This window comes from Sprattus sprattus (genome assembly GCF_963457725.1).
Source record: "Sprattus sprattus genome assembly, chromosome: 5".
NCBI lineage: Eukaryota > Metazoa > Chordata > Actinopteri > Clupeiformes > Clupeidae > Sprattus > Sprattus sprattus.
The window spans coordinates 12,155,214-12,227,302 of NC_137924.1; the positions used below are offsets into that span (position 1 = coordinate 12,155,214).

Here is a 72,089-nt window from a genome sequence, read left to right on the forward strand (position 1 = left end):
CCTATTGCATAACTTTGCATTTGTGTTTGCAGTTATCTTGCTTTAACAGAGAAAGTGATGGAAAATATATCTGCATGTCTAACTATGAAATATGTTGATAAGAAATTATGTTCGTGATTACCGATGTAACGTCAAGAGAAAACATTCGCACGCGCTCGCGCGCGCACACACACACACATACATAGAGAGAGATATACACACACACAGAGAGAGACAGAAAAAACTCTTTAATTGCAACAGTCTCTGTTTACAACAGCCTCTTTCCTCACACAGAGTTAGGGTGTTGACTCGGAGCCAGATGCTAAAATGTTTGGAGTTCCGCTGTAGATGCATTGAAGAAAAAAAGCAAGATGAAAAGAGAGTGCCGTGCATTTGTTTCAGGTGTATTTATTTAGAGCGTTAATCGTGTTTTCAAGTAGAATTGTAGATTACACATTTGTTCTCAAACCTACCTCAAACAATTGCAACTAAACACAGGATACAGTAATAACAAAAAATTAACAAAAAAAAAACATTGACTTTATTAGTGCAAACAAATATGTAAATTACTTAACGTGCACGGCCATGCAAAATCTATTAAAATGCAGAAAAATATGTGCATTTTAAACTTGAACGTGCTCTGGCTCGAGTCCAGAACACATCAGAAACAAACCAAGGGCTGTATACTTTATGTTTACGTGTGCACTTCTCCTTTCGCCTGCATGAACAGTATACGTTTGAAATTCACGTTCAGTGTTCCTCTTCAAAGCCCAGTCCTGCAGACAGTGTCAGTAGCATGCTTGTTGATCTGTTATAAGCATCACATAACACACACGCAAGTGCGCCAGGTAGAAGGCAGGATTTCACGCTGTAAATGTTGAATGTCACAAACTATTTCCTTGATTTTCATTTAACTTAATCTCTTAATGGGCCTTATGCGAATGATATGTCATCACGTTGGTCTATTTCAAGCAGGCACGCTCAAGTGTTTAAGCTTAGCTGTAACTGAGCTGCAGTGCAGAAGCTGCCTAAAATCAAATACAATTTTTACAGAATAAAGTCTTATCCACAAAATGGTTCTTTACTTTTTTATTTTTGTAAAATCTTATAAACACGTCAGGATGTTATAGAATAATGTCGAGGAATGCACCGACCTGACAAATGATTTCCAATATGTTTAAGAGAAAAAAAAATAGGCCTATATGTAATGGTTCAGAGCTGGAAGGTAAAAACGCATTAACTCATGAAATTATAGAAAACGTTGATGACATGCAGAATGAAACGATATGGAGAAGTTAACGTAAAATGTAATGAATGCATCCTATCACCCTTTCCAAAATACTTCTTTAAATCAGCTGGAATCCGCTGGAATTATAAACTCTCACATGGCCCTCGCTTTAAACTAGAAAGCGTTTCTAAGATAATTTATATTTATCTGAAGCTCAATATTAGGTCTACTTCATTATCTCTGTCGGGTTGGATGCAAAATACTTCAGACAGGAATAATTCCACTAATTTCTTTCCATCTTGAACTTGAAATGACCCAACAAGCTTGTAGATAGGCACTTTCTATAGCAATTGCATATTTCCTCTCATTCTTTCCTGCATTTCAGGTTGTTGTGAGTCCGATGAAGATTTAGTTTTTTTTTTTTATCCTAGTTTATGCGTCAAGCAAAAGGGAGTGTTAAATACTGTGTCTTTTGTCCTGGCTTAGAATCAATTTCAAGTCCGTGTTCTAGATGTCGCTGTTGACCACGTCTGCAGATCCGAATCATGTGTCAAGGAGTCCACGTGACAGGGAAGGAGGCTGCGTCTCAAGGCCATTTTCAAATTTCATTGGTGAGATTGTCATGTGGTGGTGGAGAGGCACCCAGAGTTACGCGGGGGATTGTTTTGCTAGATATGTCAGCTTACAAAGGACACCTCTCTGCTCTTTAAAAAAATCCTCTCCAAAATGTCATTTCCTAATAGCTCTCCCGTTGCTAATACGTTTTTGGTTGATTCGTTGATTGGGGCTTGCAGAACAGACAGTTTTTATTCTAGCAGCAACATGTACATGCCATCCAGTGCTGAAATGGGAACTTATGGAATGCAAACCTGTGGACTCCTGCCGTCCTTCGGCAAAAGAAGTGAAGTTAACCACCAAAATATGGGCATGAATGTCCATTCCTACATACCTCAACTTGATAACTGGGCAGATCCGAGTAGGTCTTGCAGAATAGAACAACCATCCAGCCAGATGCCCAATTGTACGTTTTCACAAAACATAAAAGAAGAAAGTAACTGCTGTATGTACGACAAGAGGGCAAAGGACAGTTCGTCTGAGATTCCCGGGTATTCGAATATGATTCCAGAGTCCTGCTCCGTTGAAGGTCCAGAAATCCCTGTGCCTGGCTATTTTAGACTGAGCCAAACTTATGCGTCTGGAAAAAGACAGGAATACTGCCATGAGACGACGAGCCCGAACACTACACTGGTGCAATTAAACAGAGTGATTCCAAAATCGCAAGCAACGTCTTTTGTGGACATTGAGAAGAAAATCCCCGAAACTCCACACGACCGGGAGACCAGGCGGACACCTACCCCAGTGCAGAGCCCCGATCCAAAGTCACAGGAGGAGAAGAATTGCTCTACTGAAGCCTCTGCCTCCAGCCCAGAATTGCCACAGAAGGAAGCGAAAGGTGGGTACAATAAAAGGATTAATCGCGTCGCGGTGTAATACGAACGCTCCAGCATCATAAAAACCAATATAAAACACAAACAACCCGAAAGTCGTAATGTTTAATGAGAGCCTTACTCAGGTTGCAGTAAAACGCTTTACAGGAAACTGTTTTCCACCGGACCGTGTTAGCATAAATATCTTTTGTTACCAGTACCTTTTAGAGATGTTTTTTCCTTAATTTATAGTATTCAAATGCTAATAATACAAGCGTGTGCTGAAGCAAACACTGACTTCGGTAGGTTTCATTATATGATATTTGTATTCTTGAAAGCGCATTATTTGAGATATTGTGTCTTGATACATGGCTTTGTTATTAGTGTGAAGCTTCTCATTACCAAAATCCTTCATATTTTGCTGCTCATGTGTCTGTCCTGAATAGGCAGCGTTAGAATTATAGACTGTACTACCACGTTTCTGATAATCATTATATTCCTTTATACATCTACCGTGGTAAGGCGATGATGTTCTTGTCAGTAGGCACGGCCAATAAACAATGATCGCATGCATTGCTTTATTTTCAAACTTAACTCGACGCATAAATATCTAATAATTCAATAAACTGCACGGATCTGCTTTTAGGAACATGCATGCACTCTGGTGCAGCAATGGGGAGATGTACGTTGCAGCAATGTCTTTGGTATGCTGTTTTCACCCGACTGCCCCTCATGTGAAATTAATAGATTCTGTGTTTATACCGTTTCAGACTGCAAAACTGACCAACCACACAGCAATTGGCTGACGGCAAAAAGTGGACGGAAAAAGAGATGTCCTTACACGAAGCATCAAACCTTGGAATTAGAAAAGGAGTTTTTATTCAACATGTACCTGACTCGAGAGCGCCGCCTAGAGATCAGTAAAGGTGTCAACCTTACTGATAGACAAGTCAAGATCTGGTTCCAGAACCGCAGGATGAAGCTGAAGAAGATGAGCAGGGAAAACCGAATTCGAGAACTTACCTCAAACCTAACTTTCTCTTGAGCATGTAGACGAATGTATATTTCAGAAAGTTTTTCTGGTATTTCCAGAAAAGGATTGTCTGGAGACCATTGGACATTGTTTCTAGTTTTATTTTCCACTTTGCGATACTGTGATTGTTGCTACTTCATTTTAATTGTATTTTTGGTGGTATTCTAAACGTGAAGCATTGTGTAATTTAAATATATTTCACAGGGTAACATTAATGTGGTTTAGATCGTAAATTATATAAAGTGACATAAATAAATCTGCGGAGTGTTTGTTTTGATATGGTCAGATCGTCGCACGTAACTTGCTTTTGAACCCCATCTACATTGGTTTCGAACATGAAAGCACATCTACTGTTTGTAAGTAAATAGTACACCTCATTTCTCCAAAAATTGAATATATATAGGCCTACATTTCTTCTTACCACAACACTGTAAAAGTTCCTGTATAAAGTGTGGTAGCCTATCCAATGTTAGAATGTGCGTGTAACTCCAAATGCATGTTTGTGGCATGTTTCTAGTAATAAATTGATTCTGTCAAAATATTTATCATTTGTTGTAGTGTCAAATACGTTACAGTTCTTATCCGCACTATACCAGTAAATGTGCAATCACTATAACCGCAATGAGGCCCAGACCCATAATATATTTACTGTAATCAATTCTCGAAAACAGATACTCTCTAGGATTTAACGCAGTGATGACACACAGGGATGAACAATAAACACCGTAGCCCATATTGAAGTTCATTATTAAGAAAATGGGCTCTCTTTTAATTCTTCCTGGGCTACAAATATGGAGACCGTTAAGGTTGTTCGTCTTTGAAATGGTATCAAAATACTTGATTTTGGATATGTAGAGAAATTGTAACATTCAAGCGTTCGGCAGATGTATTTAACATATTTGTGTCTGATTGTAAGAAGTAGGCCCTAGCCTTCGATGTTTCGAGGTTCATGGCTAGCTCAGGCCTACGATCAGGCCACAAGAACATTTTATAAACATATGTATAATTTCTTTCTCTCAATATGTTCATATTTAAATACTTTAACATTCCTGATTCTTAGAAATGCAGAAAGTAGTCGCTGCATGACAGTATTGTTAATTATGCCGCATTAGTTAGAAATGCACTAGTAGTAGTCTGTGTCCGAACAATTCTATATATGGTTAGAAAATGCTCATATAATGGACATGATATGTCGAGGTAGACAGACAGCCACCAATGCTTTGAGTGTAGTATACTGTATGAACAACCTATAAAGGTCGGACAAAAACACACAATTTGTCGCAATTGCTCAGATTCACATTTCTTCCACTCTTTTTCAATCCTACATCCATTGACCTGGTGTGCATAGCGGGCGCAGACACAACATTCTGTCTTCCTCTCTGGGAAGCGCGCGCGCACACACACACACACACAGACAAGTGCTAGGCCAATTTGTAATGAATTTGAAGTTGGTTGAAAGACGTACAAGGCGTGTTTGAAGAGAACAATAATTCAGGAACACTCAAATGTAGCCCAGTTCATACTTTTCTTACATATGTTTATTTCTCATTCTTTCTGTTTTTCTTTCTTTCTTTTCGTTTTCCTTGAAAAAAAAACATGATTAAGAAAAAATAGTAGCTATTTCGACGAATTAAATCTCGCATAAATCGCTCTGTGGCGTTTGATACTGACGTCTAGCGGAATAGAGAATGACACAAAATGTGAAATTGGAGTTGTATCGTCCATCAACAATATAGATATATCCACCTTAAACATCGACTATGAGCAAAAAGTAGGCCTTGGAGGCCAAAGAGAAGCCCACCGTATAGCTAGCCAGGGCAAAAGACAGGAAAAAAAGTTTTTTTGTAGTGTCAGATCTACCCACAGGCACACATATTCGCTTTTTTTTAACGCCAAGAGTCCGTTTTATTAAGGACACATTAATGTATAATCAAATGCACCTCATAAAAGTTTTATTGATGGACATAAAAACATTATGACCTGCTTCTTAATAAATACAATCAGTACACAAATATTACATCCTGTGTCAAACTTACAATATCATGTTCACAAATGAAAGCTCCTTTTCATCGAAAGATTTCTCGAAGAATATAAAGTAGCCTATAAGATTCGGCTCTGAAACGTGGCTTCGTTATTTTACAGCATGTTATTACATTTATTTTACGAGGACTTACAAGTCAGTAGTCTATAAAATACTTTACAAGGGTCGAGTATATGACATACCTCATGACGATATCTTGTAAGATTTTACACTCAGCTGAAATTATTTGCAGAGACATCAACGATGAGCGTTGGCTTTGTAATAAATGGGTGTATTAATCTATGTTAAAAAATAGTCCGTCACCGTCTAAAAGCACTAACGCATTTCAAACATCAAATTTCACCAAAGAGCTTGAAGATTCAAGTTTAACTTCTCGTATAATTTAAGCACTCGTCATATGTTTACTAAAACTACGAAATCGAACTGATCTGCAGATCAGCGGATTGATTTACTCACTGTATTGGTAAATATGATCACGTGATTCATGTAACCAATCGCTGAAGATGAAGCCAGCAAAAATACTATGATTGTTCAGAGGGAAGGTTTCCGTAACAGTGTAACCTTTTATATGACTGCGAAGGGATCCAAATATGTCGTCGAGTACAGCTCTTAGTAACTATTACGTGGACTCTATTATGGGACATGAATCTGAGGATGTTTACGGAGCGCGATATGTCCAGAACTCCCACACTAGCGCCTCCAGGCCATCAGGTGTCGGGGGAGAAAATGCTGAATTTTCCTCCTGCAGCTTTGCACCCAAGTCAGCCGTGTTCTCCACGTCCTGGTCCTCGGTTCACCCCCAGTCTACCGCTGCAGTGTCTGGGATATACCACCCTTACGTTCACCAGTCCCACATCGCAGGAACAGACAACAGATATGTGCGCTCCTGGATAGACCCAATCTCAAGTCATGTCTCTTTTTCCGGTTTCCATGCGAACAGTCGGCCGTACAGCGCTAAGCCTGAAAATGTGCCATCGAAAAGGACCGAGCCATCCACGTTTGAAGCCGAGAGCCCGGGCGCCCCCGAATTCACATGTGGAACAGTGTCAGAAGGCGCGGATAAAGCCACCAAAGATCCCTCTGGCAGTGATGTTTCCAGTCCTAGCGAGCCCAAAGAGGAGAAGCAACAACAACTTGACCCAAGTAAGTGAAAGAAATTGCCCCCTGATTTACAGCCCTCAGAACTGTACGAGCAGGGTGTGTAAAACTGGAGTTTTACTAACCTATAAAAGTGTCTGGGCTCTTTCCATGGGCTGAGAAAGTGTCCACGGCACTAAATTGGTATTTACTATGAAACTGATAATAGGCTAACTGTATAAACTCTTCGAAGCAACCGCGCATGAACATAATATAGCATGATTGCTTTGTAAACAGGAGTGATCGCTATCTTTTGTTGATCCAGTAGGCTATGGTGCAGCTTAAAAACAGGAGTATTGAAGTCGTTGATTTCATTTAGCCAACATTCATCCATTTCTCTCTATATCTCTCCCTTATAGGTAACCCAGCAGCTAACTGGATTCACGCACGTTCAACAAGGAAAAAACGATGTCCTTACACAAAATATCAGACTCTAGAACTGGAGAAGGAATTCCTATATAATATGTATTTGACACGAGATCGCCGCTATGAAGTGGCTCGAATTCTCAATTTAACTGAAAGGCAGGTCAAAATTTGGTTCCAGAACAGAAGAATGAAAATGAAAAAGATGAACAGAGAAAGGGGCAGCAAAGATCAACACTGACAAATCCCAGGCGGCCGGAAAAAAATGTTTCGTCCTTCTTTTATGTATGTGTTATCACTTTTTGTGTTTAGAATAAAACGCTGTTAGGGACATGTTGTTTAAGTTCTTTGTTCTGCCATTCTTAAAAGCTAAATGGGCTTGACTTGACGTGCAACTTTGCTCTGCATGCTACGTTAACAACCCAAATAGTTTCATATTGGAAACCAATATGGATTCGTATTCTGTATAACTGAACAAGGATGTTTTCCCTGGAGCCTGACGGCTGACAATGTGTTCCATGCTAGTTCATTTTGAATACTTTTCCGGCATTGTTGGCTTTTAAATGCGGTAAAATGTAAATTTAGAGTTATATAGACTATTCTGACAGCGCAATGTTAAGACGCATGTGGCAACCCTATGTTGGATATAGGCTAAATTAAAACCACAGTAGCATGCTGTGTAGATTGAGCCAATAAAGAGTTTCTTTAAAAATAGTCTGTCGAATTGGACCTTCGTAAGATTTTGTAAATGTATTTATCACTCAGTGCTTCTGTAAATAACACCACATACCAATTCGCACGACCAATGAAAACTACAGGCCTATCCTTTCAAAAATTCTGTATAGGCTCATCAATACATTCTGTAAGGAATCCTGATATCCCAATATCACTCCTAGCCTAAATGCTGGTAGAATTTTGTTTGCAAATGCACAATCAATTCTAGAAGCGGCCACATAGAATTAACTACCAAAATAAAACTGGTCCCTTTCCAGGCTAGAGCGAGCATTTGAAGCAGTCGTCATTTTTATTTTTTTAATTAACACAATGTTGTTTTCTTACGACAGTATGTTTTTAATCTGGTTATTTTGATCATGGTTTTTGTCGTTGTTGTAGACTTAGTTGGCCAATAATGGTGTATTATTAATGCTAGAGCTGCTTTAAAAGAGTGTTATCTAAATTGGGAATAGGCTTAGGAAACGAAGGATGTGGGACGAGGTTACACTGTTGATGGGTATCGGTAATAAAGTGTTTGTGATTGGGAAAGGTGTTGCATAGTCGTCATCCCCCCACCCAATTTATTGTCAAACCTGTACCTATAATTGCTTTAAAACAGGAAGAAACGTGGTCCAATAAAGTCATAGAGATGGCTAGACGTCTGGTCTAAATGAGTTTATGAGCCAGGGCTGTAATTGCACTTCTTTGAAACCGTCTTACTTGGGTGTTTGTGTCTGTTACTGACAAACAAAAATGCAGACACGTTTGCTACAGGGTGTCTGGTCGATAAATTGTCTGTCATTGAGACTGAAAAAGAAATCGCCACCAATACAGAGAAAGTCACGTTTATTCACCAACAGCATTTCCTTTGGCGAGAGGCACAACTTCACATTGACTGTCCTTCAAAATGCCTTTTAGTTGCCCGTCAATTGACAATTATAGGCTACTATCAAAATGCAAAATTCATGCAATGGAAAAGAGAATTTGTTGTACTTCATAAATACATAATATGTAAATTATTTATTATTTGGATGTACCACCTTATGAGCATTACGCTGGAGAGTTAGCCTGAGCATACCCTATTCCCTGTCTAGAGTAATTGGCCTCTGTATTGTGCCTTACAGACTCAAAAGACTAGAATAGTCCTGAAAACGAGGTCTGTCTTAACTCCTGTTCTTGAGAGGAATGTAGGAGTAATTTATTAATGTTCAGGGAATCTTTTCCACTAGAGGGCAATGTGACTCTATATTGAATAGAAGACCTCTGCCAAGCTGGCGCAAATCTACCAACGAACTGCATAATTCTACAGATGGTAGTTTGTTTGTTTTGTTTCCTTTTGGGTTAAAATCATGCTACATGTATTTTTTGAGTATGTTAAGGAAGTGTATAATTTTAACAAATAATAATTTCTTTACATATATTTTGTAAATAGCCAATTACCTTCCGAAATTAGTTGCACATTCCAAATTCAGCGTGAGAAGGCAGCGACTTTTACATTTAATGGCAAAATCTGTCCTGAAGACAGTGAAGAATATATTCATCAATCGAAATAATATTATCAGTCCAGTCGATCAGTTGCTACTTCACAGGTCTGTCGGCATTCGATTAAGAAGGCGGTCTGGGTTCAATCAGGTAAACTATACCATCTAAGGAAGATGATATGGCATGTGCTAAATATTAAAACATGTTTGCAATACATAAAACAATCTGAACCTGAAAACCTGAACTTGGTTTGGATATTGTTCTCTGTAAGACTACACCCTAAACCAGGTCTACACCGCTTTCCCTTGGAATAATCTACTTCCTCTGTGCCCCTGTTTCATGTATTTTGATACACTATGTCACTTCAATACATCACAGCTGGGCAATTTGTTATTACTCACATGCGTTGAAAATATTGTCAGCATTGGGCACAATAGGGAAATGGAAAATTGAACATGACTTTTCTGTAGCTTTCAGTTTTGTGAACACTGTGACTTGGTGTCCCCAAGCGAATAGGCCACAGAGAAGACAGGATTCACAGTTTTGTAGCTGAGAGATTAAATGTATTATATTATTTTGCTCTATAGCCTATAATAAAACACCCAAAGGCCGCTATTCTATACCGACGAGGTGTTGGCCTGTGTTTGTGTGTGTGTGTGTGTGTGTGTGTGAGAGAGAGAGAGAGAGAACGAGATAAAGTGAGAGAACGAGAGAGTTTACATTAAACATTTCAGTTAATATCCCCTTGTTGAATGTAAGGCAACATTACACTCTAGGCCTATGAGTAGATTAAAAATAAAGTCTGCAGCCAGTACATTTTGGAAACATTTGGAACATTTTGGAAAAAAAACAACAACAACGATACTTTTATGAGTAAGGCGTAAAACAAGTAAAAATGTATCATATGTTAAAGTTGTCCACAAACTCTATCAATATCGCCCCCCCCCCCCCCCCCCCTTTCAGAAAGAATACCTCGTGACCCCACTAGGTAGGAATTGCTAAAAGATCAGCTAACATTAAACTGAACAAAGCATTGTCTCACCATCCGACTGATACAAAATAGATAGCAAATGTGTCTTGAGGTGTGTATGAGGTATGGAGCTTCGCTCACATTATTCACCGACCTCTGTATGTGGGAAATCACACACACGAGAAGGGCCTTGCAAACAGACTAACATATAGCAGACATGTTCAATCCAGTGACACTAAAAACGGTGAACTGACAGTGTTCTGGGTTGTCAGACTGGGCTCTTTTCACACCTCGATCTGGGCGAGGCATTTCCTCTCCACATTTAGCTTATAGTCGTCAATACGGGATGTGGGGTCGGAACATGTATGCCATGTAGTGTGGCAACGGCATCGGTTTCCAGCAGCCTGCACAGGTCCAGGAATGTTATCATCATGGGAACGTAGCAATACCGAGCGCAAGTTATCAACCGAATCCTTGTGGAATTACGTGTCACAGCGAGCGCTCTAAATTTTACGGATCCGATAACTTACAAAGACAGCAGCTCTTTACGACACTGCAAGAGGCCGAGCTGCTACAATCCCACCGACTGTAAATCGTGCGGTAGTAATACTGGCGAAACACCAGAACGCCTGAATCAGGGCGCGTCTCCTTCTCAGATGTTCCCCCGGATGAGACCTCAAGGTTGGCTGTCGTAAAATTGGCTTTCACATCACGTACAGGCTTCTTACAGCTCTCCTTTTTCTCTTTAGAATGCAGGCTTTCCCAGGCTTGGCCTGCGTACTGTTTTCCTAGTTGCTTTCTATTTTGTCTTGAAATTTAATGTAGCCTAATATTAGGCTACCAAGATAGGAAGCTTAATTGAACGATTATATATATATTTAATATATGGCAAAGTGCTGCCCCTAATATACCCATGCAACGTATACTAATGGCGTGAATTTGATATGACAAATGGGTGGGTTAAATTGCTGCATGGAAAATGCTGGAAAATGGAAATGGAAGTCGAGGTTCAAGGACGTGCCTTCATCAAATGCACTTGCTATGTTGATAAGAGAAGATTTGCCAATTTCACGACCAGTGTAACAGATCATATCAAATAAATCTGCATACAAAGTAATATTCCACCTCAAAACATCTAATTCCATTAAATATTCACTTAGTGGTCAACACAGATGGAGATCCTATTCAGTTAGCTATCGAAGGTAAACGTGTCTATTATTCGAAACCTACATTTCAAAAAATATAACTCATTGATGTACAACCTCATTGCATATGTGTAATACATAATTTGTATCAATATAGGGATACAAATATATGGGATATCCCCAAAAGGTCACGAGAATAAGACTATTTCAATAAGTTATTTCACTAAAATTAAATTAAATTAAATATTACAGATCCATAAAGTGCACCCACAAACCCTACACATCTTAATGAAGAAAGATAAAAGAATAATAAGTACATTCAGTACTGTGCTTTGGTTATCTGTATAGTTAGACGTGATTGCTTACATTCTTTTATCTTTTTTCCTGCTTTATTTAATTGACAATACATTCAGATTGACCTGCAGAATAACATTACCATAATATCTCTCATAGACGAACAAACATGTCGTGGTTATCATATAGGCAATAATGCTACACGCTGTTTTGCATTAAGCTATACTTATGTATAATAATTGCGTCAGTTCTAACTAGGGTATTTCTGGTCCAAACATAGGATCTTCTGTTGTATTCTTATTTCCACTGACGGACTCTAAGCTCTTAACATATAGGGTTAACTCTGAAACAAGGGTCGAGACAGGGGACATTTACCTTACCTGCATTCTTATTCTGTATCAATTTAAATATTTTTGCAAGACCTCAAGCAGACACAATCTCATCTGAGGACGCGCGTGCGCCCTCGCGCGCACACACAAACACACAAACACACAGACATACAGCTAGATAGACAGATGGATAGATAGATAGATAGAGAAATGATGAAGAGAAAAAGGGAGAGACAGAGAAAGTACATTTTAAATATATGTATTAATTCTTGATTACAAAGCCATTTTATTTCCCATCTGTAACTCCAACATAGTGCAATCTAAAGAATGCTGCGCAATTTTGCACAAGGGTCCTGTTGTTCAAGTGAAAGTCATGGCAAAACTCATTGACCAAAAATGGAGGAATGGCTTCGGCCATTATGCGCAAAAAAAGAGAGGAACTGCAGCAGCCCGAAATTCCTTTTTGTTAGGAGACAATTTACAACTTGGTAATAGACCTTTTTATGAGCCTATATCGCCTGTCATTGGATGCCACTGGTCATGTGCATGAGGCAAACGTCTTCATGGCCCTTTTCCTGATTTCTCAAGCGGTTTTTTCATAGTATTCTGCAGCCAAAGCGACCCAAACTAAACGCTCTGTATGCACCCTTCAAAAGTCAGTATTTTGTTATTAGTGACTTTGAACAGTCATATCTGTAAAACACCCCAGGGGTTTGTAACTGTAAACATCTGTTATACTGACCGTGTTGGGCGCCGCTATTTCCAATCTGTGCAAGACACGCTACCAGCAGAAATGTGTCCTGATAGTTGTGCAAAGCGAGACATAGAAGACATGGATTACCCAACAACTAATGGTAAGTGTGCATCAAAATTTTTTATTTTTCACTTCGAAATAGGAACTTTCTGTTCAATTCAGGGAATAGTTTGTAACTGAGAGTACACCGGCATTATACGTTTAGATATAGAGATAGCAGTATATGCTAATAGGTGGAGAAATATCTTCTGTAGTAAAGTGCATGCAATATTTGTTTTATATCTTCTCCAATGTACGAGGTAGATTGTTACTTTTACAACAATACGATTACTATTTCACTATCTTCAACATTGGAATGTTATTAGAGGACAAGTGTCGACCCAAAGTTATGTACTGAATGTTAACTCCACGTACGTTTTCAAGCATTTTTTATTTTCGCAAAGTTATATATGCATTCTCATTTATTTATGAGTGTGGTTATATGGTCCTTGAAAATCTTAAGCTTGAAAAAAAAAGATAGGATTGAACCTTTTTAACCCAAGACGAGGTCTATGTTATCTGTATTTCTAAGAGTTATATTCCTGTTGTGAATATAGTAGGCCTTAATATCATGGTGCACACGAATAATAGTAGAACCATTATCGTCATTATTGTTGTCAATTGAAGCTGTCTAAAACATTAGTGTAATAGTTATCATATCTTAAGCGCAGAAAAAAATGGTTTGTATTTACAGTATATGGATTATTTCACAAAATGTCCTAACTTCGATCCGTACTTGCATATTTTACATTTGATCATTGAGATGTCAATATGCAATGTTTCTTAGAATACCTTAAATTGTTTTTAAGCATTGTGCGTGTGTTGAAATTAGATAAACCTTATACCCTAACACCGTCATATTGTGGTTTTCAATGTTTCGATGTTTTGATTTTTGCCGTTATATCGTATGTTAAAGAAAGTGATAAGAAAGCAAGAATGGGCTCTTCTCAGCCCTGGGGCTTTCGTTTGTACCTTGCATACATTTCGGCCACATCGGTAATAGTGTTAATAGCTTTGAGGAAGTCGTCGTCATAAAAGAAGAAATCATTGTGTTTCCCTTTACTTACACAAACAAATTTGTGAGAAGGCTATAGCTCTCTTGGTAAAGCTTTTCTCGGGAGCCTGGAGACGAGGGCTGCAGAACAAAGACAGTATTTCACCGCTGCCTGACAGGCAGCTGCAAAAGTATTTACAGCCTTACTGCAATGCGGCAAAGAGGGGGACAGGCAACAACCAGCAACTGAATGTGAGGCCTACACAGCCCACACAATCGAGTACACAACAGTGCGGATTTCGTCGTTTAATAAATATATGCAGGTTTCTTTCATTATGAAGCAATGCATACCATATTGACGAGCAAGTAACCAAATCGAAATGTTGTATAAGAAACGATTTCATCAAGGCCATTAATACTTGATAACCCTTAACATTGGTTTTAATTAATAAATACGTCGACGCAGTTGCCTACATGCACTATTTTATTGCCAAGTAGGCTATACATCATTGATGAAACTTGCACACATATTTAATTTACATTTGTTTCTGTCGCTGCCAGGATAACACGACAAGATAGGGATACAACATTTGCATCATAAGCAGCGTAATTGATCGTGCAATTTGAGTGTGTATTGTTCAAGACAGTATGAAACATTTCAATAATTGTCTATCTGACAACGTACAAGTGGTTGATTCATGCGTTGTCTATGTAGCTATGTATCATTTCATCACAATTACCCATAGCCCATTCACATGTTGGATCCAAATAAGTTATTCAACACCTTATCTCTACTCCTTCTCTGATAATTAGTATAATGTAATCTTTCTCAATATTTTGGGGTATTATAAATGAACGGTGATGATTTAATTGTCTGAACGACTTATAAGGAAAAAAGCATGACGTCATGTGAGCGATGCTGAGATGCTAGGAAACATGCATTAACGACTCGTGTCATGCGCCACTCCACTCACAACAGTGTGCCTATCCCCCGGCAGAAGGCGCTGTTGCCCAACATACAGGTTTCCCAATCTCATCGTTCCGCATCGTTTCTCTGGCAGGTCACTGCTGAAGGCAGAGATTGGTTGAGAAAAAACACGTGAGACCTCTTACGCTCTCCCCATTTGTCATAAACTCTGCCTGCAATAATTGTGAAACGAATGAAAGTAACTTACATAATTCTATTTCCATGGTGAGAAATCAAGTAGTGGGGCCTCATAGCATCTTCGTTTAGATGCAACCACTAAAAAGCGTGACACAGACTTTCCATTAGGACTTCCTCCGGTGCTAGACTACATATCATAGGGCAGTGCAGGAATGTACAACTTTAAAGTTTATAGATTAAACCGCGAACTATTAGCTTTCATACTATAGGCTATTTAAAATACACTGTCTACGCTGTCAATCACTGCACTGTAGCTGTCTCTCAATGTCCAGCAATAAACCTGCATTAAGCCATGTTTGTGTTTATGTGACGAATAAAGCGTAGTGTAATGAACAGTGGGTTTAGTTACACCACATCGTGAAGTAAATAATATAAACTAACTTTTTGACACAAACCGTTGTTTGCCAACTGCACAGCAAACGTTCCTGTGTTTTGAAGAGGGTGCCATATGGTGATGTTTTTTGCAGTCGAGGTTCACACGTACATTCTGCTACCCTCCCACCAGGAATCCTGTTTTATGGTTTTATTACCTCCGATTTTATTGGATTTAGGCAGGGAATCTTGTAGAAGTTTACGAGAAGGGGCCACAAAAGGTCATCGTTTGTTTCTACAGAGACATAGTAGCTCGAGCACTGTCTACAAAAATGTTTAATTTTATTTTGCTTATTGTTAAATGAGGACGTGGAACAACGTGTATTTTTGTTATGTATGTGTATGTTTAACCACGCTCCACATGTCTGAAGAAAGCATAGGCCTATTTAGTAATTATTTAATAGGGTTACTTTTGAAAGTATGGAAACAACTATCAATGTGTTTGAAAAGAGCTATTTTAAACATACCAGGCTTATTTCAGTCTTTAAAACATCGAAGGTTAAATGCGTATGCCTTGCCTCTTTTTTTCCGGCGACACCGGTGTAATCGCCATTATTGAATAAGTGCAACTTTGAGGGTTATTTATGGCACCAGTGCGGTGTCTTGAATGGCTGTGGGGAAGCACGTGATGCCATTAAACTTTGTTTTATGGCCAGGGAGTTGACAAGCCAAAATATAATTCACATTGTATATTAGAAAGGACTTGCAGATGGTTTAGAATAGAACCCTGAATTGGTGGAGGCGAGTATTAGACTCTTGATACCTTTGGATCATGGATATACTTATCTCTCAGCATTTTTCCTATCGCGGTGCTGTACGAGGTAAGACTCTTTTACAATACTCGTCACTGAACTTGTCCGAGGTGAGGGAGTTGCCTTTGTGAGGCATCAGGTAGTCTAAATATACTGCCGTTGTTTCTCTGTGTTTAAATAGTCTGAGAGTATATAACTTAACAGAGAAAAAGTAGGAGCTCAGATGCTCGATTGCATAGGCTACTGTAGCGATGAGCTAAAATGACACAATATAATGAAGATGACGTAAATGTTATGCGGTACTCAGGGGTTTGAGGCAAAAGTGGCGCCACGTAAAAAGGCAGTGGAGTCATCGTGTAGACTTTTAGTCGTCCGGCTTGTGTCGCTGTCTTCTTTCTACATGTTTTAGATTTTTACATGGGGAAAATAAGATTATTTTGCTTTTCGACTGATAAAACCATGAAATGTTGCTTTACGCATTTCAATCGAAAAATTACTTTTTGAAAGAGATAAAATGTCTCTTGTAGACGAATTGTGCTTTGGTTTTGTGGTATAGTGTTAGCTGGATAAAGATTACTATTGATTCATATATTATCATATGTTATGGGACAAAATGAGACGAAGGCAAATGTCACATCTTACGTGTAATAGCCACTATTTCAGAGATCCGCTAGGGCAGATAAGTCAACCTGTTGTGTATCGATGGTTTATGTCCTCCTGCTCATAATGTTTGCATTTGTACGAATCCAGATATTCAAACGAGTAAATTGACTTGGAATGATGCCACGAACGAATTCACACTTTTAGAAGTATTATCAGATCATTGCGGGCCTAATGTAAATGCAACGTGCTCTATAGCGCCCCCAGAGCCTTTCCTGTCTTGGTGGTGTGGTTTAAAATATGTTTCGAAAATATATGACCAAAATCTAGTTTATTCGGAAGGCAGCCGAATTGCTGCCATATCATTAAATTAGTAGATGCAGAGTAATACTCAAATTATCCCTTTAATTACGAGAACCCCATAGGTTTCTCTTTAATAATTGTATAGTGCTAGCTGTTAATTCATGTAGCCAGTACAATTTAAATTATACCTTAATGGCTATAGTTTGTGTCTTCTGTATATTGCTGAGGTCTCGATGAAATGTGTATGTGCTATGACCACCTATTCGAAGTTTAGATGACAACAGAATGCTAATGTATGTAAGATTTGCTTTACCGAGCGAAATGTCTTCTGTTCGAACTTAGTGTGTGACTTTATCCTTGCAAAACAATATTTATGATACAAGTTTTCATATATAGAAAGAAACGATTTTAACATTTGAACATACACGCACATATGTATATATTCACACTTTTATTTCAATACCGTAATGAAATAAATGGTCGCACACACCCTAAGCAAACTACTGTAAGACCACATCTAATGTAAAAGATGTTGCAATAGCTGGATATGTTCTCCATTTGTTAAAGTTTAAGCCAAGGGTCAAGACAAGTGATGACATTTTAATTCTTTTGTTCATGAGTAACTCGGCTTTGACCCGTCTGAACAAGTCTCGAGTAAAGGTGAAACTCAGGTCAAGCTGTCTAACAGAAATGAAAATCCAAACTAACCAAGTAATATTCGTATGAATTAACCATATCATGTTTATAACTGCTAAGGCCGTTTCGTAAATAATTTAACAAGACACAACTGAGCCTATAAATTGAATAGCCTAGGCTATTCTGGAACTTTTTCTGTCAACATCCACCCATCCTTTCGTATTAGGGTATAATATTGAATTACAATAAATCATGCAGTAAAATTTTGTTCTGAAATGTATAATCATACGAAAACATCTGAAAAAGTGTTTTTATTTTATATAAATATGGACATCTATCTTTGGGACACGTGGCTGTGACGGTTTCTATAATTAAAAAACTGTAAAACGGCTCAACCAGAATATCAGAAACATCATGCAAACCCTCATCAGTCGAACAAAACGAACGTTTTAAAAAGTCATATTAAGGCAGTTTCTTTCACATGTTACAAATATCGTATCCAGAGGTTTCCCTCTCTGGTACCCAAACTTTGAGCGCTAGACGGAAAAGAGGTGACCACCGGATGGCTCGAACAGGCCTATAACTGATGAACTTTTGTTGCTCCTGCTGTCTGTCCGAACAAAAATTAATGAAACTTTGTGATGGTTGTAAATGATTTAGTTGACCCCTTGCCCTGTAGCCTAGTCTGTGTCTTCTGTGCCTGATACCACATTGGTTAGGACGCCTAGAATGGCCTGGATTGCGTTTTGAACCTTAAGCATCATCTGATACATGTATTTTTTTATTTGGTTATAACAAGGATATCACGGATGTTTTTTATTTTTAAAGAAAATGCCAAGATTGGCATCGTAAACAGGCAACATCGCATCAAAGGGGATATAACGGAATCTAGTCAACTTCTGGTCTCCGTAAGGTGTGGAGTTGTTCCGGACAATGTTGATCTATATTAAAAGCACTGTAATTTAGCATTAATTACGCTATATGACTTGAGAAAGGCAATTGATATCGAATTTGAATTCAGATGTAATGGTTTGGCACTTGCTCTTCTTGATTGATTTGTCTTGGCTAAAAATATAAATGACATGAAGAACAGTTTGTCGCAAAGAGCAGCAATTGGACGCATATATTCCGTCGTCTATATATACCCTGTAGAACCGAATTTGTGTGATTATATCACGGTCACAGATTCGATTCTAGGGGAGTATATGGATGATGCAAAAACATCACTAGAACTCCTCAGTTGCTTTTAATTATGCAAAATATTCGTATTTGTCGCCCACCAAGGTAGAATACTATGTGGTGCTAGTGCGTAAAGGGCCATTGTCTTAACAGGGTCATCGTATTGTGTTAATACATTCTGGTCGCTTAGTGAATCAGAGGACAGTGTAGTAGTGCTGGTATTGCCCACATTTCTTTGAATTGTTTGAGCAAATTCAAAACTCAAGTCTTCAAAAATTCACAAGAACACCATTTCAACATTTGTTGTGACCAAGGGGCCTCTCAGAAGCTTTAATGACAAGTGTTACAATTTCGATATGGTCACACATTTTTACTTCAAATCTCAAACGCAGTGGACTCTTTCTTATGATTTCAGTGTGCTAAAATGGGTAGCTGATTCTTTTATGGTACTTGTTTCTTTAATTTTGATTCCTTTTGTCTAACCATGTTTGATTATTGATTGTCAAAGCGTATTGATGGTTTGCGGGGAGCCCCTTACACGCCTCTGAAAGGACGAGAGCAGATGAAATGATGGGACTCCTGTAACTTTTGGATGACCCCTTCTTGACAAAGACGGTCTCCATCAATTGTCCACTGGTCTTTAGTCCGACTTTTTGTGCCTGGGGTCGTTTTTGTATCTTTTGTTTGTTTATATGTCAAAATCCTTGCCTAGAGTTTGATTAATTCAATCTAAACTAAACCAAAGCACACGATTTACCAAGCTGTAACATAGTGTCATCTCGAATTCTCAGATACCGTAGGTTTGTTACATTATGATCATTTTTTGGTAAGGATGCGGGGACGGCAGCAGCGAATAGTAGTTTCCCGTATTGTTTTTACACCTTATTACCGTATCGACTCAAAATAAGGTTCGAGTCAGCAAGTTCGAAGTCACAGTGAAATGCCCTTTTGTTTGTCCTAATTAAAATATTTTGTGAAATTTGGGTTAGATTGCTGCTAGGTGTGTATACTTATCCGATAATAGACTCCCTTCTTCTCTATTGGCTCATCTGGTCACATGGCCGCCTAACTTTATTCTGTTGACAGCAAGTAGGAGGGCTTTATGGAGGGAGGAAAAAAAGACAACTCGAGAAAAATTAGTATTTTCTACCTTCAGAAATTAATGGCCATGAGTTCGTACATGGTGAACTCCAAGTATGTGGATCCTAAATTTCCTCCTTGTGAGGAATATTCGCAAAACAGCTATATACCTGATCAGGGGCCAGGGTACTACAGTCCATCGCAGGACACTGATTTCCAGCATCCAGGAATCTATCCACGGTCAAACTACTCGGAGCAGCCTTTCAATTGTAACACTGTGCAGGGCTCCACAGTGCAACCGCGGGGTCATGTGCAGGAGCAAGCTAGCCATCCGAGCCCTTTCACCGCCCAGACCGAGCAGTGTCCTTCGGTCCAAGTACCTGGCCCGAGGACTTGTGGGCAGCAAAACACAAAGAACCAAAACGGGATACAAGCCAAGCAGCCAGCAATAGTTTACCCCTGGATGAAGAAAGTGCACATTGCAAATGGTAAGATTCACTTTCTGTGATATCTCTCTCGGACCAGTCCGCGCTGCTATTTAAGCCACACTAAAATCACTCAGTGAAATATTTATGGGTTCTTTTGAAGGGGCCGCCAATTACACCAGCCATAAATTTTTATTGCTTGGGAAATAGGCCGCTAGCTACTTTTGCATGCCTTTCGATGTATTAAAAACTCAGTTCGATTATTAGTTTAACAGAATTTTGATGAACAGAACGGTAGTGCCTTTATTTTTCTGACGTTAAGGATTTAAACATACATTAGCCATGCTTGTACATTTGAGGGAAAGTTCAATTGTTTTGTTGACTGGAGGGTTGTTGGCTAACTTATGTACTTTTACTCTTACCAGTGAATCCGGATTACACAGGACCAGAACCCAAACGATCACGGACAGCCTACACAAGACAGCAGGTTTTAGAACTGGAAAAGGAATTCCATTTTAACAGGTATCTGACCAGACGGCGTCGCATTGAGATTGCTCATACGCTCGTTCTTTCCGAGCGCCAGATAAAAATCTGGTTTCAGAACAGAAGAATGAAATGGAAAAAGGATCACAAACTGCCCAACACAAAAGGAAGATCTGCGTCGGCCTCAAACCAGCATGTACAGCACGTTCAAAAGGACAACCAGACAGATATCACAACTCTATAACTGAAATTGGAATCCGTTTCTTCTTCCTCTGAAGTATAAAGTGAACTATGTATTGTAGACAATGCTGCATTTGACTTTGCATGGTCTCAGAATATGACATTTTTGGGTCATTATAATTTGTGAATGTGAACCAGAGGCGCACATTACAAAATCCTTTGTGAGAGAGCTACGAAGTGTGGACTATGTAGTGATATATCATCAATCTACACCATTGTAACTCTTAGGTGGTTAAGAGGATACGAGTGCATCACCACATTCTTCACGTGCTCCTCTGAGGTACAGTAGATTTCAGAAACCGAAACCGTGTTTTCACAACAAACGCCTCCTGAGCTAGAAGACGTAAATGGTGCACCCAAGTTCTTATATTTGCAGTCTTCTATTCCATGTGTGTTTAAGCTAACCCCTTTTGCCCCAGTCAAGGAGCGAATGAGTTGAAATTGGTACTGTTTAAATGGAGAAATCTGCTCATGTAAAGGTCGATTAGGTGCATCTCATTAAAGTCTGAAATTAGAACCTATTTACGAAAAAGGTGCATCAATTGGACATTGTTTCTATTTTAAACGTGGAATGCCCACTAAAAGGCGGGCAAAATGCTAGTACGTGAGGCTAGGAGTATAATTACTGATAGAAAGTTTATCTGAGAAGAAAAATCTTCATTGAAGTCTCTGACTGCACTAACTCTACACAAAAAAACTTTCTACAAAGGCGTTTGAATTTATTTTGAAGTGAGAAATGCCTATATGTTGATCTGAATTTTTCTTTGGTAGGCTATAAATCTCCCGTGACACGTTTGTAAACAGTGTACAATTAAAGAAGCTGTATATCTGTCTTCCAGATGTCATTTGATAATTCTTTAATTACACTCTTCTTTTTTTATTTCTTTACCTACTTTTACTATTGTAATATACATTTTGGAAGTGAATTCATTGAAATCCTTTATTTATTAAATATCAGAATTGAGAATGCTTAAAGTTTGAGTTTGCGTTTACAATGCTTATGGACCCAGATTATGTCCAAAACATTCCATAAACCTGTTATTGTGTTAATCGAATAAAAGTGCAACATTTTATCTATATTATGTAATATATCTGTATTTTGTTCAGATTTTCTACAAACGCGTTTTGTAGCAAAATGGTAATTTCAAAATCCTGAATACAGGATAGTAACAGCATCACATATTACTCTCTTGAAAAAATATAAACAAGTATATTTTGTTGCAACTGGTCTAGGTTTATAATGCTTAAGTGAGAAGTATTTTATAAACTAAAGGAAGAGTTGGATGCTCGAATTCTAAGCCGATGCATTCACGTAGTCATTAAATATTCCGGTAGCTTCTCTTCTGCAGTCATTGTCTCCTGCACAAAAAGCTAGGATCTCACGCACTGCAAAGATGTCTTCTCTGAAGCCTTTTCGTTGAGAGGATTGAAAAGGTATTTTTACAGAAGCCAGTCAAAGCTCCAGAGGCAGGTTCAACCAGAGGACACATTTTCTATTGCATTAGACGTATTTCAGCCGCAAGGACTGACCCCGAAACCCTTGACCCGCTGGACCCGCGGCCCTTTCTTACGCAGACGGTATTCGCATTCTGTGCTGGTAAATGGGCAACTTTTTAAGTTTAAGGCATTATGCGTCTTTGTACTATGCAGTGCTCTATCTAGAAAACATGTTGGCGTGCTCTTATTTCTTGTTTTTAAATGCACTAAATGTTATGGGCTGTGAGGAGCACATTGCAATTATTCATTATTTCCCTTTTTGTATTTCATTTGAGAATGTTGTGACGTGAACATCAGGATGTCCTCGAAATACCTAATGATCCAATAAAGACTGATATTGATGATCCCTTGTAAAGAACATGCTTATTTACACACCAACACAGTCTACTAAGCTTTTATAGTCCACTAGTATAGTATAGTAGGGAGCAGAGAAATTAGTTGGTGTAGGGTCGTGAACAGTTCGTCACTCAGGTTGGGTGTCATAAGCAATCTTGGAAGTAACATTCTTGTAACTGAGATTGTAAAACGCAGTTAATGAAGAGATAACTTTTGGGTATGGGACAAAATAGCAGCTTCAGTGTTCAGTGAACAAAATAGCAGCTTCAGTCCTATAGTACGTGGACTCAATTGACTAGGTTTACATTAATTTGCTGAAACAAAGCTTTTTTCTGGTGTAAGTCTTTTGTTTCAATGTTAGGCTAATGGTAAATGAAAAAGGAATAAACCCTAGTGGTGCCCAGCTTCCCTGTTAGCATGAGTGTCATGAATTGTGATACTTCATATCCTTTCCTTTTTTAACAGTGTGTGTATGTGAGCGCGCGCGCTTGCGCGGGTTCATGTGTTTATCTGTGTGCGCCTCAGTGTACTGGCACGCGCAGAGTTGCGCGAGCGTGCATGGGCCTCTATTCGTCTATGATTTCGCATGTGTGTGTGTGTGTGTGTGTGTGTGTGTGTGTGTGTGTGTGTGTGTGTGTGTGTGAGTGTGTTTGTTGGTGGCTAAAACAGACCGGGTACAGCACTGAGTACTTGCTTTGCAACTTATCACCACTACATTTGCACGTATAGGCTTGATGCTCATTCCGGCTAAATATATTTTTCATTTAGGGTTTGAAATGACAGTCCGGCAACACATGTAGGAGCCATCTTTTACTACCACATAGAAAAAGGATTAAGGGCAAAGGATTAATGCTGTTTTAAAAGGCACATAACCTTGGTGTGAAATTATTTTATTGTGCAGTCAGACGTTATAAGTGCAGTTACTAAAAAACAGAAAAACCTCAAAATATATCTGGTTGTGTCTACACAATGCCTGATTATTGTAGTCAGGAAACGTTTGTTTACTTGAAATAATCCTCTAAATTAACATGAAATATTGTTTTGTACAACCACGTTGGAGGAAAGTCATTGTCTTCACTGAGTCTATAATGCGTTCTGAGTATTGACCTACATGTCTGAATACAATAAATGGGAGCCATAGGCAGTACCATTTGCAATGACACTGCACCGACGACCATCATCGGGCTCACAATGGCTCTCAAACGGCCATATTTGATTTCCAGCTGTTCGCAGAAAATGTCCTCGCTCTGCAAGACAGCCCCATAAGATATATTAAACTGCGCTGTCGACATCCGAAGATAGAATTCTGGGACTATATGCTTCCTTTCTATATCCCTTTTTCTATTTGACCACGTGATTGTCTAAATAATTAATGCAGCACGTCCCCTAGAAACACGGCGTCGTCATTAATCGCGAGGAGTCTATCAGACTTGAAAACTGAAGAGATCCCAAGAAAATAATATCCAAACGTTCCGTCCGGTACCCTACGCTACTATACCCTGCATCTTTATACAGCATTTGATCCAATGGAAGCTTGGTATGTAAACATTTAAGTTTTTGTTTTGAGTGAGATGCTAAATGAACATAACTGTCAGATTTTTGATAAATAGTGCCCTTTGATGAGTGCGCCGGGGCTTCTTTTCAGACAGCTTGGACTTATAATGGGTAGCAGTGGCTTCTCCCGTTCAGTCGAGTAGACAACCAATAATGCCGCATGAAATGTTCAGGAAGATGTGGATTTTGTTACTACTGCACACGACTGTAGTATTTTACAATGGCATTCCGCTGTCCGAAACTATCTTCAGTTTCTGCATCCATCCTTAAGGGACAATATTCATGCGATCTTTCCCAGTTTGGGTTTGCAGAATCAGTGGAGCTATGTTGGTTTTGCTTTCAAATGGCTTCGTGCAAGGGCCTGTTTCTGGTCATAATTCTTCAAAGGTGCAATTCATCCATTATCTTACCTTTAGGTTTTTACTTGAACGTCTTGATTGCGTTGGGAAGAGATGGGTTGCAAAACATTTAAAGATGGAGAAAACGGGATTTAAGAACTGCAATAGCTACCACAAAAGTGCACATAATTCGAAATCACTCATTTATATTTATATTCAAAACAAAACAATACACCGATATATTCAGGGAGTAAAGAAGCGCACCAGAGTGAAGTAATCAAACTAAAACAATAGCACTAATTCCTTAAGAATGTTAACACCATCGGCTTTCCTCCAATTCGTATTGCCGTTTTGTTAACTGTGATGTATAATGATTTGAAATGTATTTAATAAAAAGTGGTGGTTCTTGGAGGTTGGGTTGACAGTTATCTGCGTCGTGGTAAATCATTCCAGGTAATTCCTGAAAGGGTGCGAGGCTGTTTGGGGGCCGGGCGCAGGCTGTAAATCTTTCACTTTTATTGCCCCATGAACATATGCTGCGATGCGAAGTTCTTGCATCCCTCTCCTCAGAACAAGCTCTCTGTCCGGCAGGGTCCCATTCTGTTCCCTGGCTGTCTATCTCCGTCTTCTTTAGCAGGAGTGGTTTGCTCCCTTGGAGACATTTGGGCATTATTTTCACCACAATTCACAGAAAATACGGGCATGGGACGAACTCACCTCTCCAGAAGAATGACTAGACACCAAAAAGTTGCTAAATTACTTTTAATCATATTATTTCTCAATATTATTCCGTAAGAACAATATCAATTGAAAAGCTAAACGCATTAGCACAGTCATAAACATTCACATGTATATTAACTTTGCAAACACTTCGTCTGTATGTAAGGAACAATGTAACATTAGAGATGATTTTGATGAATCTCCCTAGCTGACGAGGTCATACATTCCTGTCATTGCCAAAGCCATAATCATCAAACAATATTCCAATGGCTTCCTGTAACATAGACGTTTCCTGGCAAATCAAAATAGCTAAAATAGGACCGTGGCCATGATTTCTGTTTTCATGTTTTCTTTTTTTACCTGATGGCCTTTCATGTCACAAAACCAAATTGGCAGATAGTGGTATTGTTCGTTTTTGTCTTATGTGCTTGTAAACTCAAAAGTGTAACCTATATATAGTGATTTTGCATTTCATATTTTTAATATGGAAAATGAAACTGGTTCGGATTGAAAAGCCATACAATGTGCAACCTAACAGAAAATATATCATCATGGCGCTAAAACAAAGCATCTTTAAGCGTAAATACATATGGAATTACAAGCCATTGAATAACAAACCTAATATAAATAGGGAAAAAGTCGTAATGATGATTACAGAGATGCATCATTGCCAATTATAGAGGCCCTGTCTCACCCCAAACATAGCAGAAAAGAAAAAAAAAGAATGAAAAATAAATAGGCTAACATAGGCTGTTTTACTTGAGTGTGTAAAACACTGTAGCAGACGAGGCAAATGGAAACGCTCTTCCCTTTGAAAATGTATTAGTGAGGTTCGGTTGAAGGTGCTGCCTCAATCAGGACAATCTGCTATCCAGATCACGTGAACAAATATGCTTGTATTTTAAGGCTGCGCCTTTATTTGTCATCATAAAGCTTTCCGAAACACCAATATCCCAATGTTAACTGTAACGCAGGTGGCACCCTAATCCTCGTTTTTTTTCCAATGGGCGGTTGATTGCCAGCCATATTTCCTTTTTGGAATAAGGATGCCTGCTTCGTTTTTTATTGGTAGCTGAGAGTGTGTCTTCCATTCTATCGGGAATACTGTCCGCGCTGGTATATGGAAATGTCTGAAAAAGCGCAAGATCAGGTTTAGGACAGTATTGTCTACAGACAAAGGGTGAAGGATATATTCTAGAGACTGCAGGGAAAGAAAATTGAGACTGAGAAGCGCTCCTATATGATAAATTGATTCACAGGTAAGCCATTGCATGGCAAAACGCAACCTTTAACCACGGGTTTACATAATGCGAGCTTGAAAAAATATGATTTATTCCATTCAGAAGAGGTGATCTTTATTAATGTCGCTCACGTCTATAAGTATGCAAGTGCGGTTTGGGGAGAAGAAATGCAATTTAGAAGACAAGTTTATAGTTTTTGAGCAACCACGAGCAATTTCGAAAGGTTAGATTGGACGTTTGTCAGATTCATACTTTGGGATGCTGGTTTTAGCTGATTTTGCGATTTGACGAAAACTAACTACAAAGGGGAAGAGAACTGGGAGAACTTTCAGTAGTGACTCATAGATTGTGAGATCGTAAATCACATTAATTTGTTGTCTTATCGTCACAGTAATGCTAGACATGATGCATGTGGTTTCAAATAGGGTATAGTATTTTGTTAAGAAGTAATGTTACCATTTATTTCAACTGATCCCATTGCTTGAATTTCAATATTTCAGATATTGTCGTAGTTTTGCAGGAAGAACTTCTTAAAGCGTAACACATTTTCCTCCTTAATATTTCAGGTTGGTTATTTGGCACTTGAGTGTAGGCTACTATTTTGAGTAACGTTGGCTCATAACATAACTTGTGAGGAGATTGAAGATAGAGTGCTATGTTGATTCTCACGTCTTAATATTAGTTATTCTCTCAAATCCTCTTTGCAAATACAGTGGGGTTTAATAGTAATTTAGATATTTATTATTATCGGGCTTGTATTATGGTACATTTCTCACTAAAATAAAAACATTTGCACTCAGATAGTCGGATGATTAGACTAGCCTTTAGGAATTATTATACCGTAGCTGTTTATTCCATTGTATTAGCTAGGATGAGTCTAGTAGTGAACCGCATAGAAACCATGGTGGTATTATTTACTCACTTCGTTTTGTTATAAACAAAAAATAAAACTGTCAACATTTGACCTGTTTTTCTGGAAACATGCCTTGGAGGGACTGACTGGCCATTAACCCATCCAGAAAGAATCAAATTACGGCCTTGAGACTTAAGGAACTAAAAAACGCATTACATTTTCAAAAAGCAAGAGTAATCATAGTTATAATTTAATATAGTTTAAAAACACATATAGGTGTTTTGTTATTTGTCGAGCGATGTGTGAGCAATGGCCTACTGAATAGACAATTACCTCTTATCTACAATAACGTGTTGTTTCTACTGGAAAATAGACGATAATAAAACAAATAAAAATTAAACGCAGAAACGCACTTTAGGTCCAAGAATTTCAGGAGTGGTTCAATATGTCGAGACTATTATTTTAACTACCCATTGTCCTATTGTGCATTTCAAACTTACCGTAAAAATGCGTAGGCGAAGAACATCGCTTCAGCCAAAAGAGCATGTCATGATTAACAAGAGAACTGGTTAAATTTATTCCATTAAGGACACTTACAACACGATGAACAACTCTATATTTCCAAAGGCTTCTTTAATGTCACCATTTACCAAATCTTCTTAAATCTTAGCAGAAACCGAGCGCGCCCGATAGCTGTCTACTGTGACATATCTGTGCCATAGTTTTATCCAGGAAGACTACGAAACTACCCTTTTTAAATAAAGTTGTGTCTAAGAGGAAACGTTAGTCGTTCTATCTCCTACGAATGTTTGGTCTTTTAAACCAAGTGAAAACTTCAGTGGCTCAGTGGCTTGTGACTTACTTGAAGCCCTTCCGCTCGTTGTTCATTAATCTTTGAGTTATTGCTAAGCGAGCCAAAGGTCACCCAAAAGGCTTATGACTGCTAAATATTTTGGCCAGCTTCTCTTTGTGTAGAAACGCTTGTCTCAGTTTTCTCTTAAAGTTTCAGTCTGAAGTGAAATCTATGCCAAGGGTTTGTGGTCCGATATTTACTGACCACCCATACTTTAATATTATGTAATAGCCTACTCAACAGTGTCCCTAGAATGTGTGTCAAAATATGTTATTCTGCCAACGGAGGCTATAAAGAATCTAGGTGAAGTACCTTAACCATACATGAAAAAAAGATATATGATGGAAAATTCGAATCTAAAATCTGTGATGTGAAATGTGTGGGCATTCAGAGACATATAATAACCGCCATGTTTTCTTCATCTAGGTGGTGGTACATATGATGCAGTGCGTCTGAGGGAAAACAATACAGAGACCAACACAGACCACGGTAAGCAGTTTTGTCTTTAAATTTACTGTGAGAATAGTAAATAACCAAGAAAATGAAAAATACATCTGTGCACAACAACAACAATAACGTAAAGTCGATGTTTTAGAAGTGCTATAAATAATATTATAATTTATAGAATCATTATTATTATTTGTATTATTATTAAAGACAATGCTATTCAAACCAGTGCTCCAGCGAATACTAAATGTTCAAAGCTGAAGTGAAAAATTCAAACTATAAAAATGAAGTTGAATACGTTAAAAGTATTCAATTAAAGCAGTCTTGGTCATCTCGTTATACGCGCTTGCATGATTTTAGATGCATTTTAGCCTTATTATGCATTTTCCGCTTCCACGTGCTTGAAAAACAAGTCCTTTTTTGTGTCTTATCCTTTTCCCGACTGATTTCCAAGCAGTTTCATTGTCCATGATTAACAGTTAGTATGCCTAAATCCATACACCCAAGCATCGTTTGAACAACCTTTCCTGCGTCTCAAAATATATCGATAATTTCCACATTTGTTTCTGCATATGGAGTCCTCCGAATATGACCAGCCTGTTGGTATGCTTCAAACCACGTTCTAAGAAGACATGGACGCTTTTATAAGGGTCCTATTGCCCTGTTACAGGGGATCATGCGGAGTAGGACATTCTTTTGGCTAGTCTTCCTCCCACGCAAATGATTCAAGTCTTCTTAGGGTAGCAATACTGGAGTGTTTTTCTTTGCAGCGCTCTGCTAGGCCCACACGACCATGGCATCGACAGTCATAAATTTTGTGGCGTCCTCAATGACAGGTGCATTGATATGCACCGCGCAGAGCATCAGGCCTGTTAATAACCCCTGCATGCATTTTGGGCCTATTGCATTTGGTCTGCTTTGGGCCCTTCATATGTGCTTTTGTGAACAGTTACATATCTTACTATGTGTGGCGGAGGACCTGCAAAACCTTAAGGAGTAGGTGTAAAATTCCCGGGCTAGTTTTTACACCCACGCATTTGCTGTGTACGCACATTTGTGAGCCAATTTGCATACTTGGTGACCCACCCATCTCAAGAAAGTAATTCAATGGTAGGGCACAAAGGCAAGAGGCTACATTTTATTTAGCCACATATTGCTAAAAATAATGGATAGGAAATAGTTTGACCTATTTCCATGAGAGAACACTGAAATATAATCATTATAAGAGGACGCCTTGCTGTAGATTCCAAATAAAGGACGCACCAGGAGGGTTGCATGACTGCTGTCTTTATGATTTACAGCCATTTGTGAGGTTCAGACAAAGTTCACACACTCTCACACACACACACGCGGGCTCTCTCTCTCTCTCTCTGTGTCACACATACACACACAGAAGCACGCACAAACACATGCACACACACAAGTTAGAAGTAGTCAACAGATACGATATGAGGTGCCCTTTTTGCTGTACGTACTTATACAGATGTAATAATTATGTGTGCGTGAATAAAATATGGGGGGAGCCTCGTTGCTCATTTAAATCCCAATAACACGATTCTGTCAAGGTTTCCTTTCGATCACTCATAGACTAGAGCAATTTATCAAATTCACACAGCGGATATTAGCTTCAAGGACGGGTAATTATGCCTACATTTGATCACGAAAGAACGATATTTCCATCTATATTTCACAATTTTATTCAGCCTCAACAAAATTACAAAGAAGTCTCTGTAACAATGGTCATGTATGTCCACTGAGCTGGAAAAGAAAGGGACATTGTGTTGACCAAAAATGCTGATTCGCTTGCCAGTCTTAGAATTTGCTCAAAGGGGATCCTTGAGCGCAGGTTAAATTTTAACCCCTTTGTTGCATTTGAGCCTGTGTGGCTCCGAAAGCGAAAGGTTTAGATGGGGAAGAAAAAGCAACCATATGATAAGGCTTGTCAGGAATTGACATAATTCAGAATGAAGAGATTCTCAGGTGAAGGGGGTGGGCTCACTTATAATATTACATCAATAATTTTCCTGACTATAAGAACCTGGATCTTTCTGTGAGCCACATGCAACCTTTAGAGCCCATACGAGCTGTACTTAAGTGTTTAAGTGTAACGATAAGAGATGATGGGCTGTCCATAACCAAATGCAATATTTTGTCTGGCAACTGAGAGATCGATTTTCGTGTTTGTCTAAGCACTTGGAAAAAGGCAACGGGCATTTATGAGCCCAAAGATGTGAACGGAGTATGAAAAACCGTCAGGTCAATTGAGTTGATATTGCCATCACAAGGCTAACTCAACTGCTCATGTATCACTTTTAATTAATCTGAAAATTAACATATGTAAGTGAAGAACTCAAAAATTGTACTATGCATAAGAAAGGTGCAATAAATAAAAGGGCAAGTCGAAGTCGGTGAGCTCAAAGACTGCTCTGACTGGTGGGTTACCTGAGACCCGAACTAAGTATTGAATTCGAGACGAGTGAGTGAAATGAAACTGTCGAGTCATGAAAACCAATCGCATGATCATCGGTGTTTTGATGTGCCATCATATAATGTATCCTAATGTTGATGCGAGTCCAGCTATATATTTAAAGTCTAAGACAATCTAATGTCTCCACAGGTCCGAGGATAACAAACCTGTGGGAAACTCCAATCACGTGACACAGGCGTCCATGCTATTGGACGAAAGTACGCAGGCCCCTTCAGATTGAATCTTCATGATGCAGAAAGCCACGTACTATGACAATACTGGACTGTTTGGAGGCTACTCGTACCCCAAGTCTGACTCCTACAGCTATGGCACATCTCACCAGTCTTACCCCACGTCTAACATGGAAAATGAATACCAGGGTCCCATCTGTCCCCTACAAACATCATCTGCCCGGCCACCTGCCAATAAAACTAGTGATCTAAATGGCAGCTGCATGAGACCAAGTGGCAGTCAGAGCAACAGCCTACCAGAAAGTATTGGTGAACAGCCCCAAGCACCTCCTTTGGCTGCCTCTTCACCCAACTCCAACAGCACTACATCTCAGAAAAAGAAATCTCCCACCAACAATGCCTCCAGCACTGCCAACCCTGTCACTACAAAGCAGATATTTCCATGGATGAAGGAGAGCAGGCAGAACTCGAAGAAGGGCAACAGTGGTTCAACATCAGGTATAAAGGACTGTGTGTATAGTTTACATGTTTCAGGGTATGTGTGTGTTGGTTGGAGGGGTGTTTTACCCGGAATGATACAGACTTTGAATCGTTGTTTAATATCGTGCTGTAGAAGTGCCTCTAGACTAGTATGGGGTCTATCTATCTTATTTATTCAGTCACTCGCTGAATTAAGGAGTGAACGGGACATTTCTCTCTCTCTGTGGTGCACTTCCAGATAAACGTCTTTGATACCAAACATAGGACTGTAAATTGATCATTTTATATTCGGTGTGAAATATGTGGCCATTGTCAAGATTTTAACTGATCACAATGTTTCCATGTGTGTTAAATGCTTTGAGTGGAGGGGATGCTGCAAGGTTTTGTTTGCATGTTAAGTCTCAATGCATGTCATGATAGTGTGAGCGAAATTTCCATCAGTGGGATAGCATTTAGCACGCCGGCACTCATGCTCGAAATCTATTTTGCAGGTGAAACCTGTGATGATAAGAGTCCACCAGGACCAGCCTCCAAACGGGTGCGCACTGCCTACACAAGTGCCCAACTGGTCGAGCTTGAGAAGGAGTTCCATTTCAACCGGTATCTTTGTCGTCCCCGAAGAGTGGAGATGGCTAATTTATTGAATCTAACTGAGCGCCAAATAAAGATCTGGTTTCAAAACAGGAGGATGAAGTACAAAAAGGACCAGAAAGCCAAGGGGATAATGCACTCCCCCATGGGACATTCTCCGGACAGAAGCCCACCGTTAAGTGGCCCGAATCATATTGGATATTCTGGTGTGCTTCCAAATGTAAACAATCTCACCTATGATGCGCCTTCACCTCCGTCATTCGCTAAGCCACAACAAAACATGTACGGCCTGGCTGCGTACACGGCACCATTGGGTGGTTGCATACCCCAACAGAAAAGGTATCCTAGCACAGATTATGAACACCACAGCATGCAAGGCAACGGAAGCTTTGCCAGCGCTAATTTACAAGGCAGTCCAGTGTACGTTGGGGGAAATTTCGTTGATTCCATGCCAGCTTCGGGCCCCATGTTCAACCTCGGCCATCTCCCCCATCCTTCATCCGCCAGTGTGGACTACAGCTGTGCCGCTCAGATTCCAGGCAACCACCACCATGGACCCTGTGACCCCCATCCCACATACACAGACCTCACCTCTCACCATGCGTCTCAGGGAAGGATTCAGGAAGCGCCTAAACTAACGCATTTGTAAGGATTTCATTGGTGTGCCCAAGCGACATTTCGCTCTTTTATTACCTCACTAGTTTTAAAGTAATTTATATAACTACACTCCCAGAGAGTCATACATATTACCCCGTATTACTATTACTGCTATGATTGTAATTATTTTTTAAAAATAGCTGTGGTCCATTTCTATTGACTGTTGATGGTGCGCAGAAGGGATTGCTTACTGTCAGTTGTTCCATTTTGTAAGAGCAATGCGCAATATAAGGAACATTTCATAAGGTATTAGCCTACTTGAAGGTAAGTCCTGTAGATCTGACAGTATTAGACAGCCATCTTTAGAGGATGAAATTTGTAGAATAATATAATTAAAAAAAACATGGACTCAATTGTTAAGTCGTCTGGTTAGGCATCTGTATTCTGAATCTGTTACCGGTTCAATACACCTTTATTTATTTTATTTTCCTGAGAATGTATGGCAAACATGTATTGCGACTGATTGTAATATTTATTATTTAATGTTTTTTTGTATCGCACATTATTTATCATATCATGTAGGCTATTTATATGAACACATGTAGAATTTATGCAGCGTTTATTGGACAAATTCCTTGGATGTCATAACCATCAAACCAGTCCAATTAAGTTGGATTTTTTTTTAAACAATGGTGTTGGCTAGTGTATTTTGGTGTAAAGAGTTCCCAATTGTAAATCTGGTAAAACTGGGCAAGGAGTCATTGCAATCATTAGTTCAAAAGCTGATTCTGTTGGTTATGCACCAACTTGTCATTTCCGTGTCTTTGCCCAAATCACCCAAGATGAATGTTATTTTGTAAGGTGGATGGTCCATACATAAAAAAAATTGACGAAATGTTAATGATATGGAAATGTTATATTTTATTGTGTTACACATTTTGTAAATAAAGTGCTTAAATTAAAATATATGGTTAATGCCTCATTGTTTCTGATGACAATAAAACATGACTTCAGCATTCATATAGGCATTTTGTTCCTCTGTTTTATGGCTTTACGGAATATCAAAGACCACGACGCCATTTTGAAAACAAAATTGATGGTAAACAATGGAGGTGGTCTTAAGCACTCACAACCATTTGCACACAAGCGTGTGCGGCTGCGCTCTCTCATTCAGCAAAACTATTTGAAAAATAAATTCGATTCATGGTGAAAAAGGAATTTATCTGAGAATAATCATGATAAAATCTACCTCTATCACTTACATATAAGGATTTTTGGACTTAATTTGTCATGATATTTATTCCTTTTCTGTGTTGTCATCAAATCACTAGATCATGTCCTATAATGTGATATTTACATACATGCATCGCGATGATTAAGCTAGTCTACTTTATAATGACCAATTCATTCATCAGTCATTTGGAGAACACCTATTGGACTAGACTCAATTCGCCGGTGTAGCATAATCAGGTATGATAGTGTTCAAATTCTGTACGAAATAGAGAAAAGTGCTTCGCAGAAGTATGTACTTTATTTTGTAACGTAACCATCCAAATAGCCTCGAGTTTTGCCACCTACGGTTCTGGATACGATTAAAGCCTATTGGGGCTATCATAAAAATCTAATGTAAAACAGCCAATTTTTCACTCAAACATATTTATTAGACAAATGGTCCACAATATGACTGCACTGTATAAAGATGAGAGCTCTATTTCAAGAGATGCTTGCTCCAAGCAGGGAGAACCATATTGAAAAGTGCGCCGTGCACTCCCTCTTCCCCCTAGCGAGACATTTCAAAGCTCATTAATCAAAAACTCGTCGCTTTCAAACTCGCCACTGATTCCCACTCCTTAGGAACAAAGCTTTTGCATTCTGAACTCTGGAAACACATTTCAAACTGAGAGGCCAAACTTTGCCCAGGGAGCAATGATGACAGCATGCCTTTTGGTGGCTTACATCCATGATTGGGGAAGCTGAGAGATCGTAAAGGCGGGGAACGAAACATTTCGGATGGATCAGACGGTGGGTTCCCTAGAATTAACCATACCTTATCAATATTTAAAATTACTAAATTGTAGTTTGCCTGAGCATATGGCACACGCCACTTATTATAATTTTAACCGAAACGCGCATGCAAACTAACATTTTAGTTCAGTTTGTATTCTTAAATACATTTATCGATGACAGATACGAAACAGAATAAGGTAGTGACTAATTATTTGGTTCGGAGTGGTTTTATTTTCCGAGGGATTTGGCTGATGTTTTGTTACCCACAGCAACGCTGTTTTATGGCAGCCATTTTAACCGTCGGTCATTATGAAGTGGCTATTATGCGAGCCATGCCAAAAAGCTCCACTCCAGATAGAGAAGACGTGCTTAATTGCCTTGGTAGTATTTCGGAATCAAGGGGAGAAGATTCACACTAAATGTCAATGGTGGACGTACATGTCGGGCATCTAACAATAAAGCAGCATCACCATTACGCCGACTGAATGATTCAGCATAGGTGCTATCCATTTGTTCAATAGTGGTTGGTACCAGCTATGGCCGCAGTACACATCAGGAGGGACGTGAGCAATCTCTACATTTTTTTCAAGGTATTGTTGAGTTGCTGATGCTTAGTTGAATGTTACCTCATCTTTGCTTGCAGGGTTCTATTATATCAGTGTGGCTGCAGTTGTAACCGGGGAAATCTCGAGAAATAGCTTGACAGTGATTTGGGAAAATGTGTACTATAATACATTACATGCAAAGTTTGTAGGAACGCCTTTAACATGGACTAAACCATTTCCTTTGGTATTCTATTTTCAGAAAATGTGGATCACTTTTGCCATCATCCATTTGTTTCTTGACCTTGTTAAACATTGAATTAAGATGTAGTGCTTAAAGGTTTCATGTAGTGTGCTTCACTCTAAACATTAAACATTTGCATTTCTCAAAAATCCACTTGTCATTTGTTAATTATTTCATTAGAATATATTTCAATTCTTCAATTCTTTCCTGTCAATGGTGAGGTGGGGATGGCGTAGTGGATACAGTTGAAGCCTCCTCCAAATTGAACTGTTATCCATGTACATGTGCCTCTCAGTAAAAACATTGGCCACTGGCCAAAAATGTTGCCATATTTTCGTGCTTACACGTGTAATGTACAACCTATAAAATGCCTTACTGAGTGGTCTGCTTAAGGGTCAGATAGGATACACATTCTTGAACTAGTTCACAAGTTAACATTGTTATTCATAGCAGAACTATTAGAAAGGGTCAGTACAGCCTTGAAATTGTATCGGTTCTTTGGGGAAACGTGGGCATTGTTGAAGTAGCCAAATGTAAAACTGGAATATATGGTGAAAGAAGATGGTGCCGTGTAAAGGCAGATGATGTGTAATAGTGGGAAAAACTATGAATTCAATTTGTGGCCTCCAGACTTTTTGATGTCCCCACTGTTCATCCAATTTACAAAAAGTTGGGAGGCCACAAATTGAATTCATAGACTTTCCCACTATTTCACATCACCTGCCTTTACCAGGCACCATTTTTTTTTCGCCATAAACTTCAGTTTTATATTTACTTTTTGTTCTGGGTAAAATCAACTGATCCTAGTTTGTAAATACCAAATCATTGCTCAAGCCATACGCCATTACACAAACGTCTAATGAGTGTAATAATCAACACTTTGGGTTAGAGTCCCTTTAGGTTGTGGGTATATTTTCAAGTTTTAAAGAAAATTAGTCTTATATTCTTTTTGTGAGTACAGTTGCCATTATGCTAGCTAATTGCGTGGCTTGGGGTCATCAATCACTGATTGGACACAATTTTCCTAGACAGCAGTTCCTTCTCTTCCGAGAGGGTGAAGCCAGATGGGATGCGTCCATCTCTAGCTCAAAAGAAGGCTGGCTTCTCTGAAAATAGAAAGACACAGTTCAGACAGCAATTGGCTATTAATCAACAGCATTTTTCATGTTTTGGAAAGCGAAAGTCTGGTGGGTCCTTAAGGGAGGTGGAGGTTCTGGGTGTGAGCCTAGTGATATATGAAATAGTCTACTTTAACATGAAAATCTTACTAACAAATCTGGGAGTTCTGGCGATTCTCAACAGTTAATTACATAAAGATTTGGGGTGAACAAAATGGTATCTTTCATATTCAATATGTAGATGTATGTTGAAGCCCCAAAACAAACAAATACACTAAGCGCACAAGCGAATACATGGGCTGTTCTATACTTTTAACCGTTTAGGTCGACACATTGTGGGTAGCGATGAGGGTTAAACAAAAAGTAACACTTACTCAGCAATTAGGGTTAGCTTACAAAAGCACTGCTGTTGTGGAGGGTGAAGTTACTTCACAGTAGGAGGCAAGTGCACGCACAAACAGGATATTCATCTGTTGCCTCTGATTGGGCAGAGTTGGATAAGACCACGCCCTCTGAGTGGTGGGAAATATTTACATGTTGAGCTTAGCAAGTACAGTAAGTAATGAAGACCAGAGACGCCTGCAATCATTCACCTTTGACCAACCATTAAAGGGACATGATGAACTCATTCCTAGATTACTTCTCTGGTAGCGACATGAAGGCATTTACGACTAAATTCTATCACGAGGAGCGCAAGTCTGTGGAATCGCACTTTACAAGGACTCCTGAGAGATACGCGACAGGTATTGTGGATCATTTCAACAACAGCCGGTTGTTATCAGAAGCGAATGAAGATGTGTGTGAAGCTCAATATGATTCCAGTGCAACTCTGTCTGAAGCTGATAACTTTGGCTTCGGGTTGGTTCATGCAGTAGCTCATGGATACAGTAGTAACTCAGGGAACGGCAGGAAGAATGCCCAAGACAGTAACCGCGCAAACTCATGGAACGAGACGTATCTCAGTCATCAAATGGAGAACTACCAAAATGACTCAAACAAATACGAGCAGCAAAACTGCACGTTTTTTCGGGAAGCCTCTCTCAGTTGTCAGAATTTATCGCAAAATCAAGGGATCCGCACACAGGCTGTGACAGCAAATGCGTTCGAGTGGATGAAGATAAAAAGGAATAACCAGAAAACTAGTAAGTGTTTCAAGCTAACGTTGAGTGTTAATTGGTTGACTTGTTCTATGAAAGTTGTTTTAACACTGTCCACGTTTATTTGCAGGCAAAGCGCCAGAGTATGGGCAGGGAAACACCGTAGCAACTGCGCGAACCAATTTCACAACTAAACAGCTTACAGAGCTGGAGAAGGAATTTCATTTCAACAAATATCTCATCAGGTCAAGACGAGTTGAGGTAGCGCATAGCCTGCAGCTTACTGAAACACAAGTGAAAATCTGGTTTCAGAACAGAAGAATGAAACAGAAGAGAAGAGACAAGGAGGGCCTGGCTGTGGTTTCTTCATGTCCAAGCGCGAAATATTCAGAATCATCTTCCTCATCTGAGCTCAACTCTCCTATATCTACACCACCTAGCTCTCCAAGCACCGTCCATTCAACTTAAATGCAGTGTTGAACAATTTTACTCCTTTGTATTGACTTTTTCTTATGTATATTTGGGAATTACCCTTTGCACTAATGTTTGTTATTAATTAAGTTATAAATGTATTCATTTGTTTGTGCCTTGTAAGATGGTGCTGCCTTTCAGAAGTAACAGGATACAACATTTTTGTGCCTTTGCCCGTGTGGGGGATGTTGTTCAAGGAAGTTGCTCAAAGCTGCGTGAAACCAGTTTCAGTATTTACTTAAATGCCTTGATTACCTTAATTTGCCTTTTACTAAGGATTCCAAAGATAGAGATAAAATGCCTTTAATGTAGTGTCTGCTGATTTGTATCATGTCAGGTTGTCCTCAGGAGAGTTCTCACCCTGCTGAAGCATGCACTGAGAGACTCAGGTTCAGAGGTTAACTTGACGTTTGTTCTCCTCCTTTCTACAATACACAAGATTTAAAAAAGGTAACAAACCTACTGCAGAATAGAAGGACATACATGCTTTGTTTAATTTAATGATTTAACACATGTGGATTGTCACAGTACTGTAAAAGCAACCATTCCACAGGAGAATCACGATACGTGGCCTATGTTATATTGATGACTAATCTGATTTTTACTTACATGTCCTATGAAATGTTGCATACTTGTGGAAACTCTATGTGATTGAGTCTGTTTTTGATTTGCACAGACACATTTAAACTCTAGTGACAATATTGCTGCTGGTGGATGTCACGAGTGGATATGAATACTGTTGCCTTTATAAACTGTTTCTGTACCACACTGTGCCGACGTGAGGATTATCACACTGTCTCTAGCAATTATTAGTTTCCATGTGGTAATGTACATTCCGCCTTTTTGCTGAAAAACATCATCGGGATCAAGACAACTTAAGGATGCCCTTCAGACATATACAGACAATTTAACCATATTTACATGTCAACAACAAAAGTCATACCAACACAATATTTACTTGATGAGACTTGAACCAGAACATGTATTCTATGTAATTAAGTTAAAGTCAGGCTGTGAGAAGTGTCAGAAACTGTTGTTCTTTTCCTGTTTATTTTGTTTGACAATTTAATGTGAATATGGGCTCTGATGGTCATTATAACTTGAAAATACTAAATAAACTGAATCAAATGGGGAAAAAACTGAATGCAAATTACTTTGAACCATATCAGCCAATGCTTTTGTAATGCCCTTAAGAACACACACACATTCAATGAAAAAAAGAATATGACAAAATGAGTTAAACTCTTTAGTGGCCACCCATCACATGGATTCACATTAATCCTTGGGAAAAAGCCATGTAATACAACAAACATATCACACCTTGCACCTAGTGAGATGGTCCACTTAGAACAGTTATTTTTCTGCATAGGATCTCAATAATCGAAAATGATGAACGGTTCCCTTATTAGGTGGCATGATGCAATAATGGAAAGGTAAGAGGTCCCTGTTCTACTTCAGCACAGGTGAGTAGAGCAGGCTTGTCACAGATCTAGATCATTCTGAAAACACAGCTTCCATCACACGACAGTAAACATCGATCTAATTGCAAGCTGGTGATTTGTGGGATCCTCTGGGTGCCCTCCATGAAGAGGAAGGCTGGCCTGGGTGCTCTGCTTCACTGTTGACCTGCTGTGGTGGGCAGTGTGGACTGACATAGCAGAGGAGAGGCCTGGTGAATTTACTGCAAAGAGGGCTGATGCAGCAGAACTGTTGATGGTTTGCGGTAATGCACACACTGCCCTTTCCTGTACCTTAACAGAGAGCGAACACACCGTCAACACACACTGCTGTGATTTTGGCTAGTGTTAGCGACTCTTCATATATCATAACATCACATTATGGCCCCCATTTGGGGCTCAGTAGCATGCTACTCTTGTCAAAAGACTGCAAATAATAAAGACTAATAGTCACCCGCCCCAAACTGCTATTGCCAGAATATGTTTTTTTGCCTTTGTCCCCCCCCCATAGCCCCGCAAACTTATCATCTTTCTCCCTCATGGCAGCCTGAAACAAGGTTTACAACATTGGTTTATGGAGATTGCGTACACATCAGTGTCAGCAGGTGAAATCAGCAGCGGTGTTTGTGCAGGAGGGCATTTCAAGGCTCGGCTAATTCATAAATGCATGATGGCTTAACCCCTCTTCATCTCCTTCTCCTCATCCAGCACAGCTGCCCCAAGGTTTACACTGTATGACAGAAGGGCCGGGGTAGCGCCTCACACATGCTCTTCTCCAGATGACCACTCTGGAACAGGCCTCACATCTGTCTGAGGGAATCTCCTCTGGAACTCTGCTGCATTGTGCTAGCATTCGTCTGGAGGAGCACGGTGCGCAGGCTGGATGCTGCTGCTCCTTACAAATGGCGCTGTCAATAAAACAAGGAAATGCCTCAGCCATTTGTTCTGTATCATGATAATGATCAAAAAATGGGCTGCAATTAAGTCATTCCCCCCCAGACACACACACACACACATACATATGTACGCACACGCATGCATGCTCACAGCCACATACACACACACACACACACACACACACACACACACACACACACACACATACACACACACACACACACACACACATACACACACACACACACATACACACACACACACATACACCCACACACACACACACACACACACACACACACACACACACACACACACACACACACACACATGAGGTCAAAAAGATATTTGGTGATTTATACTCGTCATTAAGAAATTTAACCCAGCAACCACAATTTCCAAGTGTTCATTCTCAGGGGCACTTCTCTCCCTCACTAACCTGGCAGACAAACTGATCACACCGGAAGGAGGCCATAAATAATGCCAGGGATGTCTATAATACTTTGGATGGAAATATGTTACAAATACCTGTCCCCTTTACTGATACCCATATAGACATCCTTTATAACACTTTCCACATAAAATTATGACTGAATAAATTGCATCTTCATTTGTCTTCCACAGCCCCAGTGATGACTACGATCTCAGGCTCTCAGCACTTTACTGCACATCATTATATTAGTCTGCTACTACACAGAGAAATGGATTGTTCTAGAAAATGGACTTGGCTTTGCTATAAATTACACCTATGGATTCTGAGAAATGTGTTATTTTGTTTAAAATAGTCCCTAATATAATTAGAGTTCTAATTTATGTAAAGCTACAAGTGTGCCTATTACGGTAACAGGCTTTGGAATTTAATCTGTCTGCAGGATAAAGAATGATCCGGTGTGCTTTTCATTTGTAATCTCAGACACATTATTTCAGTAAAATAGTCTGTGACCATTAGATATGAAAAATGGATTACGGACAGCTTTATTCATGAGTTTTGGTTTTTAAAGTTAACAGGCCTTTCATGAAAGCAAGTTTAAGGATGGGTAATTAAACAACTTATCATACGCCAGCGACGCTCTCAGCATATCAGTATTAGCCTGGTCCTCTGGATAGAGACCTTACCTGTGTGCCGAAAGTAGATCTCTATCATGCTGATTTATCTACGCAGGTGGGCCAGCTGTGCAACCTCCTCCCACGAGAAATAATCACATATATCTTTATGGGGCCTGACGGCCTACTGGGACGCTTAATTTATCTCAGCCGTCGCTTGCCTGGGCTCTTTGTGTAAGACAATTCCGTGCAATAAGTAGGAAATGTTGGGCCAAAAAAAAAGGACAAATGGAATGTGTTACATATTAAGTTGTGTCTTGAAATGCAATTCCTAGTCTCTCTGTGGAAAATTACAGTCTTATAGCGGTGATTCATTACAAAGATGCTCTAGAATGTTGTATTATCAAAGCTTACACTAGTGGGGCGTATACAGCCTCTTCACAGTAGTGAAAACCCTTTCAAATGTTTAAGTTGAATACAGGTTCTATTTATTTTGTGAATGTACCGGTGGGACCACACACACACACACACACAAACACACACACACACACACACACACAGATGTAAATCTACTGCACAACTATTTTTCATATATATTCCACAACTGCAAGCACTGCCTTGTGTCACTGGAGTGAAGATGAGAGTGTTCATGTAGAGAACATGGCGTGCCTGTGGACCACATATGAACCTCACATCCACATCAAAGAGCTCTCCTCTCCCCATCTCCTCCGCCTGTCTTTGTCTGCTCATCTTCAGACCGCGTGTGGTTGCCTCACTGGGGTATCTGGGGTTGCGGAGCTGCTGGTACTTAGTGGCGTTGGGGTGTGCCGTGTCCATTATCACCCATGTTGCACTGGAGCCCCTCTCCACCCAGCTTCTCTGAAGGGGATCCCCAGAGTGGGCTCTGATTGCCTTCATTAGAGAACTCGCTGAGGACCAGTTTTTTTTTTTCCTGCGGCATGAGGACTAAGCTTCGGAGACATGTCATAATGTTGGAAGCCACACTGTTTATCCTCATTAAGCACAAACCATTCCCCAGAAGGGTCTCTGAATGGGAACTCTGGAGCACAGACAAACACAAAGCTTTGGAGGATCACTGGGAGCCCAAGTGTGCCCCCCCCCCCCCCCCCCCCCCCATCTTTCGTTGTTGCAATTTGACTGTTTTTTGTATTTTTAAGCATTTTGGAAATAGGCTGATATAGGCTTAAAAATTATCCACAGTTCACTTCCCTCTTCTCAGCATTCACATGATATAGCAGCGGTGTCCTCCGTGCTTTCTCAGTGCACTGTGTTTTAATCGGAAAGCAGACGTCTGGCAGTGGGGGGGTTAAAATATTCCACTCTGCCCCAGAAGCCATTTGATTTCATTTGTAGTTTGTCGGCTGGCCTGTGGAGGTGAGCTCACCTTTGGCTGCCAGGAGCCCTGCGTGGCGCACATATCTAGTGCACGGAGACACGGAATTGACAAGGCATTTATCTTTGAATAATGCAAATGTCCCGAGACTGTGGTGGCAGCGATCCTCGGTGCGGCCGCCTGAGAGCCCAGGGGCCTGTCAGGCGGCGCGTTGGCTGGCCTCTCGCTCCCAGCAGCGCCCCCGTCGCCAACCCCCCCCCCCAGCAGGACGCTCCAGCGGCCGCCTCTGGCCCCGGCACTGACTCGCACTTCATTTCCACGCTCGGCCCCATGAGGAGACTGGCCCATGCAGAGCGCCCTGCCAGGACCCTCGCTTTCTGTTAAAGGACAAAATGAAAAGGGAACATTATGTCCATTGTGAACTATTGGATTTCAGCAGAGTTAGGGAAGGCAGTGTGTTATTTATCTATATATCTAATAATGGTACATAACATCGTACAATAATATTACATTCATGTGTTGTGGTGTTAGGTCCTGTCTTCACAAAATGGGAAATATTGTCACGGTAACCATGGAAAATGATTTACCCTGGAAAACATCCCAATACAACTAGCTGTCTGCACTCTCATTGAGGCCGGAGGCTTTTATATTGTGTGTAGTCTTTTTATTTTCATTTAAAAGTATTTTGTGTAACACAATCAACACAAATAATACAATAATCAGCACTGAAAGTAATACAGTACAAGAGCTTGTAAAAACATTTTGAATATAATTTTACCATGTTGCATGCATCCCTGTTGGTGTGTGTCAAGTGTTTGTCAACCTAAAGTGCACACAAAGCATATTCAGAGAAGCAGCCAGGTGTATATGTTTTGACTACGTCTGATATTGGTCTGAGGTTTTTTCTTGTGTTATTGTTTTCATTGTCTTGTGGATTGATTCCTCCACAAATATGTTGGTTGAGGCTGAGTGAGCCCAACATGTATGGCTGAAAATGAATGGCTCTTGGCAGCGTGACAGTTCTGTTCAGTGAGCCAAAGTGCCAGTAAATTGTTTGTCTTCTGCTGTGCAATCCTATAATTCTTCTGGGAACCAATGACATTGTGCTTGCCAAAGAGAATAATGATAGATGGGGTAAAATCAAACATGAAGATTTTGGGATGCATCCTGGCCACCAGGCATAATGTGGAAACAGTTTGTCTCCCTAGACACCTAGCCTAGGATTCTTTTTTATTTCTAAGGAAGAAAAAGATGTCTGCCCTGCATGTATCAACAAAACAGTTCTTTGTCTGCGAGATCATAAAAAAAACGTATGTTCACTTCTGATAATAATACAACTGACTATGAATTATTTAGCATCATGTTCTGCATTCTGCGAAACTGCTGTGGTAGCGCTGTTGGACCCTGCAGCCCATTTCCTCTGCCTCGCCTGAAATCTGTGGATGTGCAATCTGCCCGGCTGACAGTCCTGCTGTCCAAACGGCGAGAGCATGTTCCCATCTGTTCCGTCCCTGGAGTGTCATGGCGACACGACTCCACCTTGATACCATCCGACGCTCCCACTGGCCGGAGCAGCACGGGGTTTTCTCGGGGGCCCGTCGAGGCCTTTCTAGGGTTACAGGCATGCTAAACGGGCACCGCGATGTGTGCAGCGCTTCCGGTCCTAAGCCGTTAGTCATTATTTGCAGACGCAGATGTGCAACATAAAAGAGGCAAAAAGCTGATTAATATTTAAATGGTGTCTGTCTTCCGCTGTTGTCTTGTGGGGTGGGGGGGGGGGGGGGGGGGGTGTTACAGAGGAACATGCCATTAAAGAGCACATCTAGCTGTGTCTACTGCGGGGCAGTGAGCTGAGACCGCGGAGGCTGCCTGCAGCTGGAGAAGCCTCAGGGGCCGCTGAGTAAATTAGAAGGCGACGACCGTTTTCCACATTGCTGGAATTGCACACTTTCCAAATTCTTGCTCAAAATAACTAAATCAAAGACTAAACCCACAATAGCAACATTGTCTTTGCACATTATTTATTCAGTGGTGGAAATAAATTGTTTCCCATTGTAAGTACAGACGGAATGGTACTAATATAGAGCCAGATTTGTTAGCATGATATGTGGGTATTTTGGTTGGGATTTAGTTTTTCTTCGTCCAGTCACTCTTGTGGGCTTCTAATATTGTTAACAGGGGAATCGCAGTATTCTTAGTAATTCTAGGGAACTCTTTGCCTTGCCAACAATGTGCTGTTTTCTCTTAATACAACAACAGCAGGCAGCACGATAGGTCAATAGTTTTGCAACATGTTACTGGGGGTAAAACCGCTTCAGATAGAATCTTGCGGCCGACCCTTTATGAGGAAATACTGCACTGCCGTCCTCTAGCCGTACCAGAGTGCAGAAAACACTGCATGCGTGTTTATCACAATCCTAGGGCTGTTTATTTGGACCATGTGTGGGGAGATCCAGGAGAGGCCTGCTTCAAAGCGAGCAGCCCCCTTTTGTAATACGCTTTATCGTGAGGATGCAGATGAGCCCTTTGTTGGAGCCTTGCACCTCATCCATTACCCTGAGGCTGCCAGGAAGATAGTGGAGAGTGAATCCATTCAACAGGGCCATGACAGAACCTGCTGTTCCAGTGAACCCTCAGTGAACCAGGCTCAGCAGCAGGATCTGTGCACCAAAGAAGAATCGAAAGAAAAAAACTAAACAAAAAACAACACACAGAAAGACTCACAAACGGATTCTCCCACTGCTGCCGATGTGAATAAGTCTGGGTCGTGTATCAATCTGTCAATCTTGGCTTGTCTGAGCACTGTATCTGTCCTCGCTGATTCCATCAAAAAATTGGCAGTGAGGAAGTGTAGGATGTCACGACGATCATTGGGTTTTGCACAGCTTAGGCTGAATTGATATAGTACAGTATAGTAGATTTGCAGAGGGAGGGAAAAACAGCAACCCGCCTCAGCTGTACGTTTGAGCCTTCTTTTGTTCCAGTGTCTCTCTCTCTGTGTGTGTGTGTGTGTGTGTGTGTGTGTGTGTGTGTGTGTGTTTGTGTGTGTGTTTGTGTGTGTGTGTGTGCGTGTGTGTGTGTGCGTGTGCGTTTGTGTGTGTGTGTGTGTGTGTGTGTGTGTGTGTGTCTCAGGTGCCTGTGAGCATGGGTCTGTGTGTGGGTTGGAGAGAATGATAATGAGCCTGTGTATGCGGGTGTGTGTTTTGTAAATTCTTCCATCCACTGAGCTCTGCAGTTTGGCATAATCTAGCAGAGGTAATGTTTTTAATGGCGTAGTCAAAATCCAATTACACTGCGATTTAATTTCCTCCAAGGAAGTATGATTATACCGTCTCCCCGTCCCCACCACAAACAGAACGGCCCACTGTTTGCCATGCCTAAGAGAATGTTATTAATTTCAACTCAACTAAAAGTGGATTTGCAGCCTGAGAGACCAGGCTAACTGATTGACTGAGGCAACGTGGAACGCTGGTGCGACGAGCCAATCGCGTCTCAGAGCCGTTGCCTGGTAGCAGCGCTCACTTTCGCACACACCACAAAACTGTCCAGAGAAGCTTCCTGTGAGAGAGAACTACAAAGTATTCCATGGAGCGTCAACATAACTGCTCACATAATCCGAGCCATACATCACCCCACTCAACATGCGCTCAGCCTGGAAGGCTAGCGGGGAGAAGTCTTTTAACTGGCCAGGAATAAATGCTTATGCATATATATGAAATGCGTGATCTATAATCTAATCTTTACAGCTTCGTCGTTACATTCTGAATGTGCAGCTTTATTTCACGGGGGGGCAAACAGAGAGCTGTCTGTGTGTCCCCAGGGTTGTGCAGCAGGAGACCCCGTGGCATCGTGGCCAGACACAGACTTTGTAGTGCTGTACAAGAAGTCTTTGAGGAGCAATTTAATTTCTGTCAGCAGAGAGTCGGTGCCACCACGAGGGATTTCTTTTTTTTTATGCCTCACCTTCTGCCTCCTCCCTGGGCTGCTCAGTGTGCTGCAGCTGCCGACGCTCGCTGCCCCTTGCCCCGAAGAAATCTTTCATTCACACAGAAAATCAAGTCGTAGCCCAACTCGGGCCGCTAGTCCAGTGTACTGAGGCGAGGGTAAGAGACTCACCCCTATCCGAGCAGGCAGCCAAAAAGAGGCCCCCTGCACCAGCACTTCATCAATCTCCCTCTGACACACTGCATGAAGCAAATCGATCTGACGATTTATGTCTAAAAATGTATAATAACTGCTCACGTCCTCCTCCCTGCTGTTCCATTTGCCAGGGAAAAAAAAGAATCCTGAGTAATGTAATGTGTGCTTGAGCTTAAGGCAATTCCCACACCAGAATAATTTCTTATACGCTAACTCTAGCTTCAACTACAACAACATGTATTTAGCATTTGAGGGGAACATAACATTCCGTTGGTAGTTTATAGAAAGAAATATCTCAATTGTTTTTTGTGTAACCGTTGGCGAGAGCAGATGTTATATCAGACACACATGCTTGGTAATACAACAAAGAAGAGCAGGCCCTAGCGTGAGCACCCCAGCCCACACTGGCTGATGTGATTTTAGTTTGATTAAGTGTGGAATAAGGTCATCTCTCCACCTGCCCAAATGTCACTGGCTCCTCTCCTCCACAGCTCATTGTCAGCGAGGAGCGGGGAGTAATCGGATGGGAAGTGTGTGCGCTGCTATTGCATTCATGTTCCTCTCTCCCCTCTCTCCTATCTCCCCTCTTTCCCCTCTCTCCTCTCTCCTCTCTCCCCCCTCTCGCTCCTGGGCTGCAGGGCTGCAGGGCTGCCTCCGCTACAGGGCTGGATGGTGTCCAAAGGACCACGAGGAAGTCTAACATGAAAAATATGCTGCTGACAGCCAAGGCACAGTAACTCTTCAGGTCTGTGTAGCGTGCGCTCCAAATGGCAAGTGATGGAGGGGCTTTTGATATGTCTTTATGGCTGGTCCGTTACTGCTGATTGACACTGTTTTACTTCCACCAGACAGTAAGAGTGTCGGCTGAACCACCCTCTATTCACAAACACTCTCCCACACACACACATATACCCACTAATAGACACACACACACAAATACACACTAATAGACACACTCACACAAACACTCACACACACCACTCCATTTCTTCATGCAAGGGTTGCGTTATGAAAGGCTTGCCTAATCCACAGCTGTTAGAGTGCGATAATACAGGTGCATTTTTGAAAGGAGAAAATCTATCTCCAAAAACATCCACTAATCACTCATAATGATGTACTGTTCACTTTCGCTGTGGAAAAATAATATGAGCGGAGGTGAAATGTGTGTGAGATAGTATCACGTCACAGATAATTCTTCGAAAGTGTCCACATCCATATTTCAGACGTCAGGCAGCATTAAGTAAATGTTAGGGAACGGCGTGTTGTTGCAGCCGCGCTGCCGTAAATCCCGCCGCGGGCTCCCGGTGAGATCCCGCCTGTGCTCAGAGACTACTGTCCTCTCCTTCATTTTTGTTCTTCTCCTCCTTCCCTTCTCCCCCAACTCTGATGCTGTCTCCATATGAGCAAATGATGATGCCTCTCTCTCTCACTCTCTCTCTCTCTCTCTCTCTCTCTCTCTCTCTCTCTCTCTTCTCTCTCTCTCTCTCTCTCTCCTCTTCCCATCCCCCCCTTGTCTTCTCTGTTTCCTGGGCTCCTCTGTGTGCCCTCTGCAGTGTCTGGGTCCAGTGGTGTGATGCAGCTTGTTGTTGTTGGTTAAGGTGGGCACTCTCGCAGCATTTGTCTTAATTAAATTTTAATGAAAAGGGGGCTCTCTTTACCATTGTGTCTTGCGGCTCATAAATGATACAGAGCGCTTTGCGGCATTAGTCATGCGGCATTCATTTGCTGCGGCCACGCTGGCTTCCTGGACCAGCGGTGTGTCACTTCCCCTTACAGCCAGCTTTATTGCCTTCCGGAACACTTGTAACATTCTGCCACGGGGTCCTCTTTAATTTTTCATAATGTGCTTATTCCACTACTGCCTCTAGTCCAGCACTTTGCACATTGTGCATGTACATTGTTTCATATCTATGCTATGCATATTTAGTTTCATATTTTCAGTGATAATGAGAACAAAATGTTAATATTAAATATTTGTTTTGTGCGATTAAAAAAAATAAACATCTAAGGCTGGTGGGTAACCTGGCTGGTTCCCATTCTTTACCTCTTTTTATCCAACCCAAAAGATCCCAACGGTACGCCTGTATGGTATAAAACAAGTGGGGACGGGCTCTGACATAGTTACAGTGTTGGTGTGACCTGTGAGAAGCAGCATGTGTTACTTTAGTTCCCACTGATCACCTCTGAGAGCCCGGGCACAGCGTGAGCTGGGGAGGGGGAGCTGCTGAGGGCAGCCCGGGGCTCTTTGGCTCTGCCTGAAACTTGTGTGAAATTCCAGCACACTCACACGGCAGTGTCTGCTGCTCCTGCCGCTGCTGCTGTTGTGGCTCCCAGGAGGGGCGACTAGCCCAGGTGCTGGCCCGCCATTCCACCGCCTACAAGGACCTGAGCCAGTTCTGTCAGGCTCGGCGGCGGCAGAGAGCAGCTAGTTTCGAGTGTCACCCGAGACAGCGAGTGTATGCAGGAGCAAATCAATCACTCCCACATGACTCAAGGGTTGCCGTGAACGAGGACAACAACCTTGTGTGTGTGTGTACGTAGACGTGGTGACTGCAGCCTACATAAGAACATTAGCCTCAGCGCGCGCTAATATGAATGAAGAGTATCATCTTTCACAATGTGAGACTAAGATGACAAGCACAATTTATGTCAAGCACAACCAACCACACACAAAAGACCACGGCTGAGGTCATGGGTGTCTCAATTTCACACTCGCCCAGGACAAGGTCATCATTCATGTGGCATGCTATGGGCTGGATATTAAAGGAGCCTTAGTTCTCTGTGCACCGGGAGAGAGGCTCGAAGAGAGGACTCCAAAGTCACCTCAGCTGGTTACAGGTCAACGGCGGTCACCCATTGAGGAGGGAGGCCCGGTACTGTAGGTGAACCAAAGGACACGTCTCATCCGACCACCGTCCTTTGATATCTCTGTCATGTCTATTTCCATTTGACGGAGACCAAAGGGACCCTCCAGTCAGGGCCTCCAATCCAGCCCTGTTGGGCCCTTCAGGGGCTGAATAGCCTGGAGAAGATCCCTGGCCGTTTGAAGTGCGGTCGTCTCTCTGTGGAGAAATGCTTTGTTATGCGGGAGCTGAAGAGAAGGCTAGTGGGGCGAGGGGAGGTTCACCACTGCCGGTGGGGTTTGGAAGGTTCTGGTGAGTGGCTGAAGGGCGGGGAGTCACGGCGAGGAAGGGCCAGTGCTCCGCCACCTCCCATTGTCTGAGCGGGCAGGGGCACGAGCGCTGGCACTTTTCTCTGAGACGGAGTGGGCGAAGGGGGAAGTCGTAATTAATCTGTTAATGGCAGTTGGATCTGTCATTAGCTGGGGGAGTGTATAATAAATTGCGGTAATAAAAATTAAGATTGCACGCATCATTGGGGCCTTCCGGGGGTTTGTTTAATGTAGTTACAAAAATGCCAGCAGCTGATGTGGCGTCCACCACGGTGCCCTGAGAACGCTCATTTCTGCATCGTACTTAACCTGCTGCTGCCCACCTAAGGCAGCCGTAGGAAGGGGAGCGGAATTCAACCCCTCTCTCTACTGCCTGACAGCCCACTTCCATGGCTGAAAAGAATGCTCCGATTAGTAACAAACAACAACAAATACCTCATGAGCTGGCAGCAAAAGCTACCAACAACATGCAAGGCGGTAACATGGCTAAGATATCCATTACTATGCTAAGCAGTTGAGGGCGATGAGTGATTGGCTATCATTTCTGGAGTGCTTCACACTCAAGACAAATTGCTGTCTGCTCCAAACGTCATTGAAGAAGGTTAAAGGTGGAGTCGTTCAATTGTCTGATTTTTCCCTTAAAATGGACTTGAAAGATTTCTGAGGAGCTGCAGCTTGCCCAAGTCCCAGTACAGTAGGGGCACACAGGGACCTCCTTCGCTTTGATCTCACACAAAGCCTCCTCTGTAGGCCTGAGCCCTGAGACGAGCCTGCAGAGTGCAGCCCTCGACTCCTGCCCCCGAGGGACAAAAGAGCTTAGCGTTAGCATGACACATTAGTGGATTATCATGTTAGCTGACATAGCCCCAAACTGTAAGGCACCTCTTGCTCTGGAACAAGAACACCCTCAGAGAAAAGCTTTGTGATTACAAGATGATTAGCCTTTGTTGCATATTACCACATGAATGGCCTGACTCCACTCTTGAAGTCGGCTCTCTGTAGTTTCGGAGAGGTGGTGGTTCATGGCTGACCAGCCCTCTCTAGCTGGCCATGGCCGGCCCGGTCAGCTGTCCCGGGTCAGTGCGCAGGGACTCTGATTGCACACGTCTACCCCCAGTCTTTGCCACATTATTTAGGATACAATGAGGCTGGTTCAGAGCCTAGCCTGCAGGCAGGCCAGTGCACATGTAGCCTGACACCAATTGACCTAGAAGAGGTTCCCAGGTCATGTTGGGACAACATTGCCCTCGCCATAGCACCGGCTGCAGCACAATGAAGGTTCTTGAGCCCACAGACAGCCTTTGGCACTCTCAGGGTTCAAGACACTGCTAAATGAGACAATTGAGATATTATTCCACGAGCTGTGAAATAATTAACTCGATTACCTTCCAGATCCTAGAAGTCTGAGACGGTTAGGACGGTTATAGGGATTTGTCTTCAGTTGTTTCTAAAGACAATACGATTCTTTTCCTTTGAAATCAAGCTAGTCTCATCTTTTGCATTGTTTTCCCTTCTGGCAAGGACCCCAGTGTTATTATTTTTTAAATGCAGCATTTCTGACAGCTTAAAGGCAACCCTGTTTTTATGAGAGGAACCCAGCACTAAAACCCAATGTATAAAATCTAGGCTATAACCGAGTCACTAAAAATACATTTAATGTCTGTTGTCTACATTTTTTAAACACACAATGAATAAAATGGCCTCCTCACTCACCAATACCTTCTGCTTTCTATCTGAGTCCGGGGCATTAAAGATCAGCCATAAAATGACAATAAAGGATACAAATGGCTGCCGTGGCCAGACGTAATGATGCCTCGGTGGAGCCCGTGTTTGTGCTGCTGGCTCTGTTTGGGGCCTCATGTTCCTCCTCCCCAGCAGAGCCACTGCTCCCATGGCACCCACAACAATTATCACCCACTTGTTCCCCTGGTCTGTTGTTCCAGTCGTGTTTCTTTAGTTTGTTCTTCCCTTCCCTGCACACTTCTTTTTTTCCTGTAGCTTGTTGGGTGTGCAGTATTAATCATAATCCAGGTTGTTATTTATCACCTGCTGGTCCAGAAATGATCATGTTGGCACCGGTGGGGCGGAGGGGCAAAGGTAGCAAATTAAGTAAAACATCTTAACACTGGCTAAAAGCATTCCTCTGATTAATGGTGGCTCAGAGGGAGGGAAACAATGGAGTGTTTTCGCCCTGGTCATTTTATCTCCGTTGGGGTCCTGGACTACTGGAGGAGTTACAATGGGTGATCCACTGCTCCTCTGCTCCTCACAAACTCTCAGGTGTGGATGAATGTACGTATGTACAGTACTAATAATATTCACTCCAACATTTCAATGTGAGACCAAGGTGGAATTTATTATTTACTGGGCATATTCAAATTCACCTATCCCCCTGAACATATACCCGCACGTGCATGCACAAGCACACCCACACACACACACACACACACGTACACACACACATATACTGCAGCAACCAAACAAGGTCGTCTTTTACACTCTAGGTTGTCTGCCACACATAAAGCCCTGTTGGAAACTTTCTACCTGGTGGTGCATAAAGAACAAATAAGTAATAGTGTGAATGAGAGCAATGCAACGAGCCCCACCCCTGTGAACCCCTCCCCCTATTTTTTATACATTTAGGAAAAATATAATCATTCTTTTTAATTACTGCTGCTAGGCACTCTATTAAAATTATAATTTTCTTCATCCACCCCGATTGATCTGGTCACAGTGGGTGGCCGTGGCAAAATGCAGTGCATAATATCCACGCCGGTACGCCTTGGTTGTGCCGCGTGTCAGAAGCCATCTTGCGGCGAATCCCTCACCCACCTTGGAGTGCAGCCTGTGGAACTGATGAGGTGAAGAGCATTGCTCTGCCGCTCCGTGCTAGTAATCACGGGACTGAAGAAACACATACATCATCTGCCACGCAGGTTGGCACGGCGAGTGAAAAGCCTTCACATCACGTAAGATGTTGGACAAATGATGGCCATACGCGTGTTTGTCTCCTCGCAGATGGCTGTGCATCTTTGGTCAGAAAAAAAAAATAAAGCTGAGGCTGGCACTTTTACACTCTGGGTTTTGATTTCCCTCCCCCCCAAAACACTCCCTCTCTCCCTTTTTCACTCTCTCTCTCTCTCTCTTTTTCTTTCTGTCCCGCTCCCGCACACACACACACACACATACACACACACACACACACGTACATTGTCTCTTTCTCTGCCACCCCCCTTCTTGCTTTCTTCCTCCATCAGTCTTGTACACTTCCCCCCGCCCCTCTCGCTGGTCCTGTGCAGGGGGTTTAATATTGGCAACACAGTTAGAGGCCTCCACGGAAATAACAGTGGAAAAGATGACATAAATTATTTGCCGATTGCTTGACACACGCCGAGCATTGTCCTTGCAATAATCATCAGCGCTCTGTCACTCTGGGCTATGAATGGTGCCAGGGCTGGTTTGTGTCTCGCTGGGGAAGCCCTGCGCTTGCTCCTTGCCTCCACAGCTCCCATGGAAGCACACTACCAGGCCCTACACATACACACATTGAGACACACACATACACACATACATACACACGCACATACACACACACACACACACACACACACACACACACATTAAGACACACATACACACACACACACACACACACACACACACACACACACACACACACACACACACACACACACACATACACACATACACACGCACACACACATACACACATACACACATTCAGACACACACACATACACTGGAGACCCACACAAGCAGGTCAGGCCTCATCAAATCAAACATGCACTTACGGGTAATGAATTTAAAACACAGAGGCCATCATCTCACTCTGCGGTCTGTATAATCAAACCGACCGTTGTCCCTGCATGGCAGCCGCACGGCAAAAGTGCGTCTGGAATGGCAGTTTGAAGGACCCCTAATTAAGCACACTATTAAATAGTGCAGTGGTCTCGTGGAATGGATGCCATGGGTGCAGTAAGACCTTTAATTAGCCAAACAAATCAGTAACCTTGTTAGACAATGATGGGGCCATTCTTGTGCATGCCATAGGTCCCCGTTAATATATACATATATGTAGAGAGAGAGAGAGAGAGTTTGTTTGTTTGTTTGTTTGTTTGTGTATTCAGAAGTTTTACATTTCATGTTTAGACAAATAGGAGCGGTCGTGGCAGGTTACATGCATGAGCGGTTTTTTAAATGGAACAATTTTTGTCATTTTTTTCTCAGGAGCCCGCAGCCCTTTCTGTCACAGCGGTCACATTTTTTTTTTTTTGAGCTGTCTCGTTTTGTCATTGTTATTGTTGCACAGCTGTCCGAATCTCTGACTGATAAGTTAACATGCTCCTGAATGACAGAGGGCTTACCAGCCTGTCTCCCTCTGTCATCAATACACTCGCGCGCACTCAAGCACTCACACTGACACAAACACATACACAAGCACACACGCACACACACACACAGACACACAGACACACACACACACACACACACACACACACACACACACACACACACACACACATACTCACCCACTGCTGGGTCATTAGGAAAACACCTCGCTCCACTCACGTCTGCGCTGAAATGAATACATCAACATTCTTGGAAAATACATCTAGAGTTTCATTTCATTTCATTTCATTGATGCAATCTGACTGTTACACTCCACTGTATAAATGGTAATAACAATTTAGAAAAAAAAAATACCTGGAGAGGAAATGGATTACATTTTCTTTAAAGTAAAACAAAAACAATATGAGTTATCAAACAAGGCATACATTTGTAGACATTCCAAGAGGTAAAAAGCTGAAATAGTATAAACTAGTTTATATAAGTCCATGAGAGAAGAATGAATCACGCGGGCACTGGAGCGTGTCCTATGTACAGTGTAGCACATTACCTGAATGTGTTTTGTTTACCCCCGAGAGGTTCGCTTCTGTCGGGGGTAAAGCCCATTTTAGTTGGTCAGCAGCCCATGTAATGACACAAAGGGGGTCGCAATTGGATGGTTTCATAATACGAGCGGTGGCTGGTGGTGCACTGAGGTTGGATATGGCTGGGTGTGTGGGCATTAACATAAGCATATTGCTCAATATATAAATACATGCAAACCTGTAAACAAAAAGCGTGGTGTGGTGAGTGGGTCTTTAAATCACAGCACAGGTAAAGAAGACCAAAAATGAATATCCAAAGAGGAATACATATTTTTATTATGGATAATATGCTAATTACAGAAGAGCTAATACAGAACAGGGCTAAAGAAACTAACAAAAAAATGATCCAGTGTAGAAAAGGCCAATGGAAGGGAGCAGAAATATGGGGGAAACAAAACTGTGATGAAGACAAAGTGTGAGACACGGCCCGGCAAGCAGAGAAAGCAGCATGCAAAGCTTTGATAAACACACATTATCAACGGCGGAGGCGTTTTGTCCAGATGGAATGCGATACTGTCACACGGCCACACAGCAGACTGCAAGATGAGCCACCATTTTTCCCTACAGTCTGTGCCATTTCATAATGTCCTCTCTCTCTCTTTCTCTCTCTCCCTCTCTCCCTCTATCTGTCTCTCTCTCTTCCTCTCTCCCTCTATCTGTCTCTCTCTCTCAATTTTCAGAGGCTGAGATTTCTTGTGCTCAGATCCATTACAAATTAATGACTCCATCATGCAATTTGCATAAAATAAATCCCAGTCCTCTGTCCATAGGGCGAGATCAGAGTAAACTGCATTAAATGGCATGTTTTAAAATGAAGCAGAGGGGGAAACATGCAGTCAAGGCCCACGGAAGGGCAGTTACTCAGCCACGGTGGCAGGGCAATTCCTGGGTGGAGGGTTATTATTAATGAATGCCTTGCAACCATCCCGACCGGCACAGTAGATTTTGGAAATAAAATTGAAATTAAATTAAAAAAGTCACCAAGTGGACATGTCACTGGCTACTGTAAGATAGCGGGCACTTTATTTTTAGATCGCCTTCACACTCCTCTCTCCTACTCGTAGATTTATTGCCAGCAATTATAAATAATTTGAAGCGCATGTGACACCGGCCTTAGTTAACAGTCAGTCGAAACAAATGGAGGCGTCGAGTCTGCTCCTCTGATGGCAGGCCTGAGTAAGATCAGGTGGATCCAGCCCAGGCCTCAGTAAGATCAGGTGGATCCAGCCCAGCCCTGAGTAAGATCAGGTGGATCCAGCCCAGGCCTGAGTAAGATCAGGTGGATCCAGCCCAGGCCTGAGTAAGATCAGGTGGATCCAGCCCAGGCCTGAGTAAGATCAGGTGGATCCAGCCCAGGCCTCAGTAAGATCAGGTGGATCCAGCCCAGGCCTGAGTAAGATCAGGTGGATCCAGCCCAGGCCTGAGTAAGATCAGGTGGATCCAGCCAGGCCTGAGTAAGATCAGGTGTATCCAGCCCAGGCAGGCCTGAGTAAGATCAGGTGGATCCAGCCCAGGCGTGCGTTCCCCAAAAGCGTTGTTGAACAACCACCATAGCACAATGACAGAGAGACTAACATTTTGAACACTCACTCTCTCTCTCTCCACGGTGGTTGCTCAATGACAGAAAGGCAGTCCAGATGGGGACCAGGCCAGGCCAGACTCTCCTACTATGAAGGTGGATCTGCTGCTGGCCTGAGCGCCCATGCGGCCCGTGCTGGGAATGCTTGCCTTGAGCCCGGCCGTGGTAGCCTTACCTGGCGGGCACAGAGAGGTGGCATCCTGCCCCGCGCTGATGAGTTCGTCAGCCTGCCGAATAGTCGACCGCGAAGACAACGAGGAGCCAGAAGAGAAAAAGCAACTTTCCTGGGAGGGGACTGAAGATTGATCACACAGCGTTTATTTAGACATACACTTGCCTTATGAAGTAAGGAACAATTCGTTTGATGTTGGTGAGGAAGTGTTTTCAGAATGAATTTTTAGTGTTGTGGGAAAAAAAACAGCCTCTGCCGAAGAAACAGAGATGTCATTCTGTCCGTCCTGCCCCCAAATAACATAAATCATCTAATTATAGCACTGCTACTGTTTCTGCCCTCTCATGTGTTTACTTTCTGATGAGTTTGGCCAAAAAGCTTTTCATCATCCCAGAGAAGTGTAGCTGCGAGTGCTATCATGTGTTTACTGCCGCTGTCGTGGCTGTCTCTACAAATCTATCATCACCTACTCCAACTCTTCACAACTCCTCACAGAGACACACACCCTCTGCCTGCAGGTTGGTTAGTAAGAGCCCCAGTCTTTCTACTGCATTCATTATAAACCCACACACAAAAATGTACAACACCAAACAACAAACTCAAACAACATTCAACCTCTTCAGTGTCAAATAACCCAGACATCTACAGTAAATCATGGAACTGAACAGAAAACAGAAGAAAATTTAAAAAAAGGACAAACATGGTTGAGGGTTTTCGGCGAGCTCAGGTTAGACCTTGAGGGCATCGCAGGAATGCTGCCCGTGCCTGGCTGAAGAGTAATGGTAACACACGGTGGTGAGGGATTAGCGAGCCGCATGCGTTTTGGCAGTGTGGTGCAGGCGCAGGTGACAAAGCCGCCGTCTCTCTCAGCGCTCGCCTAAACGTCTCACTTTGCATTTGTCAGATTGCAATGGATCACTCAGAGGGGGAGGATGGGAGCTTCTCCAATTGTGCCCTTGAACGATGGCCAGTCGGCACGGGACCAAGCTCTCACCCGGCTCCTGGAGACACACACATACAGCAGTGCACTGCACTGGCACTGCCCGCTATATTTATATTCAAACACAGCTCAAATCGCACAGGAGGTAGGCAGAGAGAGAGAGAGAGAGAGAGAGAGGGAGAGAGAGAGAGAGAGAGAGAGGGAGAGAGGGAGAGAGAGAGAGAGAGAGAGAGTGAGAGAGAGTAGCAGCTGACCTCCTGAAACAGATTCCCTCTTAGGTAAGGGAGAGGGAAATAGTTTAATGAAGATGGATCATGGTGATGCCTTTACATTTCATTTTCTTAACGGCGAGCATATGGTTTTATTACAGCCAGTGGTCACCTCTAACCTTTCCTGTTCTGAGCTGAGAGACTTGTTTTATTTCTCTTTCTCTCTCTCTCTCTCTGTCTGTCTCTCTTTCTCTTTCTCTCTCTCTCTCTCGCTCTCTGTCTCTCTCTTTCAGTCTCTCGCACGCTCTCTCTGTCCTCCCTCTATCTTGTTTTGCTTCCTTTTTTAAAATGTATGCTAGACAGAAATGTGCCAGCACAGTGGTTCTGTCCTAACTACCAACCCTCTGGGAAATGTGTAAAAATCCAGCCCAATTCTATGCAGCCACATTCTTCCTGGTCTAGCTGCTCTGTGAGGTCTCCTGTGAAATGATGTCCTCTATCAGTGCTGAATGTCACTATGCCTGCGCCATTATTGCAGTCGGCGCTCCCAAAAGACTCAGTGGAGGAGAAGGATTCGACTTTTTTTTTCCTCGACTTCCCCCCCTCCCCCTTTCCTTCCCCCCTTTCTCTCATTTCTACGCCTCCGCGCGCTCCGTCATGAAAAAAAGAGAAAAAGGGGGACAGAAAATGTCTAATGACATTTGATGCATCACAGGCCTTTACATTCAATCTGCCAGATGAGCTGGGGATCTATCAAATGGCCGTTTGTACAGCACATTGAGTTTTACGGCAATAATGCAGGGCGAGATTCAAATGGTGAAACATTTGCTCAAGGAAACGGTACATTTAGTGGATTTGATTTTTGCTGTCAACCCAAACACAGGAAATACAGTTCCTTGCGGAGTGCAACGGAGAGAGGCAGGAACTGGGTTGTCGATTATGAAGTGCAGTGCAGTGCATGCTGGGAGCAGCCGGAGCGAGAGGTGGCTGCTGTGACATTGACCCGGGAGGCAAAAAATGACTGAAGTCACGCCAGAGACGCAGCAGCAGCTGCTGCAGGAGCCTCGCTGACACCAACCGAAACCCACACGCCAAAGGTCGGGCCGAAAGGAACAGAAGCTGGGCTAAAAATAGCGGGGTGGGACCACGCTGGGACCTCTCTGTGGTGTGCTTTATCCTAGCTAAAGGTTCCTTTGAACGTGAGCAAAACACAACAAATGGAGTCGGTCTTTCAGATCACTAGGTAGCTAGGTTGGGCTGTTAGCACGTGCTCAGCATCCTGGCCTCTGAAGTGGTGAAGTCCTCCGTGGGTTAAGTTCAGTCTGGGTGTCTTTGTGTTGTTGCGAAGGGAGGGAGGCGCTGACAGGACAGGCGCTGGTGGAGAGGTGCTGACAGCGCTGGACTTGCGGCCCCCGGTGTCACGGGTTCAAACGGGCAACCTCGGCCCCCAGGCAGAGGGGCCTCGCCCTGACCTCCCCTCTGGAGGAGCAGTCTGAGTGGCCTCATCAGCATAGCCCACAGCGACACGGAGGAGCACAGACGGCCCTGTGTGAGGGCAGCAGAGCAGAGGCTCGTAGGTGCGAGCGAGGGAGGGTGCGGGGGTGGGGGGTGGGTGGGGGTCGACCTCAAAGGAGCGTCTGAACAGACGGAGGAGAAGACACTGATGGAATCTACAGAGATGAGCCCAAGACCCTTTTGAAAAAGGGGGAATGAAACCTCCATACTTACCAAACCATCCTGTTGCTGATAACCTCGGCGTTGTGTGTTAAGTTTTAACCCCCTCACTTGACACGACCCACTGCAACCATCTCTCACACTGATAGCTCTAAGTAGCAGCTCCGGCCGTGGCCCTCCGCTGGGGCCCCCACTGAAGTGATGGGAGGGCAGGCCATACACGAGGCTCTTGGCCCTCAGAGCATTGATTAGATGCTGTAATATCAAAGGGGAATTGTTTCATCTTGGTTTTAAGTGTTCCATCACGCAATTCCCTACAGCATACAACACACACACACACACACACACACACACACACACACACACACACACACACACACACACACACACACACACACACACACACACATGTTCATTACACAAAATGAAAAGGAAGAAAACTAAGGGGGGAGGGAAGAAACAAACCCGACAGCACACTGGGAGTGTAGAGCACTTAGGCACTACAGTGGATATTATGGGCTGGAATAATTACTGCAGGGCGTAGATGGAGATTGAAAAGCTGCTGGTTTTCTCTGTGACAGGCCCCCCACTGCAGGCCTGAGGAATGGGGAGGGTCACACTGTAATGTGCCGGTGTTGAGTAGAGCTGCTTTATGACCTCCATTTCCAGCCCCGCAAGCATGAGCACTGATCCCCCCCCGGCCTCCATTAATGATAACTCTCTAATGTGGCCGGGAGTCCGGGAAGAGCGCCGACGGAGCCGGCCGCGGAAGACGGCCATCCCCACGTGGAAACGACTGCGTGATTATCTGTAACACTCCAGCAGAAACGTGCCACATTCGTATGGATGGTAAATGCAGATTAAATGCAGGGGCCTGGCTTGTAATGTTATCAAACACACTTAAAGAAGCGCTAATGACGCCACAGCTTCGGAGGAGCGCGGTCGTTTAGGTGGGTTTGACAAAGTGCTAATGAGAATACATGGGCTCAGGTTTGCCTGTGTTCATTAGGAGAATGATTTCATGTTGGCAGTATTTCAGGATGTCCTCAGTGTAATTAAATTGATGTGCATTTGAGCTATATTTTCCAGAAAAATACAACATAATACAGAAGGGTTTGCATTGACTTGCATGTGCTATTTTCCCCTCACAGTAGGCAAATGAATATAATAGAATTGTATCCCATCTCCTGTGTCCGCCTGTGAGAGTATGTCATAATATCCCCCCTCTCTTCCATGGATTCCCGCGGTGCCTGTCTCCCTCAGCACAGTCACAGAGAGCTCTGTGGTCTGGCTGCTGCACTCTCTGCTCCACTCCCCCTCCTAACCTCTGGGCTTTTAGCGGCCCATTCTCTTTGCATGGCGATGTTGTTTTAATGCAGTGGGATGGGGCTGGGGCGGAGGCAATGGGTTAATTGTTGGCCAGGCCGCCGTGAACTGTAGGAATCATTAGCGCCGACCCTGCCGTGTCACGGCACCAGGCTCTGGCAGTGTTGTGCTTCGGAAGCAGAATAATAGCAGGAAGCCAGGGACCCGGCTAAATCATGCCAGTGTGGAGTGGGGGGGGGGGAGTTGGGGGTGGAGGGATGGCTTGTGGGATGGGGCAAAGCGGTGGACAGGAACTTGACCATTTGCCCGGCGGTGCGTAAGCTTCTGTTTCCTCCAGCGGGCTCCCCCACCCCCCCCCCTCCCCCTTCCAGCTGTCTCCTATATCAAAGATGCTCTGTTTATGCTCGGAAATCAATTGATGCCAGTGTGCTAAGGCGCGCGTGATCGATGAGCTGCTGGCATAAGTGTAGCATCGGTGGCGCGGTGTCAGAGGTGGCCTAATTTAGAGCAGGGCTCGTTTAGAGCAGGGCTCGCACAGACCCACACAGAGCCACAACAATAGAGCGATACAGAGGAGCAGCGAGAGCGATAGCATTGCTAACAGGGCTTTCAGTAGTGAGAGCGATAGCAGATAGCAGCTTTCAGTGCTGTGCAGATGACAGGGCAAGATGGGAGCCCTCTCTCACCCCCTTCCTCTCACTTGACCTGCTCTTAAAATGATAGCATTTTTTTTCGGTCTTGGCTTTCAACGCTTGAACTTGGAAATCATACTTGTAGGTGGGTTGTGGGGGGAGCGGGGTCATTTGAAATGGCCGCCGTGTCTCCAGTTGGGATGGGGAGTGCAGGATCTGAGGCGCTTGTGTGGGCTGTAAATTGGGGAAGCACTAAAAGTAAGCGCAGGCACAGATCTTAAGACCCTGTGTGATTTGTGGGGTAGGTAAATGTCATGCTGCGTTGCCGAGCACTATAGGTCTTTATCACAGATGTAGATGACATGTTTATAGATCATCAAGTTCACTGACTTCCCTACAAATTGCTGGACACAAGCCAAACAATAGCTCAATTAATAATTTATATTATAAGGTTGCACTTTGTAGTACAATGTTTCCTTTGCACTTAGATAAATTGTGAAGTAGATAGGTGGCCTAGTTTGGATAAAGCTATATTGGAGTGTGCACTGCATACATGGTTGTAAATGTTTACATGTGTGTGTTTAAATACGTGTGTGTGTGTGTGTGTGCGTTTCGGTGTGACTGTGTCTGTCTGTGTCCCAGTCTTAGACAAATACAGAGAGCTCAGTAATAGCCACAGTCTGAACATGCACTTTCATCTGGGTGCCTTTTCTTGCCTCCAGCGATGGGAGCGGATGACCTTTTACTGTCAACTTCCAACATGACAAATTGCAGAGCCAGGATGACCGTGTTTTTAGGAATGCAAGAGTTCAGCGCCTGGTCACGCTGCTGGCAGGGCAGTGGACCCCTACGATGAAAGCAGATGGATTAATTGATAGATAATGGTCCTAGATATATGGACACTGGGCTCCGGATTTTGGGGGTTACAAAATATGATATCCAGGGAAAGCCTTTGAGGGCTCGTTGTGTCCTACCGACGGGGAGTAAGTGAACCAGCCAAGGCTGCCGCAGAAATATATTAGATTTCACACAGAATCACAGCAGATGAGACCATGTGGGCTTTTCCAGTGTGTTTACAGATGGAGCCCGACTTAGACTTGGCCTATCTTTGGTTCTGATGCCTAATTTTTAAAGACAGCTTTGAGGTCAGTAATTACTCATTTCTAGTGAGGCTGTTTGCTCTGGCTGGTGTGGAGAGAGAGGAGAGAGTGCAGTAATGGCATGTGTGTGTGTGTGCGTGTGTGTGTGTGTGTGTGTGTGTGTGTGTGAGTGTTGGTGCACATATGTGTATGTGTGTCTTTCTAAGTGTATGTGTGTTTGTTTGTGTGCAGGTGTGTGTGTGCAGATGTGTGTGTTTGTGTGTGTGCATGTGTGCATGTGTGCATGTGTGTGTGTGCATATATGTGTATGCGTGTCTTTCTAAGTGTATTTGTGGTTGTTTGTGTGCAGGAGTGTATGTGTGCGTGTTTGTATGTTACATGTGTGCACATATGTGTGTATGTGTGTCTGTGTAAGACTATGTGTGTTTGTTTGTATGCAGGTGTGTGTGTATGTGTGACTGTGTATGTGTGTGTGTGTGTGTGTGTGTGTGTGTTTGAGTTTGTGCCTGTGTACCCGTGAGCCTGTGTGTGTGTGAGTGTGTGCCTGTGTTTCTGTGAGCCTGTGTGTGTTTGTGTGGATGTGGGTGTTTCTGTGTGTGTGTGTGTGTGTGTGTGTGTGTGTGTGTGTGTGTGTGTATGTCTGTGAGCCTGTGTGTGTGTGTGTGTGTGTGTGTGTGTGTGTGTGTGTGTGTGTGTGTGTGTTTGTGTGTGTGTGTGTGTGTATGTGTGTGTGCGTGGGTGTCATTACATGATCCAGGGGTGGCCTGGATGTTATGCTGTGCTCTTGAACATGATGTCACCAGTTTGATTTAGGAATGGCGGCCTAATGGCAATCAGAGTTGGGCTTTATAGCCTCATCAGTCCAGTCTCTGTCAGGATCCAGCTCCACTTCCAACCCCCATCCCCTCCCCTCCTCCTCCTCCTCCTCGCTGCGGCCCTCGCCTTCCTGTCCACTGGCCAGTCTCTGGGTCACCAGCCCAGACTCTGCACCAGAACTGTATGACTTCATGCTGAAGCAGGCACGCTCACATCCTGTAGACTTCCAAGCGCAGTGCCCTACCTCTGGTATTCCTTAAACGGTTCCACTCTCGCTTTTGGACGATCCTTGCCAATTTTTTAGTGAACTGTGTGAATAAATTAGTAATTTCGCCAAATGTCTCCCGCATATGAATTTATAATGGCTCAAGTGAAAGAAATCATTCTCTCTATTTCTGGGCCAAAGCCATCCGTATAAATAGCAGTGTAATCCATTACATGCAAGCATAAATTCCTGTTTGCCACCATGCTATCTGTGACAGTGGATGGCCATAGCCTACAGTGTAGTTATTCAATGAGGACTGCGATAGCCTTCGGACACTCGGCTTCTGTGGCGGTGCCAAAGCCATAAATTCAGCAACTTGTTTATTATTTCCCTCCGCAAATCCTTATTGGCATTTCAGCCCACAGTAAAACAGTTTTCTGTCATAAAAGTGGAATTTAGAACTATAAAAGAGCACCATAAAATAACAGAGCAGTATCTAAAGCAAATCCGTCGGCCGATGTCCGGAGGGAAGGCCCAGGCACATCTGGTTTCTATTTCCACCAGTGAACTTAGGCGACTCCGTCCGCAGCGGCGTAGTACGGAGAAACAAATGTTTGGCTAATAAAATCTCTCTGGTGGGGCTCAGATACGGCATGGTGCGCCGATTATACCGAAGCGCACCAAGCCTCACGACTAGTTCTCCAATAAAATAAACAGCCAATAAAAATGGCGGGCTGGGTGTCCCCTAACACTCCTTCGACAACATCACAATTTCCACACAATTTCCACACACTTCCAGTAAAGAGCAAAGAAAAATGAAATATATCTTTTTTGCAGGTTTCCGTAATGTAAGGAGGGATCGTACGGTTGCAAATTGTGGGCCCCAGTCGACGGATTTAATGGCTTACTAAATATCAAATCTCAATCCTCGCTGTACCCGACTCAATGTGTGAGCATGCGAAGTGGGACGCAGGGGACGATTCTCTCTCGCTGTGGCGGACGGAAACACCACTTCCACCTAATCACTCCATTCTGTCATGAGCTGCAGGCGAACGCATGGGGTGTGCGTGAGCGCGTTTGCCGAGTTCTGACCTGGGTAGGCCCTGTGCTACTCTGTTCACCGCTAGGAAGTGTCACGTTCAATTGGTCATAGAGGAGCTTGCAAAAACATAATGCTGCAGCTCTACTGAAATATGTGTTCGAGCCTCGAAAAGACCCGCTTCCTCCAGCAGCCATTTCATTGACAAACTGCCGCACACGGCTCTCACATGCAGTTTGATCGCAGGCGGTGTAACACTTGCGCTATTACACCATAACGCTCACACTGTTCCAAAGATTTAACAACAGCGTGACTTGTTTAGTCAGAGTGAGCGATTACATGCTCCCGCTCTCTCTCTTTCTCACCAGAGGAGCAAAACTGTACTCCAGAAGAATGCTAAACTTGGCAACAGGACCTGTGGAGCGCGCGGAGATTGTTGCGAAGATTAATCCTCTGTCACGACACGACTGGCCTTCAAGCGCGTGTTGTTCTTAAGCACTTAACCCTCGTGTACAAAGGGATTTGTAAAGGTCATTAGCGAGCCTCTCGCAGCCAGGGTCTTATAAAGTGCTTCTCACCATGAAGTGCACCAAGGAGCAGCCCAAAGACAAAAAGTTGATGTGCGGCTCAGTTGCTGTGTTTGTGCAGACCGAGCTACGCTGACTGGGGTCTACATTGAGGAACATTTCTGAAGCTGTTGTCATGTTACATTAGACTCATTGTGTGTGTGTGTGTGAGTGTGTGTGTGTGTGTGTGTGTGTGTGTGTGTGTGTGGGGTCCCCCTTTGGCGGAGGGCTGGTAATTTAGGCAGGATGTTTGAAAAAAAAAAAACAACAACTGTAATAATCATATCAGCTACTTCCAATGTACTGTGAATATTCAAGCCGTTTGTTTCTAATAGGGCATTGAGCCAGGCTGAGAGGAGCGAGTGTGCTTAAGTGGGCTTTTCCTCCCTGGCGGGTCGGCGTGGTGGGGAAACGGCTTGTATCACACAGCGCAGCGGGGGTTGGAATAACAGCCATATTATTATTCACTAAGCTCCAGGGTCTACGCATTGGGTGTATCTGTGGTTTTTAGCCTATTTCTCCACAGCTCAGCTATGCTAATCATTTGAACTATGATGAGAATTGCACCATTAGCGGTGCCAAATGTGTGTAGGGTAACAGTGCTTTTCAATTTTTTCGTCCATATACCACAAATTGATCACAACTCCGGAGCCACAGCTTGTGGTTATGGATAGTTACAGTGTCGATCCTGTGCCTGAAGGCCTGCTGAGCTGAGGTGGTCTTGGTGGATTCTGCTGATGGTTGCAGCCCAAGACCCTCAGCACTGAGGACAGACTCCCCCCAATGGAGTGAAGAGGAACTGCACAACACAAGGGAGGAAGACAGGGAAAAAAGCATATGAGGCATTTATGCAATGCCTGGGAAGAAAATGTGTTTTTTAACTTGCCAAGTGTCCATCTAACACAAACAAACAAACAAAAAAATAAAATAAATAAATAAACATATTTATATAAACATGAAAAATAATTAAATGTTCTAACATGAAAATAGCTTTTCTCTATTCTGGAGAGTGGTCTGTGAGAGTCTCTTGTCCCTTGAAGTGTAAACAATGTGTTAGATTTCTGTTTCTGTTTCTGTTTCAGTTTTGAGTTTGTGTGTGTGTGTGTGTGTGTGTGTGTGTGTGTGTGTGTGTGTGTGTGTGTGTGTGTGTGTGTGTGTGTGTGTGTGTGTGTGTGCATGTGTGTGTGTGTGTTGAGGGGAGTCACTTACCTAATTTGTGGGCATCTCCCAACCCGGATTCTCCCGCGTGTCAGAAGATAGCGCAGGAATGTAAGCCGTGCCTTGGCACTGATGTAAAGCAGAGGGCCCAGGGAGCTGCCAGTGCTAATGGCAATAAAGATAAGTGGAAGAATGCAGGGAGAGCCACAGGCAACATGGTGGACGGACAGGCAGAGTGAGATGCATGCGAGCTCACCACTCTGGACCCCCCCTGCAGACACTGAGACAAGGAGAGAAAGAGTGTGTGTGTATATCTGTGTGTGTGTGTGTGTGTATGTGTGTGTGTGTGTGTGTGTGTGTGAGAGAGAGTGAGAGAGAGGCTGTTTATCAGAAATAATCCTGCTCCTCGGTATCGCTGCCTCTCACTCACACTGCTAACGAACCTTTGGGTGTTCCACTTAAAGAAGAGGAAGGAGAGCAAATGTGTTTGCCGCTGCCGGCCAAGCAGCAGCATCCATCTGGCGTTCATCTTTAACCTTATTAATTCCCTGACTGCCTCCTCCCTTTCCACTGTAATTGGGTGGGTTTGTCGCAGTGTGCTGAGCTGTGCCCATCCCAGGAAATCTCATCAAACGAATGCCGCCGACTGGGTGAGGCACTAATGGCTGGGTGCTATCCAGAGGAAATCTCTTCTTCTTCTTCTTCTTCTTTTGCTCGCTCTTCCTCCTTCTCATTATCCTTTCTTTCACTCTTTCTCATTCTTTTTTTGTGTGTTTGCTAATGCCACTCTCTCTCCTCTAGGCTCGCGCTCGCGTTTGTAATGCGACGCAGCGTTACACAGACGCAGGCTTGCTGACTGTTTTTGCCCTAAGCAATACACACAGTCACTTTTTAACACACACGCGCACACACACTTTCATGTGCCAACACAAACACCTGTCTGAATGACACACCTTGGGGCCTCTATCATTTCTGATTGCTGTAAGTAAACATTCTCCTGTGTGGAAGGAGAGGGGTAAGATGAAGAGCAAGATAGATCAGGAACATCAGTAGTAGACAGCTGTGGCCCTCTGATCTCTAAAAGTGATAAATATGTGCCTTGCATTATGTATTTTGAAACTGTATTTTAGGTGAAGGGTGTTGTGTGCTTGTCTTTGTGTGCATATATCTGTGTGTGTGTGTGTGTGTGTGTGTGTGTGTCTGTGTAAAAGAGAGAGTGTGTGTGTGTGTGTTTGTGTGTCTGTGTCTGTGTATGTATGTGTGTGTGTGTGTGTGTGTGTGTGTGTGTGTGTGTGTGTGTGAGAGAGTGTGTTTGTGTGTGTGTGTGTGTGTGTGAATGTGTGTGTGTGTCTCTGAGTGTGTTCACGTTGACATGAGCTCAAGCAAAGGAGAAGATAATCACAGATTCCAACAGCAGCCATCACCACCACATCACGGCATCATCCTGTCAACACCTTTTGAAAAAAACAAAATGACATCTAGGCTATTAGGACATCATTTTTAGCTTCACTGTCATGGCCTTGCATACCACTGTGACTGATTGCAAGGAGGGGCTTTCGTCAGCCAACAACGTGACTGTTTTTCTTCCCCAGCTCTGGCCTCTGCACAGTGGCTGTCTAGCTGTCAGGCCTATCATTTCTGTAACTGTATGCAGAGGCTGTCAGTGTTGTTAAAAGCATTTGAATGTGTCCCTACCTTGGCCTTGCTCTTATCTCTCCTCTGGAGGCTGTAATTTGTTTTGCTGTATCCATCATCGCTCACTGTAACCTTTGCAAGGAAACCGCCCACCTTTCATCAAAGCACGCTTGCTTTCTCAGGGGACAGTTTGGAAGTCGTGTAACATTTCCTTTATTTCGGGGCCAAAATGAGTGTCGTAACAATGAGAAAGACTAAATTCCTCTGGATACCCAGGTTTCCTGTCTGTGTTCTTGCCCCCTGAATGCGTACGCACAGCCCACACGTGCTAGCTGATGAGTAGATGGACGCGCCGGTCGGGCTGGGCTCATTGTTTTTCTCGCTTTAAAGTCGACTCGTGGGATTGGTTGTAACAATGGAGATGAGCGCAAGGCCCATTATTGTTGGTTAAAAGGCTCCTGAGGTAATTTCTTATTTAAGCGTTAACAAAAACGTTAAAGCCTTTTTTGTGTGAGTATTAAATTAATCAAAAATGCAAGCACATGGTGCATGATATTACTAGTCATTTGTGCAAAATGTCTTTATGCAGACCAACAGATTTTTTTGTTTAAAGTCTCATTTAAAAAGTGCAGTCATCCATCCGAAAGCAAAAGCACTCTCAGTTCATCCCCGGCGTCGCAGAAATAAAAACTTCTCTCCCGAACGGGAACTTTTTCCCCAAATAAAAAAAGGCTCTTGGCCTCCTCTGTGGCATCAATTTAATTTCATTGGAGCGCGGTGAGCGTATGATTGATTTCTCTGCGGTCAGTGCAGATCGTCTAATTAAGACGCGGATTACCCAGGCCTGTTTGTGTGGGGTGTCTTCAGGAGATGATCGCTGTCAGGGCCAAACACAATGGGCCTGATTTATGAAATATGACAATACTGAGACATTCATGATTATTGATTGGTATTGTTAGCGGCAATAAAGGAGCCATACATCTTCATCCCCGCCGTGACATACGTTAAACAAATAAACTTAAGAGCAAACAGTGCAGCAACAACCTTAAGGGACTGTGGAGACAACACAATATGGATCACGGCTCTGCTTCGTTAGCGTGGCGCTTTTTAAAACCAGCAGCTCCGGGGGAAGGAAAGCTACCTCAAAAACACCAGGGCAAGACGAAAAAACCACAGAGGGCTCATAAAGCAGAGAGATCAGATATGAAACCAAAACAGATGTGCAGCACACATAAAACAGACCATTCTAGCAAGGTTGGTGGGGCTATTAAACGCTTCCATGTCACCTGTAAGCTAAAACTGATGGAGAACTGACAGTAGCACCTGATGCTACAAACCCTGATAGCCTTAAGCATTAGATAGCTTTTGAAGTAGAAGAAATCTGATGATGGGATTGCATTTACACCATCCTTCAGAGTATAAGGAGGGGAATGACAGGGCTACAGCCTCCCCTGGCAGTGAATGGAAGCTCTGGCGATGGATGAGGATGGCTGTTAAACTCTGATCTTGTGTGTCAATGTTTACTCCATTACGGATGACTCCGAGGCAGCAGGCCACTTCATGCAGCCTTGTCTTGCTCTGAATGTCCTCCCCTGGTGTCTGGGTCTCTGTCTGTTCCGTTACCCCACCCTCTCTCTCTCTCTCTCTCTCTCTCCGTCTCTCTCTCTCTCTCTCACTGGTTCAAAAGTTCAGGCACTTCCTCCAGGGTCTTATCATCGTTCTCACCACATCTTGCTTTTCAAAGACTCATCGAGAGGCCGCCTGTCACTAGAGATACCACAGAAAAGGCCTGACACAACCCAGGGGGAGCAGAGGCCTCAGAAGACCAGAGAAGCCACCTCCTGGCTCTGCACGCGCAGGACAGACCTGATACTAAAGGGTGTGTATCTGTCCGGAGAGAGAGAGAGAGAAAGGGTAGAGAGAGAAACAGAGAGGGAGAGAGAAAGAGACAGACCTGATACTAGAGGGTATGTATCTGTCCGGAGAGAGAGAGAGAGAGGGTAGAGAGAGAAAACAGAGAGGGAGAGAGAGAACAAGCAGGAATTGATTGTTTGGGAAACTGATGAAGCTCCGGCACAATTAGATTGCAGGGCAGTGCTGGGAGGTGAGAGAGCAGGCTGGCCGGGGTCGTGATTGATGGCAAAATCATAACTGCGCCGTATTAACTACAGGGTTCACCACTGGGTTAAGGTGAGCCAAAAAGAAAGCGGGGAGCAGCGGATCTTATTAGATTCCAATCAGGCTCCGAGACGTGACCACGCCACTGCTCCAAGGGGCCGTCTGCCAGCGCAGGGCTTCGCTCAGGGTGTTTGTTTACGTCCGTGGCAGCTGTCAGGGGTGGGGGGTGGGGGGTGGGGGTTGTTGAGGGGGGGTGGGGGTTGAGTGAGAGGGGGGGCAGAGGAGGGCAGAGGGGGGTCAGGACTGGGGGCCTGTGCATCATACCTCTTCCTGCAGCGCAGCGCCGCGAGCCCCTGGACGGCAGCGGCTGGGGCCTGGAAACGATTCATCCGCCATAATTCATCTTCAAACGCATCGGCCATCTCCATCATGTCACATGTTTCCCAGAGTCTATAGAACTATATTTATGTGGGCTCACAACAGGTAATATGTTTAAGCTGGGGGACATCGGGTCATCGCAGCGAAGAAAGACATGACATTGAATGTCTCCCTAAGTGCATATGTCAAATCACCAGTGCAGAGTTTGCTTTCTCCCACACTCTGGGGCTGGGCTGTGTGTGAGCTCTGGACATCCCATTGAAAATCAATTTGGCCTTTATTTGACAGCATGCTCATGTTTAGATAAGGTTTGGCCAGCCAAAAATGGCAGGAGGAGTGTATGAGTGTGTGTGTGTGTGTCTGCATGTGTGTGTGTGTGTGTGTGTGTGTGTGTGTGTGTGTGTGTGTGTTGTGTATGTGTATGTGTGTGTGTGTGTGTGTGCGCGTCTGTGTGTGTGTGTGTGTGTGTGTGTGTGTGTGTGTGAGTGTGTGTGTGTGTGTGTGTGTGTGTGTGTGTACGTATGTGGTGTGTGTGTGTGTGTGTGTGTGTGTGTGTTTGTGTGTTGAGAGTATCTAAGTGTGCGTATGTGTCTAAACACTAGTGTTTGTGTGTATCTGTACATGTATCTAACTGTGTGAATATATGTGTACATGTGAGCATGAATGTGTTTGCACAACCCAGTTGCTATTTTGTCCCCCCCCCCCACCCCCCCCAACC

The 72,089-nt window shown here is 42.8% G+C and overlaps 5 protein-coding genes across 6 annotated transcripts; all 5 read left to right on the forward strand.

Moving 5' to 3' along the window:
• Positions 1–1,838: 1,838 nt before the first annotated feature.
• Positions 1,839–4,210, forward strand: hoxd10a (homeobox D10a). Its single transcript, XM_080839367.1, has 2 exons — positions 1,839–2,660; positions 3,405–4,210. Exons 1-2 carry the CDS (start codon positions 1,934–1,936, stop codon positions 3,677–3,679), a joined length of 1,002 nt encoding a protein of 333 aa, XP_080695493.1. The 5' UTR covers positions 1,839–1,933; the 3' UTR covers positions 3,680–4,210.
• A 2,036-nt stretch (positions 4,211–6,246) lies between these two features.
• Positions 6,247–7,539, forward strand: hoxd9a (homeobox D9a). The gene is made up of 2 exons (XM_080838475.1): positions 6,247–6,851; positions 7,205–7,539. The coding sequence occupies exons 1-2, from the start codon at positions 6,299–6,301 to the stop codon at positions 7,447–7,449; spliced, it is 798 nt and encodes a 265-aa protein (XP_080694601.1). The 5' UTR covers positions 6,247–6,298; the 3' UTR covers positions 7,450–7,539.
• A 3,410-nt stretch (positions 7,540–10,949) lies between these two features.
• hoxd3a (homeobox D3a) lies at positions 10,950–34,277 on the forward strand. 2 transcript variants are annotated; one of them, XM_080838358.1, is made up of 4 exons: positions 10,950–11,055; positions 28,983–29,045; positions 31,621–32,159; positions 32,633–34,277. In XM_080838358.1, exons 3-4 carry the CDS (start codon positions 31,718–31,720, stop codon positions 33,379–33,381), a joined length of 1,191 nt encoding a protein of 396 aa, XP_080694484.1. In that variant the 5' UTR covers positions 10,950–11,055; positions 28,983–29,045; positions 31,621–31,717; the 3' UTR covers positions 33,382–34,277. The 2 variants fall into 2 exon arrangements, with proteins under 2 accessions (XP_080694484.1, XP_080694483.1); XM_080838357.1 differs by lacking the exon at positions 10,950–11,055 and adding an exon at positions 12,898–12,996.
• hoxd4a (homeobox D4a) lies at positions 20,084–21,298 on the forward strand. Its single transcript, XM_080838359.1, has 2 exons — positions 20,084–20,504; positions 20,867–21,298. The coding sequence occupies exons 1-2, from the start codon at positions 20,099–20,101 to the stop codon at positions 21,166–21,168; spliced, it is 708 nt and encodes a 235-aa protein (XP_080694485.1). The 5' UTR covers positions 20,084–20,098; the 3' UTR covers positions 21,169–21,298.
• A 3,579-nt stretch (positions 34,278–37,856) lies between the features above and the next one.
• LOC308364944 (uncharacterized protein) lies at positions 37,857–38,805 on the forward strand (the record flags this gene model as incomplete). Its single annotated transcript, XM_080838229.1, has 2 exons — positions 37,857–38,382; positions 38,468–38,805. 2 exons carry the CDS (start codon positions 37,857–37,859, stop codon positions 38,803–38,805), a joined length of 864 nt encoding a protein of 287 aa, XP_080694355.1.
• Positions 38,806–72,089: the final 33,284 nt, after the last annotated feature.

Bases quoted from the DNA above. Each gene is read 5' to 3' on its own strand.
- hoxd4a (XM_080838359.1), top strand. From the start codon at position 20,099: ATGGCCATGAGTTCGTACATGGTGAACTCCAAGTATGTGGATCCTAAA. The intron at 20,505-20,866 runs GTAAGATTCACT...TACTCTTACCAG, and splicing joins GAAAGTGCACATTGCAAATG to TGAATCCGGATTACACAGGA.
- hoxd3a (XM_080838358.1), top strand. From the start codon at position 31,718: ATGATGCAGAAAGCCACGTACTATGACAATACTGGACTGTTTGGAGGC. The intron at 32,160-32,632 runs GTATAAAGGACT...TCTATTTTGCAG, and splicing joins CAACAGTGGTTCAACATCAG to GTGAAACCTGTGATGATAAG.
- hoxd9a (XM_080838475.1), top strand. From the start codon at position 6,299: ATGTCGTCGAGTACAGCTCTTAGTAACTATTACGTGGACTCTATTATG. The intron at 6,852-7,204 runs GTAAGTGAAAGA...TCTCCCTTATAG, and splicing joins GCAACAACAACTTGACCCAA to GTAACCCAGCAGCTAACTGG.
- hoxd10a (XM_080839367.1), top strand. From the start codon at position 1,934: ATGTCATTTCCTAATAGCTCTCCCGTTGCTAATACGTTTTTGGTTGAT. The intron at 2,661-3,404 runs GTGGGTACAATA...ATACCGTTTCAG, and splicing joins GCCACAGAAGGAAGCGAAAG to ACTGCAAAACTGACCAACCA.